The 72,089-nt window shown below is 36.0% G+C and overlaps 1 protein-coding gene and 1 long non-coding RNA gene across 2 annotated transcripts; one reads left to right on the top strand and one right to left on the bottom strand.

The window, feature by feature from the left end:
* Positions 1-1,337: 1,337 nt before the first annotated feature.
* On the bottom strand, positions 1,338-3,237 carry LOC128548869 (uncharacterized). Its single transcript, XR_008367268.1, has 3 exons — positions 2,913-3,237; positions 2,398-2,498; positions 1,338-1,960 (listed from the first exon to the last, which is right to left on the bottom strand). It is a non-coding gene; the product is annotated as an uncharacterized LOC128548869 (long non-coding RNA).
* A 44,838-nt stretch (positions 3,238-48,075) lies between these two features.
* Positions 48,076-69,466, top strand: LOC123558784 (glutamate--cysteine ligase regulatory subunit-like). The gene is made up of 7 exons (XM_045350649.2): positions 48,076-48,557; positions 53,126-53,191; positions 55,587-55,668; positions 59,102-59,167; positions 60,448-60,647; positions 61,421-61,535; positions 65,233-69,466. Exons 1-7 carry the CDS (start codon positions 48,444-48,446, stop codon positions 65,424-65,426), a joined length of 837 nt encoding a protein of 278 aa, XP_045206584.2. The 5' UTR covers positions 48,076-48,443; the 3' UTR covers positions 65,427-69,466.
* Positions 69,467-72,089: the final 2,623 nt, after the last annotated feature.

Genomic DNA, 72,089 nt, shown 5'->3' with positions numbered 1-72,089 from the left:
GTCCCTTCGGGCGTATAAAAATGTGTAAAAGTGAACAAGTTTTCCAAGTTTCAAATGGTTACCTTTGACAGTTTTTGAGAAAAAAATTAAATAATGCAGACGATCAATAATTTGATTTTCTGATAAAAATAGTAAAAGAATAAACAAAGAATGTGTTAGAATAAACTCTTTTTTGACCTTTGACCGAAGTGTGACCTAAACCAATGTTTATATGGATGCGACTTGTGTGCAACACATCAGAGTGAAGATATGCGACAACAAATTTGAAATTCTCTAAGGGGTCTCAACAACAAGAGCTGTCCGTAAGACAGCGCGCTCCACTATTCGGTGATTTGACAGTAAAATGAATATATGTCTCAACAGGAGACCTCTTCTTTAAAAGGAAGATAAATCAAGGTGCATAATTCTGTCAAGAACACATATTAGAGTTATTGGGATTGCTACCACACATGCAGATGATGATGATAAAGTGAAGTCACTATCTTTTAAAGTACCAAAGGTATGTCTATAAACGAAGCTTTCCAAAAAATTTAACATGAAAATAATTCCAAGTATAACACGTTAGTGACCTTAACCTAAGTATAACACCTTGGTGACCTTGACCTTGGGTATAATGGGCGCACCCCCTGACATACTTTGTTTGTATGCTGGACAATGTTTATGTAAAGTTACAGAAAGATATAAGCAATAATAACAAAGCTATGACAAAAAACAAAGGTTGCCGAAAAACGTGAACCTAAAAATAACCAGAGACGTCACTATAACACCTTGGTGACATTGACCTTGGCGCGTTTATATTATTTCAAAGTGTTTGCCGATTTGATCAGCTCGTGATCAAATCAACAGATCCTTACTGAAGTATTAACCTGGCGTACAGCCGGTGTAACATTAAATATTGACCCCATTGATCAAAATTTAATGTTGAAATGTTGGTGGGGGCCATTCTCCATGTTAAAAAAAGAATCTTTGATCAAAATTTAATGCTGAAATGTTGACGGGGTCAATTCTCAACGTTGAAAAAGGACCTTTGATCAAAATTTGATGTTGAAATGTTGACGGGGTCAATTCTCAACGTTGAAAAGGATCTATGGGGTCAATTTTTCAATGTGGTCAGTATTTAATGTTACACTGGCGCGTAAATAAACCGAATCGAGTCCATTTTTCAACAACTGTTGATTTCTCAGACTTCCAATCAAAAATTCATTGCTTTCCTGTGTAGAAAATACTGGTAACATTATTAAAAAGGTACCATTAGCATATACACAAACGATCAAGTTTTTCTTAATTTCAAAGCGTTTGCTGACTTGATCAATTGTGATCAAATATGCTTACTAAAAGGAGACCTCATTCAGTTGCCATGTGATGTTGGCGAGATTTGCTCTATACACCTTTCAAGTTGACAATCTATTTTTCTTTGGTATAATATACAAGTTTGGAGTCATGCTGTGAAATATTTAAAGAGCGTGAACAGTTTTTGACTTGATTGTTCAAAGAATATTAAGTTCTAGATAATTTTTTTTACTAAGATCCTTTATGAATACAGGCCCAGATCTAGTTTAACAATATCAATAATTCAAATCACTACTGTAATGTTTTTATTTTATGCCTTCTTTTGGTTCATAAATATCATTCAGAGATCAGGCTATATGATTATCTGTATCGAGCAGTGAACTTGTTCACTTTCTACAGTATATAATCATGGGCCTATATCACCAATACTGGTATTAAACAAAAGCTCATGACGTCAACAAGACCGCTTCAAAGTTCTTTGAGTTATGTAGTTTGAGCAAATTGTCATAGCTCAATTTTGAAAACTGACATACTTTCACACACACTAAAACCCTTGTGAAAACTTAAATCACATGCAAGTCCACATTAAAGACATTACAGTATATCTCCAAATCCTCTGGCCGACCGTCAAATCCTCCCTGCCTGCAGCAGACGCACCCGTCACACCTTTCTGTAATAATATTGAATGTTTTGTTTTGATATAATTCATTAATATTAAGTACTTGTGTAAAACAATGTCAATGATAGAATGATTCTGGAGCAAAGACACATTATTTGTTTAAATTGTTTCTGAAACTTAAATTCATGTTTTAAGCAAAATTTAAGGATGAAGATTTGGTTCTTTAATTTTATATCAGTTCAACCATCCTGAATCCTGCAGTAAAACCTGAATCAAATTATGCTGGTCTTTTTAGTGCACCAAAAACAAAGAAGTAAAGCTGAAGATTATCAAGAGCTCAAGTTACACTTATCTTTAGATACATTTAACTGTAACCTAAGTCAGTTTGATCTTCAAGCAAGTGCTGTTTTAATGTTGTAAATTTTTCTGACTTATCCAAAAAGCATCAACACTGAACAATAGAAAAGCAATAGAATCTATAAGCCTACCTTAAATTTCAATCCACCTTTTTTGAATGGAGCATGTTTTAAAAACAGCATCCTCAGCTTCTTTTTTTTTGTTATTGTCTTATGAGTTTTCATAAGAGCATCTGAAAAAAAAATCATTACAGTGGTGTAAAAGTTGTAATCAAATTGCCGTTACCACAAAAGAGGCATCCACATTAGGCGCCATGCTCACATGTTAATTTAAATCTTATATTATATAATGAAAACAACAAATGAAATTTAAAACTATCTAAAATAGCTATTTAAATGGATTCCCGATTGATTATGATGTTTTAGATAAAACAACAAATGAGACTGAAAAATGTTTGAAAACATGAGGCCCAGCTGAGCTTTTTCTTTTCTGAATTGTCCTCAAAAAATACCTGTCAGTGATGATGATTTATGTTATCAATATTCTAAACATGTTTTTTTTTTTTAACTACCAAGCTACCTATCCTCTTTCTCTGGACATGTTAAAAACAAATTTACTCCACACTGTAACAGTATACAGAACTTACTCAATATTGACCTGCAGCCAGCATTGGCCTGCAGATAGCCAGGTCTTCCAGTTTCTTTTCTCCTCTCATTCCTTTCAGGGAATACAATGACCAAACCTTATTCGATCCCGTAAAAGTCATCATCAGACGACATGTGGTGTCAACATCTTTGCTACCGAATGTGCAATAATATTGGGACTGTAAAAAGGAAACAGAACAACAGTTAAACTATTGTAAATATGTAGGTCCAATCAGTTCTACAGCAATCGTATTGACAAAAGTAGATCGCATTATAAGAACAAGACAGTACTCATTGAATAAACTTTTTTATGCCATTAATGGTATCAAATGATTCAATTTCAGTCATTAAATCTTTAAAATTTAAATAACTAGAGCTATCACTGAAGGTGATGAATACCTCCATATCAAATGGCACCTAAATTGCTTATTTTCTGAAGACACTGACTTTAAAAAGGTGAAGGTCAAAGTAACATGTAAATGCACGTGTTCCTTGCGCTCATGATGGTGATGTGCATGTAAAATTATTTGAAATTTAGACAGCAGTTTAGGAGACATAACTGTACGTTAGAATTTAACTTAAGAATTACATCATGCAAAGCTTGGTATCTACATGCATTTATACCATCTCTCATGTCTCACTTGACATGAGATCGTACCAATTAAGGTATTCGCCACCTCTCCGTGTGAACAGGCCTGAAGATTGACAAAGAAACATGAGATAGCTTTCAGATTTGAACTGGTTTTACTATGTATGACATACTTGAATATTTACATCATGCAAGTCTTGGTATCTATGTGCATTTGTACCACCTCTCCTGTCCTACTTGGCACGAGGATCGTAACATTTAAGGTATTCGCCACCTCTCCATGTAAACAGGCCTGAGGATTGACAAAGAAACACGAGATTTGAACTGGTTTTTACTACGTATGACAAACTTAGGTATTTACATCCTGCAAGTCTTGGTATCTACATGCATTTGTACCACCTCTCCTGTCCTACTTGGCATGAGGATCGAACCATTTAAGGTATTTGCCACCTCTCCATGTAAACAGGCCTGAGGATTGACAAAGAAACATGAGATAGCTTTCAGATTTGAATTGAATTGGTTTTTTTAACCTATACTGTGTTGGTGTGCCGTAAATCCCAAATAAATTAATTAGTATCATGCAAGTCTTGGTATCTACATGCATTTGTACCACCTCTTCTTAGTTCTACTTTGCACAAGGATCATACCATTTAAGGTACATTGTATTCGCCACCTCTCCATGTTAAACAGGCCCGAGGATTGACAAAGAAACAATGTAATAGCTTTCAGGCTTGAATTAGTTTACTATGACATACTAAGTAGTGACTAATCTTGTATCTACATGCATTTGTACCACCTCTCCTGTCCTACTTGGCATGAGATCGGACCAATAAGGTATTCGCCACCTCTCCATGTAAACAGGCCTGAGGATTGACAAAGAAACACAAGTATCTTCCAGATTTGAATTGGTTCTACTATATAGCTTTCAGACTTGAATTAGTTTACTATGACATACTAAGTAGTGACATGCAAATTTTGGTATCTACATGCATTTGTACCACCTCTCCTGTCCTACTTGGCATGAGGATCGGACCAATTAAGGTATTCGCCACCTCTCCATGTAAACAGGCCTGAGGATTGACAAAGAAACACAAGGTATCTTCCAGATTTGAATTGGTTCTACTATATAGCTTTCAGACTTGAATTAGTTTACAATGACATACTAAGTAGTGACATGCAAAGCTTGGTATCTACATGCATTTGTACCACCTCTCCTGTCCTACGTGGCATGAGGATCGGACCAATTAAGGTATTCGCCACCTCTCCATGTAAACAGGCCTGAGGATTGACAAAGAAACACGAGATATCTTCCAGATTTGAATTGGTTTTACTGTAGCTTTCAGACTTGGAATTAGTTTACAATGACATACTAAGTAGTGACATACAAATCTTGGTATCTACATGCATTTGTACCACCTCTCCTGTCCTACTTGGCATGAGGATCGGACCAATTAAGGTATTCGCCACCTCTCCATGTAAACAGGCCTGAGGATTGACAAAGAAACACGAGATATCTTCCAGATTTGAATTGGATTTACTATAGCTTTCAGACTTGAATTAGTTACTATGACATACTAAGTAGTGACATGCAAATCTTGGTATCTACATGCATTTGTACCACCTCTCACTGTCCTACTTGGCAGAGGATCGGACCAATTAAGTTTATTCGCCACCCTCCATGTAAACAGGCCTGAGGATTGACAAAGAAACACGAGATATCTTCCAGATTTGAATTGGTTTTACTGTAGCTTCAGACTTGAATTAGTTTACAATTACATACTAAGTAGTGACATGCAAATCTTGGTATCTACATGCATTTGTACCACCTCTCCTGTCCTACTTGCATGGATTGGACCAATAAGGTATTCGCCACTCTCCATGTAAACAGGCTTGAGGATTGACAAAGAAACACGAGATATCTTCCAGATTTGAATTGGTTTTACTATGTATGACGTACTTAGGTATTTACATTATAAATGCAAGTCTTGGTATCTAACATGCATATGTACCACCTCTCCTGTCCTACTTGGCATGAGGACGAACCATTTAAGGTATCTGCCACCTCTCCATGTAAACAGGTCTGAGGATTGACAAAGGAACATGAGATAGCTTTCAGACTTTAATTAGTTTACATATGTTTGATGCATCTAGAATTGACATGCAAGTTTCTGTATTTACATGTATTTGTATGACCTCTCCTGTCCCACTTGGCATGAGGATCATACCATTTAAGTTATTCGCCACCTCTCCATGTAAAAAGGCCTGAAGATTTACAAAGAAACCTGACTTAGCTTTCACACTAATGAGTTTTATAATATGGCTTTAGTACTGACATGCAAGTCTCGTATCTACATGCACGATTAAAAGTAAATCTGTAGTATGTATTCACACAAAGTTTTGTTTGCAGACGAGTATACGAAATCTATATTTTTTCAGTAAATAACAGGTATCATTACTTATTCATTAGAAATCTATTACCGGATGGTTAGAAAATCCTTGAGGATTTGCTAGCCGTCTGGTAAAGGGATCTCAAACGACTTAATCATCAGACTAGGCATTCGGTAACCCAGACGGCTAGACACATCCTTGTGTTAATTTATTAATTCAATCAGGTTTTCTGAAAATTTATTTTCATAAGTACGCAGCTTATCTGAAGCTCTGATTAATACTTATATAGTTAAAAATATAATCTGAAAAGTAGATCCCTTGGAAGCACCGAGAACAAAACAATTTTAACAAACAGTGAGAATTGCAGACTCAGTTTGATTGAGTCTGTTCATGAGCAGTTATGGATAATGCAACACTGCCCACGCCCCCTATCACCGGCTTAAGCAGTATTCAATCTTCAAATCTAAATGAGTTGAAATCAATATTGTCCTTCTAAAAATTGGTCAAAACTGCAGGGTTAAACTTAGAATGCATAAGAAGGTTTTTTTTGTGTGATTTTCTGTCAATATTGACAACTTTGAATTTTTGGAAAATGTGAAAAATATAAAGTGATCCATCTGTATGAAATAATTTCTATGATTTTAATCTATACATGCTTAATGTAATGAGTGAAAAATTTCATTTTAACTTGCAGTTATGATTTAAATTGTAATTTTAACAGATCTCATACAACCAGTCTATAAATTTATACTGAACAATCTTCAGATTTATGGATTGTAAATATATTTACAGGATGTCCATAAAAAAAGAAACTTCTAGACCTGCATACAGCATATGCTGTACAAATTACCTATATAACTGGCAATGTTTTGCGGCAGAAGGGAGTGGTGGTGTTGGAGGTAAGGTGTCGGCTGCTTACCACGGAGACGTGGGTTTGAACCCTAATAATGGGTCATGGCAGTTAACGTCCTCATTAAACGCCATTCAAAGGTTTTCCCGGATTCAGACTCGAAACTTTATTCTTCACAATCGAGCGAAAAAAATTAGTATATAAGGGAGTAGCAAAGCAGTTCTCGTATGAGGCAGTTGACAGCTGCTGAGCAGGCGACCTCAGTAGCTCTGCAAGTAGGCAGGCTTTTCTAGGCAACTGTTGGTTTTGAATATACTTTCATAACTACTCTTTCACTGAAAATTGGCAACATTGTAAAAACGTTACTATAACGTTACCTTAACAACGTTGTGATTCAAACTTGAGTAAAACGTTGTGACAACGTTACTTTACAACGTTGCGACAACGTTACAGCACTTTTACGTACACAACGTTGTAGCTCAACGTTTGCACAACGTTGTACTAACGTTGTAGATTTTACAAGATTCAGATAAAAACTCAGTGTGCCTTTTTATAGGGTCTTTTCAGTACATTCACACATTGCTTGCATAGGACTTTCTCCTATACATTTCAAATCACTATTTTGAATAGTTCTCAACGTTGTTACAACGTTGTCACAACGTTGTAAAACAACACAACTAACATACAACTAAAACACAACGTTGTCTTAACGTTGTGTGTTTGCTGGGTATAAAATGATTCGTAAACAAAATTGGAATGTAAATGTTCCAAAATAAAATCTCAATCTCAGTGGCTTCAGTTTAATCATATTTTATTGTAATCATCACACAAGACATTATGGTAATGTACATCAAGACAATATTATACATATATGTAAATATATATACATCAGCAAACTATCATTATACAAGACATATATATTACTACTGTACATTAGGAAGTATTCAGTAACTTTGCGAATGTGCGATAATACAAAAGGGTTGGACCACAAGTTTTGCCAACATTAGAAATCGGTCCGTCCCTGAATCTCAGTGGCACATTAAAGATACAAAAGGAGTAGGGAAACAAAAGGGCTTGCACGACTCTGGGCGCCAATATAACGATAGAAAAATAATACCTGTCGGGACTCCAAGGAGTGACTGCCTATTAAAGGAGGAAACGGAGTTTAACCCCCGGCCCACCGGCGTATGTCAAACAACACATGTAAAGGTGTGTGAAATGGCACATGTAAAGGTGTGCAAGGTACATGTAAAAGGTGTACCCGCAGGGCCTTTAATCAAACATTCTGAATCAACTGAAACATACCGAGAACCCTGCTAAGGCTCATGAGCAAATAACAATAAGACAGGATTTAAGTCAGCAATAGGCTTAAAAGTAGTTACCATAAACAAGTTTCCCATAATATTCAAGTATTCTGTTAGTAATAGCAAAAGTAATTATGTGCTGACAATGATTTATATACATATAAAAATGTGCAATAAACAACTGACAGTACGGAACATTTACACATTGCATATAAAGTTGACTCATGGATACCTTTAATTATATTCAACTTCATAGATATACTGCCAAATCTCGTTTATATTTGTAAAATATAGCTATAGCAATATGATCTTAAAGTAATAGTGCACTAATAAAAGAATATGAACTTTTCAGATTGTCACTATGGTACAGTGTCAAAATAACAATACAGATTGTTTAATGATAAAACCAAATAATGATACAGAAATAGCATTTAATAGAAAAGTTATGTACTAGTAGTTTAGTTTAAACAGACATTTATGCATCAACTGGACTGAAAACTGGCACATGTAACACTATTTTAGCATAAAGCATTAATTATAACTAAACTTATATTTGTTCACAAATTTTAAGAATAATATAACACCAACATTAATACCAACAATTGATTATACTACTTCATTACATAACAGTTCATAAGACGATTCTCTTCTTCTGTTTCTGTAGTCCTAGTAAGTCCTCCAGGTGTAGTCCAAGTAAGTCCTCCAGGTGTAGTCCTAGTAAGTCCTCCAGGATGTATTTTGTGTTTGATCGTCCGTCACGACAGTGTACTGGTCAATAAATAAATCCTTATCTAGGCCAGCCACTGGATACTAGGCTATCAATGAGTATTCACTTGGAAATTTTGGGTTCAAATTCTGCAACTGTTCATGGCATCCAGTAAAGGCATTGTTATTTCCGCGATCATTGTCCTTCATTAAAGGGTCTGGGAGTTCGTTCCAGGAATTACCATTTTCCCATCCATCATACGTATGTGTGGCAGTTATGAGTATCACCTGTTGTCGAAGGGTTTCAGCTATGAGTAAAGCTTCAAACCTGGTTGCGGTTATCTCAGCTTCATTTAAAGTTTTAGGTTGCCTCTCTAATAAACGTAATCTAATGTCAGAATCACTGGTAGTTTCAATGAATTTATCCATTGCAAAAGTTTCAATCAAGCACATTGGAAAATAAGGATAAGCCAGTTTGGTTAATTTTATGATATTGTCTTATAAGTTTGAGATAGACTTTCCTGAACACTGTCTTCTGTTTCTCAGTTTGACTTTAAATATCTCTTTCTGGTTAAAGGTTCCATAGTGTTCATTCAGTTTCTTTACTAAGGTGTTATAGTCCCATTGCTCATTCTGGTCTAGTTCTAGAAGAACTGATCTAGCACTTTTAGTAAGACAACTTGCTAAATAAAGTCCTTTTGTCCTTTGATTCAAGCCATTCATCTTGCAGTTAATGTTAAAGGATTCATGGAATTCTTGTAAATCCTATTTTCTATCATAAGTAGGTGGTTTAAGAATTACCTTACAGTTTGAATTTATACTACTTTCTACTTCTTGGTTTACTGGTTGGTAGTCATTTTCCATCTCAGATGTTGTGTTATCTATAAAGTGCATATGAGGAAAGTTTTTATTTGTTTCCGGTACGGCATTTTCTCTAGGATAATTCCTCACACTATTCTGTTGTAACTCTTTAATACTCTGAATTTCATGTTCAAGGACTCTTAATTTTTCATGGATTTCATTATTGTATTTTCTCTGGGCCCCTATTCTACCGGAAAAATCTTCTATCAAATTATCAAGTCTCTGTTCAACTTTAATCATTACTAAAGTTTCTGTTGTTCCACTAAAAGTGCATTCCTCCTTTTACGCTTTCAGATGGATCAATATCTTTTTCATGATTTAGGTCTGTATTTTCATATTCAAGCTGAAGATCATGAATGGCTTTGTTTCCAGTCTCCATTTCAGTTGTGTTACATTTAAATGCACTGGAACATACCATCACTATTGTCTATTTCAAGGTAGTTAGCATGAATTGTGACGTAGAGATTCTCTTATATTTGGTAACAGCAGTCCCCCTAACAAAATAATGGTCCTTGGATGTAATGGAACAAGCCGATAGAATCCGTAAAGCTAAATTCACCCAGGTATATCGACTTATGATAGGGTGATAGAATGGACATTCGTTTGATGGACTGTATTATACTCAAGGTATATTGTTGTTTATGTTTTCTGTGGAACTACTGTTTTCACCGGAGCTGATTATGGAGCTTCACTCCTTGACGAGCCAAATTACAAATGTCGTGGAGCTATTTTTGTGTGGAGCAACTTTATGGTTGTGGAGCAATATTATTGTTGCGGAGCTATTTTCTTTATGGAGCTATTTTAGGGTTTCAGACCAATTTCATGGAGCTTGGTTTGCGGAGCAGTTTCATGGAGCTACAATTTCTGCGGAGCAATTTTGTGGAGTAATTTCACGGAGCTTCGGTGGTCAGGTCTCTGGAACAAAATGATGGTACTTTCTGGTTGCTTGTTTGTTATGTTGATTCTCTACAGTCAGTCTTGAAATAAATCCCACACTTTTGACACCAGTTGTTCCGCCGGCACTCCTGCCTAGGACCGGGAACAGCTGTTGAGTTGGGTTCGGACAAAGTGTGATGACATTGTACCTATATCTCTAGCAAAGAGGCAAAATCAGTGTACAGTCACACATCATTTATTCAGATATAAAGTTCTGGCAGTTCCGATATAAAATATTCAGTAGTTTGCAAAGTAGGCCTATTCATGAATTCCACATATCTCCAGAAGTTACTGTTCAGTTACTCTTATACAGTATGCTTATGTCAGGATAAATTAATATTTATGGAGCCGATTTTTATGCATTCGACATAGGGGATACTGTCTTCAGGGTAGAGGAAAGATTGACAATTGAGGAGCCGAAAGACGGTCCTTTTATAGTTTTAGCACAGCTCCGCATACGACAACGGTATGTGAACGGTACATGACGTACATATATATATAGAGCTAGCTACTATCCAATTGAAAATAACGTACATAAAATGCACAGTGACACCGGAGCACCAATATAGATTTATCAAGAAAAGGTAGAGCTATCCATTAATACCGTTTTTTAGGTCTGGCATAAACTACTCGCGTAGGAATCGTTGATGTAACTTCTGGGTCTATGCGATCAAAAATATACATGTACAAGTTTCAGGTTACTATTCGTGTTTAGATCAGTTGGACGGCCTAACAATATTGTGTAGTTATGGTAGCTCTTCCCTTTGTACTGTTTCTGAACAGGTCTAAAATGATCTTCAAATCGACTGGTCTGTTCTGGTAAACTGTATCCTGCCTTGCTATGCAATAGTAGATCTATGTATGATAGTTTTTCTCTTTATTTTGTTTCTATGCAGGTCCAAAATGTTCTCCAAATGAATTGATCTGTCCTAATAAACTGGAATGCGCCCTGGCGTGCAATGGTATTCCAGAATGCGCCGGTGGAGAAGATGAACTTGGATGTGGTATGAAATAAATACAGTCTTTCATTTCCTTTTTCATTCCAATGAATATTCCGAACTAAAATCAGACAACGCGATCACGTGTAAAACGAAATGATTTCATAAAAGTTTTTGCATTTTCTAAAAAATAAATTTTGCCAAAGTCATATTTATTATAGTAGTGTAACTTCTGGCATTAACCATGTTTCTTACAAAATCATGTCTCAAAATCAGTTGAATTGTGAACAAATGTATAACTTTTGTTTTTCATCAGGTTAGCATTTAATGTCGATTGTTTTTAGTTTTTAAAGTGCTTAACTTGAATAAAAATTTAACTTTCATGGGTCAAAAATTAAGATTTGGCTGAATGACTCTATTAACTGAGTATGATAATACTTATCATCTGAGCAATTGTCTTAGCTCAGATAACACTGTTAAACACAAACACGAAATACATGTATGCAACAGAAAACTATATAAAACACACCGTTTTAAAGTATGAAATTTTATCACCGAACATTGATGATTTGATAACAGGTTCAAACTGCAAAGGGAATGAAACATTTATATGTAAAGAAGGTAATGTTGCGTGTGCTGTACCCTGCGACGGAGTGGAACAATGTTCGGATGGGTCGGATGAAAACAAATGTGCAGGTACCTTTATTTCTGTTGTTTTTTAGAATACTGTATGCGACGGTGAATGCTGGCGTCAGTTTTAGATATACATTTTCATTGTACGTTATAAGAAATAAATGAACAACCGTTTCATTGACTCATTGCGTAACAAATTATCTATATTCATATTTTCATTTTCGAAGATGTGTTATCCGTAAGGTTATAACGATATCAAATGTTGAGATCAGTACAGAAGAAAAAAACATCAACTATTTCATATAAAATATCGAGGGCTGAGCGCGAAACTATTGTATCTTGTTCTTTATTCATATACAGTTACAGTAGTTTTGCGCTCAACCCACGATATATGATTGATTATATGTTCCTATATAGATACATTTATATACAGAATAGATTAGAATAGTTTTATTATGCAATAAACCTGACAAGATTCATGAGCATAGCATCATATACAATTCATAATCTAAAACATGGTATGGCAAGATGACAAAAAGTACAAATCTGATACAAGTTTCACTGTCTAAATAGATTGTTAAACGGGAGAGACAGCATGTATTAGATCAAATAGTGTTTGGAATAGTTGTTTTAACATAGGTTAGTGTTAACATGCATTTATATTGTACAGAAAAGAAAGTTGAAAATTAAGACGACAGCTATATGTATATCACAAGTGTACGTCTACATACCTTTAGACCCTATTTGTATTATTTCTTACTTCAAAAGCTTTGTATATATAAATGGATAAATTACGTACATCAGTGATATTATCGCTTTTAAGTACATGTAAAAACTTAAAAAAGCTAGAATGGCGCCAGAAATAATTTCTAATATACTGTTTTCGGAGGCTTGAGAAATCCTGGCATTTTATAACGAAATGATATTCGTCCTCGAGTGCATTACGCCTTGTACATTTACGGTCGTCATAAGGGATACTTTCTGGTTTTCTCCATCTGCCTGTTTCCACTGCAAGTCTATGAGAGGCTAGTCTTAATCTAGACAGTGAAAACCGATTTTTTTATAGTTAGGATATCCAGATTTTCATTAAATTTGAAGTCAATTATATTTCTATAAAATATAGCTCTAGTCGATTCATGTGAACTTGTTCTTAAGTCTTGTACGTATATGTCCTTAATACGTTGCTTCAACTGACGCAGAAAGATGATGACATCCCCTACTCCCTGTGAAAGCAAGACATCATAATAACCTAACCTTGATAATATATGTTTAACCTGTGAAACCCAATTTAGTTTCTCTGTATTCTCTGGATTTATCTAGACATAACTTTATAAACAATTATAGACCTGTTTAATATATTTGTCTTCATTAGAGTCACAGATTTTCAGCCAGTATTTTATGTTTAAATTTCTGCCATTTTGGAGATTCATTCTACCATCATCTCCATAAATGAAAGAGTTCTGGGTTGTGACTCTAACACCAAGTAACCTTTTACAAAAACCTAAGTGTATACGTTCAACTTGTGACCCTTTGTTGAATCCCCATACTCCGGAAGCATAATTAAGTATTGGTAATATGTGTTGTCAAAAAGATCAAGAGTATGCTTAGGTTGTAAGTCTGTAAATTTATATAAACATTTTTTCATTTTAAAAATGGCATTAAGTGCTTGGCCTGCTAGCATCTTATCTGTCTCATTAAATGACCCCTATGAGCTAAATAACATTCTAATTTCCTAAATACTTAAATTTGCTTACAATTTCCAATTCTTTATTGCTCTATATAAATCTTATATTTCTGCTAAGTTTACTCCCTTTTCTAAAAACCATGACTTTTTTTCTTTGCATTCACTGTTAACTTCCATCTATCACAATACTCAGCTAAAACATCTAAAGACTTTTGTAACTCTTCCGCGCTTTTGGAAAATAAAACGATATCATCTGCGTTTAGAAGTAAACAAATCTTTATAGTTCCGATGTCAATGCCTTCAATGTCCTTTTAATAAAAATACTTCCTCAATATCATTAAGGTACATGCTAAACAGGAAAGGGGACAGGCTCTCACCCTGTCTGACCCTTGATGTACATACAATACTTTCACTTAATGAGTCAAGACTCTTGATCTTTGACTTAACGTTGTTGTACTAGATTATATAATATATATTGACCTAAATTCGCAGTCGTATAAGGTTTATCAAAGTCAACACAAATTGGCAACATGTTTCTATATGCTCACAACAGTTTAAGGCAAATTTGTGTATATAGAAGTTCTTCCAAACATTTCATTATGCTGCCACGTACATTCAATTTACACAAATCATAACAACCATGCAAACCAAGAATGATTCCTTAAATATTAAACACCCTCAACAGTGTATATTACTGACTTATGAACATTTTCTCCATCCCTTCGTCTAAAGGTCCATCCAGAATCGCTCTCCTATGACCGTCGTAAAAAGTTTAAAAATGCCACTACCTTTTAGTTGCTGTCGCGATATAAGCCCTGACTCACACGTTTCCATGCATGATGTGCTCCAAAGCAGTGAAATTATTATTATTATTATTATTATTATACCACATTTATATAGCACTCTTTTCATGCACTTGTACACGTTCAAAAGTGCTTTACAGAATAAATTGCAAAATATAAAAAAAAACCGTATATAAAGATAATGCATTCCACATTAACAAAAATCATGAATGAAAACAAGTATAATTTAAAAAATGGCACCAGAAGGCGTTAGCTTGCGACAGCTGTGATAGGTGATGCAATGTATCTTCTATGGCTTTGTCAACAGCAGATTACAATCTCTTCCAAGCATACATTTGTATCGCACTAAGCCTCATTTTTGCAGCTGTACGTCTAACACCATAAAGTTCCTCACAGTTTATAGTTCTTCCGTAGGGTGTCCTACATCATCCCTAGCAAATTTCAGACACCTCAAGAGGTAATAACGCGAGGAACCATAGCAATCAGCTTAAAAAGAGTTCCTGTCATGAAAGTAATAAGTGTAGATAATCTTGTACAGAAACACAACTGAATGACATTTTTTTTTCACCCAAAGTACAATGTACTACTAAGTTGAAGTATGTTGAACGTCTTCTAATCTCTCCATCATCTTAGAACGACCTATCCAAACCAACAAGGAACTGGAACTCCTTTGCGTTTGATTTCGCCTCAAAATATAAAAATCCACTGTACTGGTTTTAATACCGACCATCAAATATGACACAAGACGAGCTTGTGTCTGCTGGTAGATTACATAATGGGCTTCGGCAAGAATTTCAATGGTATGCGCTATGGAAGCAGATAATAACTGGACTTTCCTCGTTGTCATCTCACATCGTTATCCCCTTAGTATCCCCTTAGTATGCCAAATATATACATAAGCATCCAAAACCAATATGAAGTTGAATAAAAGGTCGCAACCTCGTCGAAAGAACTCAAATCCAATCTGTCCCCGGGCAAGGCCGATCGTGACGCTATCCTTACTAACACACTTACTTACATTTACTCACTTACGGCTGAACAGAGCAAGGCCAACGTAAAAAAGTTCATACCCGGGACAAAGGTTTTTAAAATCACATGCCATTTTGTAAACAGATCCAAAACTAAACAACTCTATTTGAAACATTAAGCGACAGTGTTTTCAATATGGTGTACACACGCATCTCTGATAAAGGTAATCGCTTGGCGAGCTGATGAAAACAAGTCCAGAGAGGGCAGTTGTTTCAGACTAGTTATTGCTTGACAATGTAGTATATATACACGATATCCTGAAACTATTTTTTGTTATGACTCGTGCTCAATCCGTATGAAGATTTTTGTTTGTTAATTAACAATACCCCTTTGCACACCACAACATTAGCACAGAAATTTGCGGCAAAATTTCCTCCGTGATACTTAATTGGCACATTACTCCTCGGTCAATATCGTCTTTTTCTGGTGGATACAAAGAGTGCTCGAAAAACATTGTGTATTGTGGTCTGAAACCTTGAAAACTGATGGATTATGCATGTTGTCGTTTTATACACTCAAAATATTCCCCTTGGAGAGAAATGCATAATTCAAGTCTATGGATCCCTTTCCTGAAAGCGTCATGGTAGACTGACTTTGGCATACAACGAAGGTAGTGATGGACAGCAGAACCGTTTGAACCCTGCGACTGGGCGACGTTTCTTGTTGTACTTCCTAAGTTTTTTCAAGATAACGTCACGGTAGTAACTTCCAGTCACACTTTAACACTTTTCTAACTTTTTTACTGGGATCTATACTGCTATACCTTCGCTGGAAAAGAATATGGCGTACAAGAATATTTTGTGTTTTGCAATTATTGGCCTTTTGCCATGTTTGGTGGCCCATTTTTTGTTCCTAATCTTTCTGGCAGGTTCAAAATAATGCACATAGATTTCATCACCTGTAACAACATTTGCAAAAAGCTTTTTTGTCGTACTTTGGGAACATTTCTAGCAATCTATTGGCAGTTTTAACACGAAGCCTTTTTTTGGTCGTCAGTCAAAAGATGGGGTACCCACCTAACAGAAACCTTTCTAACTTTCCAGATGTTCTTTTAGTGAAATGCCAACAATGCATGCAACATCGCGTACTCATCACAGGATAAAGAAGCGTGTTTGTAAACATGGACGGTTTCAAATTAAAGGGATGAAGAATTTTGTAGAAATATTTCGATGGCAAAAAACAATACATATCCGCAGCCCTGACCAAATTATTAACCAGGCCAGTCTACTTGATCGGTACAACAACAAACGAGGAGTACGGTATATCGAGCATCATTTTGAAGAATTTCTGTGATTTTCAAAACATTGTCACGCGTTGCTGTCTTTGGGGCATTTTCAGCAGACTCTAAACCACAATGAAATTTCTTTTTCAGCCTGCGTCTAATAAGACACCTTACTACACTCATAATCCCAAATTATTTCAGCAAAAAGCTGTTTCAAAGAACAACCGAGTTTTTTACTAGTATATGGCCGAATTTCTTCAATATTTGTTTTTCGTTTTCCAACCATTTTTGCTACAGTGGTCAACGACTGTCCCAATTTAAATAGTGAGAACTCGGTAACCGATTATTGAATGGATACATGTATATACCATTGTTTAGATATTGAATAGAGGTAATCTTGTCACCATAATACACAATACTTTTCGAATACTCACATCATTTTTAAAGGCTGAAGTTTTAAAACATGTTTATTATATGAAAGTTCGTTTTTATGCTAAAAAATATTTGATAGAAAAAGATATATATTTTGGAACCGTCGCTCTCACAGGCACGAGTATTGGATCTGGGACAAAACATATGATCCGACTGAAACCCTGTTTCATCCTAAATGTGTCCAAAATGAAAAATATTTAAAGTCCCAAGTATAATGATAAATTATAGGAAACAGAACGAAAACATGGGCTATTGTAAAAGCACATATTTTCGCGAGGACAAAATTTCGCGATATTGGAATTTTGACTATGTTCGTGAGGTTTATTATTCGCGAAATTGTAAAAATGGTATCCTACTTGAATTAGCATTATACATTATACTAATGGTGAATATTTACGCGAGGATTATTTTTTGCGAGATATAGGTCCTCGCGAATATAGCGAAAATTAAACCCTCGCGAAAATTTCTGCTTTTACAGTAAAATATGGTTGTCAGAAGAGCACGGGTCAAACTCACTAGCCATTGCTATCAAGTATAACTTAATATATAAATCAAGGCCACTCACGACCGTCGGTAGTATCTGCAACATGAGCCATTGAAATCGATATGACAGTATCCAAAATGTTGTAGGTCTGTCAAAGGTGTGTTGATATCGAGCAATCAGAAATTACATTCCAAAATACCGAAGGAATTGTGTTCAATGACGGAAAATGCAATCGAAAGACCGATGGATAAATAAAAATAAGTAAATATCGGTAAAGCAGATGCTTTAGTTCTTTTCAGTTTTCTCGAAAGTACAGTTTTTCACTTACGACCTTTTATTTATGGGGCATTGATATTTATTAAACACCTTTCGTATATCCGCAAGATATAGGTCAAAGTTGAAAACAGGCAAGAACGCTGAGTTAGCCAGAATCGCAATATTTCACACTTAGAACGCATAATAGACCTAATTTCTGGAGCAAGTTCATGACATCACACAAAATATATAGGACCGCAAAGGACTTACAAACTTGCTCAACATAATCAGTATTATAGCCCTCGAGTATGTATAAATAACTAGAATTTATGTTTTACGTTATATCAAGTTATTACTGAAATTAGTTGAAAGACAGTTTAAAGGTGGCGTTTATTTTTTCTCTTTACCAGGAGTGTTTTTACTTTTTCGATTCATCAAGAAAATGGCCACCAAGTGGGCTCGCTTTTCGCTATAGGATTTTTAAAAATACTCCTTAGAAACAGCGGCTTGCCAAAAGAATGCCCATTTGGTGACTTTGATTTGTCGAAAAACTGATAGCCTTTGTTAAAATTGAAAGATCTTCAAAACGTGTTCTCCTTTTATATAGTTAAGATTTTTTAAAAATGTGCTTCCTGAGAGATTCTCCTCCAAGAATATTCAACTTCTTTGATTTGTCGACATACTTACCTAAAATAGAAAATAAATCTTCAGATATGAATATCAATGTCTTGTAAAATTATGGTTTGATTTTGAAATAGTTTAACTATATGTTTAAAATGGGAAAAAAATCTCCTCAGAAACTGGAAGTCTATATAAAAAAAAAGAATTCACAGAAGTCGTCCTTTCTTGACCACTACTGTGAAACTCGGCTGAGCGATCACGGACCATTATGATCCTCTTGTTTAGTAAAGAAAAGTATGGATTTATAAGTGTTTCTTCCTACAAGGGTATATACATTATCAAAATTTAAATTCAGGAAAGCCAGCTGCCGTTCAACAACTGTGTAACGACTGTTTAAAAGTTGGCACGAGGTGTGACGGAAAGTATGACTGCATTCGTGTAGATAGTTGTGCAAAAGAATTAAACGACGAGGAAGGATGCGAAGCTTTCCGTATGTAGATAGTATCAATTTACTTTCTTTGGCCTTCATCCTGCCATATTTCTGAAATGAACTGACCTATCATTCAATTTGGACAGTCCCATGAATTATTCGAAGGAGTTCGGTGTAAATGTACTTGCTGAACAGCGAACAGCGCTGGCAATAATCAGGCTGGCAATAATCAGGCTGGCAATAATCAGCTTGCACGGACGTGCCGACTGACCTTGGTATGCACTGGTCGCAATGACAGAATTATTTGCCGCCTGCAGGCTGAAGGTTAATCTCAAATCTTATAGTCCCTATGAACCTATAAGATCTATCCTACATTATTCCTTTGGATAAGAACATGTTTGGAGTCCTCCTTATTCACAGGAAAACAGGGTAGTATGTCCAAATATATTGAACGTCGCAACGCTCTGATGTTAACATGTGATATTCTGAAAATGCTATCTCCTTACTAAGAAATAATACTGTTTATTGGAGATGAATATATAGCGACACTGCTTATATAGGCAGTAGGTCAAATATGGAAGTACTCATTTCTTGTATGAAATGTTATATGTTTTATTTATGTAGGTACGCATGTGAAAGAGACTTCAACATAAATAAAAATACAATAAGTATTTCTCAGTTAAATTAACATAATACTTTTTTCATGTTGTTTATGCAGCTCATATTTCAAGGGGTAAACATTTTCATATCACCCTCTGAGGAATGCAATACCTATCTTATCATAACGATCATATATAAAGGTCAAAGCATATACTGGAAATCAAGATACTGATTTAGAGCATTTTCTAACCAAAAAGGTCAGAAAGAGTGTTTACTTGTCAGCACTCAGAAATCATAACGACTATGACATTTTTTTCGAACAATATGATAGGTTAAGCAGAGACGTTCTCATATATAGTTGGGGGCCTCCGTGGCCGAGTGGTTAGAGTCGTTGACTCCAAACCATTTGTCCCTCATCGATGTGGGTTCGAAACCTCATTTGGGGCGTAGAATTCTTCACGTGAGGAAGCCATCCAGCTGGCTTACGGAAGGTCGGTGGTTCTACCCAGGTACCCGCTCGTGATGAAATTATGCACGGAGGGGCACCTGGGGTCTTCCTACACCATTAAAGCTGGAAAGTCGCCATATGACCTAAAATTGTGTCGGTGCGACGTTAAACCCAACAAAATATATAAATAAACATATATAGTTGAACGAAATAATGATCATTCATGTGCATATTTCTACGCTGCGCCGAAACTAACAACAGTAAGATTCGAGTTACAGTGATAACCTTTTTTTTTTATTTCTGAACAAAAGATACATGAGTGAGAGCACTCACTCTCTTAGTTAGTTTTTTTCTATCCGATGATTATAGTTTCTATTCAATATTTGATAAGAAGTTTTCTTAAACTTTTTTTTGGCACAAAGAGCAAATCATAAAATAAGAATTAACGTCAGGGTTGACACATTCATAGACAATTGAAAAGGTCATTTAATCCTATGATGTATCTAAGTGTTTCTTCAAAACCGATCGTCTAAGTCTTTTTTATTAGCCTTTCAACAGGAAATATAAAAATAATATGACAGAAAAAATAGAGATGTTGCACGTGCGATAGGAAATTACGGATAACATCACATGCACAGAACAGAAAATTACAGGATTAAAATAGTATTTCACGGCGTTTTAAAAATGCCACCAAATACCATCAAAGCAGTATTTAGTGCTTTGATGGTATTTGTGGCATTTTTAAAACGCCGTGAAATACTTATTTTAATCGTTTGATATTGTTTGCAGTACTATGTATGGTTATTTGCAAAAAACAAATTGGAAAGGCAAGAGATTATTGAGCCAAAGCCTCTCACCTACCCCAAGCGTCGTGGTCTGCTTCATAACCTGCTTGTGTTAACATGTGCTTGTTTGTCCTAAAGACAAGAATGTTGATACGTGAAAACGTGCACCCTTTGTGAGCAATGACGAGTACGATCCTTGGTAATTGTTGTATGGTTAGTCTGACTTTGTTAATTATTGTATTAAAGCAAACTGCCGCTTTTCCGGGTTAAAACGTTTATAATAATTGAACATGACAAAATACATAAACTTGTACTGCTAAATACACATTTGGAATGGGAATGTATCCGAATTCATATAGTGTAAATTGCTTTGCCAAGCAATTTAAGCCAGCTTAAAGCTCCGTAATATCAAAGCTTACCTCTTTCGATCAGGAAAACAAGTAGTTTTGGCTTACTTCTTAAAAATCAAATTCTGGTATATCGGTCTTCAAACATGAAAGAAACAAAAACAAACAAATTAGAAATTGTCTTCATTATATTTCAGTGGTAGAAATGTAAATGAATGTCAGATATTATTATTCAATCATCGGTAACTCAGCTTTTGTAATGTTACATGGATGAACATCAATACCAGAATGAACTATATTCTGTAGTCCTCGAGTTATTTTTTTTTATTTTCACGAAAACTACTAGAAGTCATAATTGTTCCTGAATATAATCACTTGTCTGTCTTGTTTTTATTTAAGATTGTGAATTCGGCTACAGTAACACGACATGGATTTATTTGCCTGAATTTAATTTTCGTGTAAGTGCGTTAGTCAGTGACGTTTCTGGCACGGTAGAACAGTGTAAATCCGTATGTATATCAACAGATGGCTGTCTCAGTTTTGTCTACAATCTCACTGCCAAAAAATGCTCTCTGCTGGGCGGGACAGCGTATGAAAACAGACAGGAAATCGATACCAACGCTTTTTATGATTTTTATCAACGACGATGCAGCGAGTGTGAGGAAAATTAAACTTAAAACAATATTCGAGAACATATAATAATTTAGTGAATCGACTAGCAATGACTTGAAAAACACAGGTTAAATTCTTATAATTGGCAATTGAAAGTAAGATTTTTAAATAGTTCAATTGTCGAAAAAATATGTATCTATTTTTGTAGACTTTTTCAAAGTGCTTTATTATACATGCCGAAGTTTTTTTACGACCAGATAAAGTAACTTTAATGTGCATTTTTTTTGTAACCTACCTGTTACAACAATCGGCAATTTACTTTGAGCCGCGCCATGAGAAAACCAACATAGTGACTTTGCGACCAGCATGGATCAAGACCAGCCTGAGCATCCGCGCAGTCTGGTCAGGATCCATGCTGTTCGCTGGCAGTTTCTCATAAGTGCAGTAGGCTTTGAAAGCGAACACATGGATCCTGGCCAGACTGCGCTGGTCGCAAAGCCACTATGTTGGTTTTCTCATGATGCGACTCAATTGCAAGTGTCATTACAGATCCATATTCTCAGTGTTTGTGTACGTGTATAATTGTGTACATGTACTTATGTATCTTATAATTTCCTTTTATATAATTTAATGTATGTAATTTTACATACACAATTGTACGTTTGTTCTGCTCTTAATGTCATGAAATTTGCGCTAATCCTAGTAAATAAAAATGTACTTTCTTGAAAATTTCAGTTGAACATATCAAATCTAATGGAACTATTCACAGATTCAAGAAATATTATGCTAATCTCAAATAAATTTAAGTTTATTAGACTTGCTTGCGGAAATATCCATGTTGAGGCGAGAGCTCAATCTAATATAATGTTCTTTTTACCCTAACCTCAGTTTAAAATCATTTTAAACCACGCGTACCATCAGACATGAATTAGATTTCTTTTTTTTATTATTATTTAAAAACTTTACCACTGTATCAATTAAATTTAAGGTAATTCTGCACGTTTGGAATGAAATTTCTTCTACAATGTAAAATTCGATTAAACACTGATTTTTTAAAACTTCAGAGTATACCTAATTAATTCAGCAAATAAAAAAGATAGGGTCATGTGTTTGATTTTTTGCTAGATTGATTTGGAAAATTTGGACCCTATGCAATATTTCATAATGGGAATCTATGTGAAAATCATAACTTTTGAATTAATAATATTTTCGCGAATAGAATTTTTTCTACAATGCAGATTTTTATGAAACTTCTCACAGTTATTAATAAACACATGGTCTATAATTCGTCGAAATAAAATGTATATGTTCGTGTGCTTAATTTTGAGATATTTTACCATAGTTAAAGTGGACCTGACATTTCATGCTAATTTTAAGACATTTTTACATATTGTAACGTGTCATATGTTTTAATATCATATTTTGACTAAAAAAAGGTAGCAACAGTACAATTGTAATAAATTCACTCACAGGTTTTGACATATTTATATGGTGGTTTTTATTTCCGTACGGTGTCGGCCCGGTACAATTTCTCCTTCTTTGCTGTATAGTAAAACAAGCACTTTTGGACATGGATTGTGAATTTCCCAACAAAATTGCAGCATTGACAGCTCTTTATTTCTGAAGAGTAATACTATTCCAGTCAATATATCACAGAAAAACACCACCATCAACAATGAACTTTTTTGCTACACATCAAAGTATCTAGTCCATGTTTAAATTTCCCACTGACATCTGTCACGGCCACCAGTCTGGTGTAGTTTTTTAATCCTTCCGCACAGAAATGTAATCCTGAAAAACTGTTAAAGACATCAGAAATGACAAAAAATGTACACAGTATCAATAAATACATTTGGAATATAACATGTCAAAGTAGGGATAGCGTTAATGTGGAAACTTCAAAATTTCAAAGAACTACTTTCTAGGATACAACGACCCGGAAGTACTTCTATACTGGGGTGACACCTAAATCTTACCAAAATTTTAATTTAGCCAAATTTTTCCCATAAAATCTTGTAACTTAGGGTTTTGCGAGAAAAGTTACACAAGACATTGTCATCGCAAAGAAAATTTTGTACCGCAGAAACATTTCAAACATTAGACCTACTTTGCGGAGAAATTGGCTCGGAAACCGGAATTTCGAAGAAAAAAGGCACATTACAGAATTTGCCTTCATTCTGAAAATTTCAATCAGATTTTCATCAAATCAACTGTGATATCACTAGTTAATGTTTATAGTATGTTTTATGTAACTTTAAGCTTATTCATTTTGAAAAATGATGTATCAAAATGTGTATTTACTAAAAATAGGTAATTTTTAGTAAAAAATGCATAATTTACCCACTACAATTGCAGAAAAATGAAAATTTTAATGATTGAAAGACCAGAACCCACAAGCAAACACCAATATGTGATTATATTTATGACAATTACTGGAAGTAAAACAGATCAATACATCACAGCCTATCTTAAAAAGAAATATTTCTTCGACTAAGCCGAGCAATGCCTGAAACATCAAATACAAAGCCGAACCGCACCATCTTGGAAGCAGGCAAGTGCGAAAGGTCATGAACTCCAACTGGACCCGGAAGTACTTCTATACCGGGGTGACACCGTACGCCGAATCCAGGCTTTATTCTACGTTTTCCGGATAAATGACGTTACGCCATCACCCCCGGTATATCAAACGTGCAGAACTACCTTAATTTCTAATAACTGCTGTTACGGTTCCATTGCCTGGAGTCAACATATTCTTTCGGTCAATGATCAGGCGTTCATACTTTTGAATGCCTTTGCCGCAAGTTTGTGTCACTTTATATTTTTCAAGCTGTTTTATTAGTAACATATCTGTTGACCAGGTGCGCGATATACGCTGTGGAGGAAATCTGTATTTACGAAACGTAAAGCTCGAACCTAAAAGAAATTATAGAAAATATCGGGACTGCATGTAGTACAATGTATGTATTTCACAGTAAGTAACAATTTGCTCTTAGTGTTACCCTTCATGAATGCAAAGCGTGAAGGTGCGATGACAAACTAGGGAGCGCTGACGGTATAAACTTCGTACCTTTTCGCTTCGCCTTCGTACCCTCGCACTTCGCATTTATATAGGGAGCTGTGACAGATCCTAACAGAACTCTGTTTTTCTGTGTTTAATAAAATCCATAGAAGATTTTTTGCTAACCTCGTAAAAATCAGAATAGCGCAAGTTTGACTGTGTCGGAAAATTGTAAATGTAATATGGGTTTAATTTAAAGGTTATTTGATGTTTTATGTGGGAATGTAAGTTATTTTAGACATGGTAAATATTATAAATTATTGTTATTATATCATCATCATCATCATCACAATCATTGAAACGAGCATGCGAATTTCCTCTTGCAAAAACTTATTTTAAGTAGACATATATATGTATCTAAAGGTATTCTCTTTCTGAAATACTACTATATATTTGTTGAAATTTAAATAGTTACTGTAGATGACTCAATATTATGCAGCGGTATTAAAGGGACTGATTTCCAGATAGTTCCATAGCACCAAAAATGAAAAGTGTGAGATATTAGGAATGTAATGCTATATTTCTTGAGAAGGCATTGAAACTGAGATACTTGTTTATGTAAGGATGTTGCTCATATTTCATGGTTTGGTTTGTTTTTGACTCGTCACTGTAAAAGTTATCATTTGTTACAAAAAAAAACAACAAAAAAAAAACAAACAAAAAAAAAACATTTCAATACTTTGTTCTTATTACTGATGAGTTTTTGAGTTTTTGATATACATGTACACATACTTACATCATTTTAATAGAAAACAAGATAAAATTCTGGCTTAAGAGGTTTTGATATACCTGTACAAGACTTTACACCATTTTTATAGTACACAAGATTACGTTCTGGCTGAAGAGGTTTTTTCTATACAAGTATTTACACCATTTTAATAGAAAATAAGATAAAAAATTAATTTTCCCGGAAGAGTTTTTGATATGCGTGTACAACAAGAAAAAGTTCTGGCTGAAGATTTTTTGATAGACATGTACAAGTATTTACACAGTGTTGAAAGAAGGCAAGATAAAGTTCTGGCTGAAATACTAGTCAGTAGACATAGTACTAGAGATCAATGAATTACCGAAATAATAGTCCTACCTTGCATTTACATCTACACCTGTGTGACGAAAATTAAAAGGCAGAATACAGTATCTGTATGCTAAAAAAATAGTGATAAGTCATTTCATTTAAATGTCCATTTTCATGGTAAATACTGAAGAGTTTTTCTTTTTATATATGAAGTGTGATTTGATATTTATAAATAACATTATATCTAAATTTCAGCTTAAATAGTGGATCTGAATTTATTTTATGCGTCTTAAAACATTTTGTGATATCATACAAGAAGCATGTATTTGACACTGAATGGTTTTGATATGCATGAACAAGTGTAGTATATACACAATTTTAATATAAAAACAAGATGAACAATTCTGGCTGAATGGGTTTTATATCTATGTGCAAGTATTTAAACGATTTTAATAGAAAAAAACAAGATAAGAATTCTGGCCGAAGGTTTTTTTTTGATAAGCACGTACAAGTTTGTACACCATTTTTTTTTAGAAAACAAGATAAGAATTTTTGCTGAAGATGCATGTATAAGTACCTGAACCATTTTAACAAAAAGAAATATAAATTCTAGCTGTAGGGGTTTTGATATGGATGTTCAAGTTTATACACGATTTTAATAGAAAACAAGATTAAAATTCTTGCTGAAGGAATTTTATATGCATGTACAAGTATGTACACCATTTTAATAGAAAAAACAAGATAAGAATTCTTGCTGAAGAGTTTTTGATGTGCATGTTCAAGTACCCACACCATTTTAATAAGAAAACGGATGTAAATTCTAGCTGTAGGGTGTTTTTTTTTTTATCTTCAAGTTTATACACGATTTTAATAGAAAACAAGATTAAAATTCTTGCTGAAGGGAATTTATATGCATGTACAAGTATGTACACCATTTTAATAGAAACAACAAGATAAGAATTCTTGCTGAAGAGATTTTGATGTGCATGTTCAAGTACCCACACCATTTTAATAAGAAAACGGATGTAAATTCTAGCTGTAGGGTGTTTTTTTTTTATCTTCAAGTTTATACACGATTTTAATAGAAAACAAGATTAAAATTCTTGCTGAAGGGAATTTATATGCATGTACAAGTATGTACACCATTTTAATAGAAACAACAAGATAAGAATTCTTGCTGAAGAGATTTTGATGTGCATGTTCAAGTACCTACATCATTTTAATAAGAAAACGGATGTAAATTCTAGCTGTAGGGTGTTTTTTTTTTTTTATCTTCAAGTTTATACACGATTTTAATAGAAAACAAGATTAAAATTCTTGCTGAAGGGAATTTATATGCATGTACAAGTATGTACACCATTTTAATAGAAACAACAAGATAAGAATTCTTGCTGAAGAGATTTTGATGTGCATGTTCAAGTACCTACATCATTTTAATAAGAAAACGGATGTAAATTCTAGCTGTAGGGTGTTTTTTTTTTTATCTTCAAATTTATACACGATTTTAATAGAAAACAAGATTAAAATTCTTGCTGAAGGGAATTTATATGCATGTACAAGTATGTACACCATTTTAATAGAAACAACAAGATAAGAATTCTTGCTGAAGAGATTTTGATGTGCATGTTCAAGTACCTACATCATTTTAATAAGAAAACAAGATTAAAGTTCTTGCTGAAGGGATTTTTATATGCATGTATAAGTACCTATACCATTTTAATAGAAACAAGATATAAATTCTAGCTGTACGGTTTTTTATATGCATGCACAAGTACTTATATCATTTTAATAGAAACAAAATAGTAATTCTAGCTGTAGGTTTTCCTTTGTTTTTTTGTTTGTTTTTTTTTTTGATATGCATGTATAAGTACCTTCACCATTCTAATAGACACGAGATATAAATTTTTGATATCCATATACAAGTACTTTAATAGAAAAAAGATATTAATTTTAGCTGTAGGCCTAGTGTTTTTGATATACATGTACAAGTATTTACACCATTTTAATAGAAAACGAGATTAAAGTTCTTGCTGAATGGGTTTTAATATGTATGTGCTATTATTTACATCATTTTAATAGATAATAAGTTAAAAATTATGGCTGAAGGGTTTTGACGTTAATATGTGTTATTATTTAGTCTCTAAATAAGCCACAAATTTTCATACTTATGCGATTTTCTGTGGACAAACAATTTCTGTAAATCTGCTGTTTAAAGAAAACAATGGACAGAGGGTAGTATTTATAATTACAGGTTATTTTGTTTAACGTGGGAAATAAAATCAGCAAATGGTATACAAGTTTTCTTTGTCATTGACCGCAAACCTCTTCCCTAACCCGAATGTGAACAGTTTTCAGTATATGTATAATTGTTCAGTGTGATCAATAGGTATAAGTGGATAGCCCGGCGTCAGGTTTCCATCGTTCTGTGTCCTACGTCAACATTTTACCGTAACATTTTCTCCACCAAAACTTCTGGTTACAATTACACCAAACACAGTTAATAGCATCAAACTTGGTGTGTAGCGTTAGTGTCCTCTAACAAATGGAGACATTTGGCCCCATTTAGTGTCCGCTGGAAGAAAATGGAGTTTAACCTTCAAATGACTTCTTCTCATGAACCGCAGGATGGATTTTTATCTAAATCATTCAGAAGCATCATTAAAAGATCCACTGCCAAATTAATAAAACACTGGAAAACTCGGCTTCTTGTTGGGGCCACCCCTTGTTGGGGCCACCAGAACAAAAACTGAAAAAAAATCCCTATAAACAATGTCTTGTCGTGAACCATTTGATTGGTCTTCATCAGACTAATCACTAGCATCACTGTAAAGGCCTCTACTAAGTTTTCCTTTCAAATTTGGGCTCTGTCTGCTATGATCTTCACCAAACTTTTGTATGTAGCTTCGCTATTAGCTCTTCTCCAATTTCTGTTTTCAGATGGGGGTAGTAGGCTGCTTTGTCGGGCCGTTACAGCTAAAATAAAAAAATACTCTTAAGCATCTTATTCGCATGAACCTCCTAATGGATCTTCGCCCAATAGAAAAAGTAAAAAAAAAACACAGGCCGCCCAACAGGACATAAATGATGAAAATGATGCAGTCTCGGTTTGATCGAGTATATTTATAGACAGTAACGGAAATGCGAGTTACCGTCCGTACCCTGTAGCCCCGGGTTGAGCTGAACTCAACATTTTCATATGTTGCAAGAACTGAAATAAAATTAGAAGACATCCGCATATACATGTATATTTATATAACAGTTAATGATAAAACAGGGTTCAATACAATGAAAAGCGGTGTACGGCACCAAGTAATGGGTATGCCCTAAACGAGAAATAATATACTGCAGTGTAAATAAAAAGTTATTTGCTAAAACATCGTTAAAAGATGTAAGTATGTTATTGATAAATAAAACCTAAAATTATCAACTGCTTTTGTAAAATTCTTGAAATAGATTTATACTTAATAACTTGATAATAACATAATATACATTTTGTATTAACAGAACATGAAAAGTAGATCCCTCGGAAGCACCGAGGACAAGGTTAATAGTGAATATTGCGGACCGCATTAGTTCTAGGTTGTTAACCCCCGCCGACGAAACTAGGAGGGGGTATTGAAATGGCGTTGTCCGTCCGTGTGTCCGTCCGTCCGCAGCCATATCTCAGAAACTAGCAGGTAGAATTCCATGAAGCTTGAAATAAACATGAACCAACATACTGCGATGATGCCCGTTAAGTTTTTTTTTTTTTTGATTGGTCAATTTTCCTTAGAGTTATTGCCCTTGATTTAATGAAAAATGCCCAAAAATGTCCGTCCGCAGCCATTTCTCAATAACTATCATGTAGAATTTAAAAAAAAAAACTTGAATTAAACATGCACCAACATACTGCGATGATGCCAGTCCGTTGAAGTTTTTTTTATTGGTCAATTTCCCTTAGAGTTATTGCCCTTGATTTAATGAAAAATCCACGTCTGCAGCAATTTCTCAGTAACAAGATGGTAGAATTTCATGAAACTTGAATAAATATGAACCAACATACTTCGATGATGCCTGTCATTTTTTTTAATTGGTCGGTTTTCCTTAGAGTTATTGGCCTTTAATTGTTTAAAAATCTACAGATTTGTACATAACAAACCAACCAATTGGTAGAATTTCATTAAACTTCTTTCATTCTTTTCCATGAACGTTTATTATAAACATGTGAAATTGTGTACCAACACCTGGTCGTGCCTTGGTCACACCACCTCCTTCACCCCCCCCCCCCCCAAAAAAGATAATTTTTCATTTTTTTTTCAAACCTTCCATGAATATTTAACAACATGCAAAGTCGTACCATTCCTCCACCTCACTCCTCCACCCAGTCATGCCCACCATCCCAAGCATGCATCTGCCCCCCCCCCCCACCCCATTTTTTTCATTTTTAATTTTCCATCAATATTTATAATCAACATATGATGTTTTGTACCCTCACCCAGTCACCCCCGCTGTCTCCCCCTCACCAAAAAGTAGCATTCATTTTCTGTTGAATTGGTTTTGACTAATGAAATCATTTGCCTATTAGTAACATATTTAACTTTTTGCCGGATATACTGTTTCGCCGTTCCTTGCCGGATATACTGTTTCGCCGTTCCTTGCCGGATATACTGTTTCGCCGTTCCTCACCACAAACCCTTTCGGCGGGGGATACCAATTCATCGAATTTGCTTGTTTAGTTTGTACACTAGTCAGTAGTGTACATGTATCTAGATAATTTGCAACATGCTTTGCACGGAATGTCATGTATCAGAGGGATAGACTGGCTATATTCATCACTACAACCCGCAAACTGTAGGAAATCTAAAGTGGTACTATATTCAGGGCATGGGAGTCTATAAACTGTACCAGGCAATGTGTTTAAGTTTGCGGTGGAGAATCTATAAGCTGTACCAGACAATGTGTTTATGTTTACGGTGCAGAATCTATAAACTGTACCAGGCAATGTGTTTAGGTTTCCGGTGGAGAATCTATTGTAACAAATTCCGTTGGGTGCTGTTATTTATCCGAGCGGTGTAGATGAAAAATACACTAATATCATAAAAAGACAAGAAAAAGTATCAGAATGCGAAAACACTAAAATGAAAGTATTTAAAATGCCGTATGTATAGTTTTCCTAATGACTGCTTGTCGAATTGATTTATGTAGCGATATGCCTATAAATTCTCAATAACTATTATATAAATTTTCCTCAAGCTATTGCTTAGTGATTTGAAAGAAATGATTCGAAAATGATTAGCTTATAAAAGAACCAGAAGAATAATAAAGATACTTAAAATGCCAAGAACTACAATACAAATGTATATAAAAAGATAACCCTTAGCTTACAGCAAAATATCTTACTAAAATAATCACCAGAATGCCACGACCAAGCTAGGCTTCTATGACCAATAAAAGCACAGAATGCCTTTATCTGTTCTTTGTAGGAATATCAGCCTAAAGTCCTGGTGCAACTAGTATTATAAGCCAAAAAAAGACTCTTAAAATGCCACTAGTGTACAACGACCCGGGCCTTCAATGCTTTTTAATATATGTAGCTAAATAATGCCTTTCTTTTGCTTTAAAATTGTCTACTTGGCACTGTCGTCCCAAAATCCCAGCTTGACTAGTGCGACAAATAATTAATTATTCTCGATGTGTCTCCTTCGAATACCAACAGCGAACTGAGAGTCAACTAAAGTGGAGCCAAGTCCTTCGACTTGCTTTTTGATCTGCGCATGCGCTAACATACTAATCCAATGGAAGTTCTTCTAGGAATTGCGTAGTACTACTGAACATAACAATGTAAAACATCCACTGATTGGATAAAAATACTAACTTTCATTTCTAATGAACGCCGTCTGACAATGACTGATTATACATGTACGTATATACATACACAAACAATAAGCTTTATTGATACCTATAAAATAAAGCCTTCAACAACGAAAGTACATCAGAAGCAGAAGAATTATAACTGATATAAATGCAATCAATGCTTTAATTTACTTCAAATACGTACGGCAAGTGATTGAACAGTATAATAAAGGGGAAAGAACTAGGCCTACATAGCACCTATCGAAAGCAGTTTTGTTAAAAGTCAATAATTGTAAGGAACGATCTAATAAGAGTATCAGGGGCATTTTGTCACTATAAACTGTACCAATGTGTTTAGGTTTACGGTTGAGAATCTATAAACTGTACCAGACAATGTGCTAAGGTTTACGGTACAGACTCTATGTACTGAATCAGACTGTGTTTAGGTTTTTGGTTGAGAATCTATGTAGTGCATCAGACTATATGATTAGGTTTGTGGCGGAAAATATGTAATATATCGGACTATGCGTTTAGGTTTGTGGTTGAGAATCTATGAAGTGTATCAGACTATATGTTTAGGTTATTGTGGAGAATCTATGTACTACATGTGATTCTGTGTTAACGCTTGTGGTGTATAATCGTGTACTGTACAAGACTATGTTTTAGGTTTTCGGTATAGATCTATGTTCTTTATCAGACTAAGTGTTAATGTTTGTGATGGAGAATCTATGTACTGTTTCAGATTCTGTTTTATATACCGTTTGTTGTGTGGAATCTGTGTACTGACCTAGACTCTGTTTTAGGTTTGCGGTATGGAATCTATGCATTTATCAGGCTTTGTGTTTAGGTTTGAGATGTGCTGTCTCAGATTCTGTGTTATCGTTTGTGTTGTAGAATCTGTGTACTGTACCAGTACCAGATGTTTTAAGCTTGCGGTTAAGAATCTATGTACTTTATCAGACTGTGTTTAGGTTCGTTGTGGAGACTCTATGTAGTGTTTCAGACTATATGTTTAGGTTTGCGGTATAGCAGATATGTACTTTATCAGACTGTGTTTAGGTTCGTTGTGGAGACTCTATGTAGTGTTTCAGATTATATGTTTAGGTTTGCGGTATAGCAGATATGTACTTTATCAGACTGTGTTTAGGTTCGTTGTGGAGACTCTATGTAGTGTTTCAGATTATATGTTTAGGTTTGCGGTATAGCAGATATGTACTTTATCAGACTGTGTTTAGGTTCGTTGTGGAGACTCTATGTAGTGTTTCAGATTATATGTTTAGGTTTGCGGTATAGCAGATATGTACTTTATCAGACTGTGTTTAGGTTCGTTGTGGAGACTCTATGTAGTGTTTCAGACTATATGTTTAGGTTTGCGGTATAGCAGATATGTACTTTATCAGTCTGTGTTTAGGTTCGTTGTGGAGACTCTATGTAGTGTTTCAGACTATATGTTTAGGTTTGCGGTATAAAATCTATGTACTTTATCAGTCTGTGTTTAGGTTCGTTGTGGAGAGTCTATGTAGTGTTTCAGATTATATGTTTAGGTTTGCGGTATAGCAGATATGTACTTTATCAGTCTGTGTTTAGGTTCGTTGTGGAGAATCTACGTAGTGTTTCAAACTATATGTTTAGGTTTGCGGTATAGAAGATATGTACTTTATCAGTCTGTGTTTAGGTTCGTTGTGGAGAATCTATGTAGTGTTTCAGACTATATGTTTAGGTTTGCGGTATAAAATCTATGTACTTTATCAGTCTGTGTTTAGTTTCGTTGTGGAGAGTCTATGTAGTGTTTCAGATTATATGTTTAGGTTTGCGGTATAGAAGATATGTACTTTATCAGTCTGTGTTTAGGTTCGTTGTGGAGAGTCTATGTAGTGTTTCAGACTATATGTTTAGGTTTGCGGTATAAAATCTATGTACTTTATCAGTCTGTGTTTATTTTCGTTGTGGAGAGTCTATGTAGTGTTTCAGACTATATGTTTAGGTTTGCGGTATAGAATCTATGTACTTTATCAGTCTGTGTTTAGGTTCGTTGTGGAGAATCTATGTAGAGTTTCAGACTATATGTTTAGGTTTGCGGTATAGAAGATATGTACTTACCAGTCTGTATTTAGGGTTTTGATGGAGAATCTATGTATAGTGTTTCTGGTTACAACACACTAAATATATGTTCTTCTTTTTTCCATATAAAATTGACATATTTCAAATGGCCGCAGCACACATCAGGACCCATTTTAAAATTCTGCAACTTACACTTTCTTGATTGAAGAATATTATCAGTACTGAATAAAAAGAAAAGTTGGGGTCAATTTGAGCAAAGCATTCTAGTCAAACACACAAACTGCAAAATCAGCTAAAAATGAGACCCCAAACTGAAGTGGTGGTGTATGATCTAAGTTTTCATGAAAAAATTCTGTCATGTTGTTATTTCGATATGAAAATGCTATCTACATGTCAAACGTAGATCTGTCATGTTATTTCAGCAAAAAATAGTGCAAAGAAAAATAGGAAAATCTCTACAGAGCAGAAACACTATCTGAATCCGCCATTATGTGACTACCATTTTTTTCGCGCCATTTTCGTATTTAGTGTCTGTATGCCACCAGACTTTGTTATGTGGTGGAGAATCTATGTAGTGTACCAGACTCTGTGTTTAGGTTTGTGATATAGAATCTATGTAGTGTACCTGACTCTGTGTTTAGGTTTGCGGTATAAAACTTATGTATTGTATCAGACTCTTTGTTTAGTTTTGTGGTGGAAAATCTATGCAGTGTACCAGACTCTGTGTGTAGGATGGCGGTATAAAATCTATGCACTGTATAATACTAGGTGTTTGTGGTGGAAAATCTATGCAGTGTACCAGACTCTATGTGTAGGATGGCGGTATAAAATCTATGCACTGTATAATACTAGGTGTTTGTGGTGGAAAATCTATGGAGTGTACCAGACTCTGTGTGTAGGATGGCGGTATAAAATCTATGTACTGTATAATACTAGGTGTTTGTGGTGGAAAATCTATGTAGTGTACCAGACTCTGTGTGTAGGATGGCGGTATAAAATCTATGCACTGTATAATACTAGGTGTTTGTGGTGGAAAATCTATGTAGTGTACCAGACTCTGTGTGTAGGATGGCGGTATAAAATCTATGCACTGTATAATACTAGGTGTTTGTGGTGGAAAATCTATATAGTGTACCAGACTCTGTGTGTAGGATGGCGGTATAAAATCTATGCACTGTATAATACTAGGTGTTTGTGGTGGAAAATCTATGTAGTGTACCAGACTCTGTGTGTAGGATGGCGGTATAAAATCTATGCACTGTATAATACTAGGTGTTTGTGGTGGAAAATCTATGCAGTGTACCAGACTCTGTGTGTAGGATGGCGGTATAAAATCTATGCACTGTATAATACTAGGTGTTTGTGGTGGAAAATCTATGCAGTGTACCAGACTCTGTGTGTAGGATGGCGGTATAAAATCTATGCACTGTATAATACTAGATGTTTGTGGTGGAAAATCTATGCAGTGTACCAGACTCTGTGGGTAGGATGGCGGTATAAAATCTATGTACTGTATAATACTAGGTGTTTGTGGTGGAAAATCTATGTAGTGTACCAGACTCTGTGTGTAGGATGGCGGTATAAAATCTATGTACTGTATAATACTAGGTGTTTGTGGTGGAGGATCTATGTAGTGTACCAGACTCTGTGTTTAGGTTTGTGATATAGAATCTATGTAATGTATCAGACTATATGTTTAGGGTTGCGGTATAGAATTTATGTAGTTTATTGTTCCTTCTCTTAAGAAGGAATATTTTAATTTGGTAAGTCACACTTGACTGAGCTACTGATATCGAAAGTTGTTGTCATTACAAGCTGGCCAATTAAACTCCGTGACCTTAGAAATAACCTTTGACGTTAAACTATTCTTTCCTAACTGGGGCGACTCTCTGACTAAACGCGTTCCGTGGAATACATATTTCTAAACCCGAGGATGATTTAATGATTCTTTTATTTACTCCATTTTTGAAGAATATAACATATGTACATTCAGTCGACCAGATAGACATATATCAGCAAATTTACATATAAACAACTTAATATTATCGTCACCTTCAAATGCATGGTTAATATGAGAAAACAAACCCCTTTGCGACCCTCTTATTATGCACAACAAATTCACGCATCGAATCGTAATAGATTGACCGGGTCAATGTCTTATTGCCGGATTTACTCTACTGAAAGAACAGATTTAACAATTTATGTTAAATAACTAGCGTAAATACTTACTTGACATTTTGGCAGTATAAAACAGACATTGCAGCCAAAATTTTACAAGATGATCATTATATATTTATATAGATGTGCCCTAGAAGGAACTTTTGCTATGCTTTAACTTGTGAAACTATGTGTTTATGTTTGCGGTATAGGATCTGTGTAATGTATCAGACTCGGTGTTTAGGTTTGCGGTATAAAATCTATGTAATGTATCAGACTATATGTTTATAGGGTTGCGGTGTAGAATCTATGTACGTTATCAGACTATGTGTTAAAGTTTGTGGCGGAGATTCTATGTATTGTATCCGGCTCTGTGTCTAGGTTTGTGGTGGTAAATATATGTACTAGTCTAGACTGTGTATTTAGGTTTGCTGTGAATAGTTGGTTCCTGGATCAGACAATCAGTTCAGGTTTGCAATTAAAAATTGATATGGAACCAGGTTATGTATGTTTTATTTTTTTTGATGTAGAGTCGACAATCAATTAAACTATATGACTGTTTAGATAACTGTTACTAGCATAATTATTACATGAGATTTGGTGTATGGCAGTGTAACGATTAACTAAATGAAGATTTGTCTTACATTTTAGCTTTTCCTCGGATATCCTTTTATACCATTTGATTGTGGGTTTGCAGGCAGCAGTCGTCCAGTCACATTACAATATAATGTTACTCATGCAGTGTTACACACTTGCAGGTCAGTTTTGTTTGCTAAGTAGCATGTGACAACTGGCGGTGCTGAAAATGATATGCAAACATACATTTTCAAGTATATTACTAGTAGTAAGTTTATACAGATACAAATAAATAGTAAAGAATTCCAGTTTTTTTATACAAATACGCAACACTTATTATACAAAATATACTCAAGAACAGATTCAATCTGTCACAGCGGCTACAGGCTAAGTCACAAAGAAATCATCGAACTGTCCTGTGCTAATTGTTATTGTTTTCAATGCGTTTCTTGTCTTATTAGTCCTCCATCTGATGATGGTGGGCTATTCTAATCACTCTGCGTGTGGTCCGTCGTCCTTCCGTCCGTCCGTTAACAATTTCTCGTTATCGCATATCCTCTGAAACTACTGGGCGGGGGGAGGGGGGATTTTGACCAAACTTTGTCAAAATGATGTATTGGTACCCTAGTTGTGTTCTCCTGAAAATCAGACTGGTTCAACAATTATTTTTGAGTGAGTTATGGTCCTTTGTTTATTTTTATAATTTACATAGATTTATATAGGGAAAAACTTTGAAAATCTTCTTGTTCAAAACTACAGAGCCTAGGGCTTTGATATTTGGTATGAAGCATCATGTAGTGGTCCGTTACGAAGATTGTTTATATATAATAAACTATTTTCCTGGGGTCAAATATGGTCCCGCCCTGTGGGGTCACGTGGTTTACCTTGACTTATATAGGGAAAAACTTTGAAAATCTTCTTGTCCAAAACTACAAAGCATAGGGCTTTGATATTTGTAATGTAGCATCATCTAGTGGTTCTCTACCAAGTTTGTTAAAATTATCCCCTAGGGTCAAATATGGCCCCGCCCCGGGGGTCACATTGTTTATATAGATTTATATAGAGAAAAACTTTGAAAAACCTCTTGTCCAAAACCACAGGGCTTGGGCTTTGATATTTTGTATGTGACATCATCTAGTTGTCCTCTACTAAGATTATTGAAATTATTCCCCTGGGGTCAAATATGGCCCCGCCCTGGGGGTCACATGGTTTACATAGACTTACATAGGGATTTCCAGAACTTTGAAAATCTTCTTGTTCAAACCACAAAGCCTAGGGCTTTGATATTTGTAATGTAGCATCATCTAGTGATTCTCTACCAAGTTTGTTAAAATTATCCCCTAGGGTCAAATATGGCCCCGCCCCGGGGGTCACATGGTTCATATAGACTTATATAGGGAAAACTTCTTTTTGTCGATAAGCTACAACATTCAAATTTGGACCACAGGTATAGTTTTGAGTGGCAAGATGAACCTTGACATGAGTTGACCTTGATCTTGACCTAGTGACCTACTTTCACATTTCTGTATCTACAGCCTTCAAATTTGGACCACATGCATAGGAAACAAACTTTAAACTTGAAATTGACCCAGTGACCTACTTTCAAATTTTTGAAGGTACAGTCTTCAAATTTGGACCACATGCATATAGTTTTGTGTCCCGAAATGAAATTTGACCTTGATTTTGACCTAGTGACCTACTTTTACATTTTTCAAACTACAGCCTTCAAATTTGGACCACATGCATAGTTTTGTGTATCGAAATGAACTTTGATCTTGAGATTGACCTAGTGATCTACTTTCACATTTCTTAAGCTACAGGCTTCAAATTTGGACCACATGCATATTTTTGTGTTCTGAATTGAAATTTGACATTGATTTTTACCTAGTACCTACTTTCAAATTTCTCAAGCTACAGCCTCCAAATTTGAAGCAAATGCATAGTTTTGTGTACCAAAGTGAACTTTGACCTTGAAATTGAACTAGTGACTACTTTCACATTTCTCAAGCTACAACTTTCAAATTTGGACCATATGCATGGACCACATGTTCTGCACCGAAATGAAATTTGACCTTGATTTTGACCTTGAGCTAGTCTTGAAATTTGGAACATTAAAAAAATGGCTTAATGGTGGGTGCCAAGATCACTCTGTGATCTCTTGTTTTATTAAGCATTTAAAGAAAACACAATGCTTTACAATCATATAACATTACATTTTATATACGATTAGACATTTTTACTGCAATGTAATTGGTTCATAAATAAATGCAAACTGGACACTGAATACAAAAATGTAAGAAAAGTTTGATACATTCCATGAGAAGTTTAACAGTAGAAGTGAAAGCGTCTTCAACGTGACATTGATAGATTCTCTCGTCTTCTATTTCTGCTGGAGATATACGTAGGTACCTGCAGGTGTAATAGAAGCGCGTCAAACATTATCAAGTTTTATGTCTGCCGAAAGGACAACATCGGCTCCAAATATTATAGATATTAACCAGTTACCTTGGAAGGAAAAACACAAACTCACCAATCAAGAATGTGGGAAAGAACCGGTAATTATACAGAAGATACTACTACTCACAATATTTGTTAAACACCATTAACTTATGTCGCGAAGTTCACACTTTCGCACGGAGAACAAGACGACATGTATGGAATTCAGGACGACACAGGTACGGAATTCAGGACGACACAGGTACGGAATTCAGGAATACTAGACTGGTTGACTGACCACTATAAGTAAGCAAGCTGATAAAACAATTATAAATCAGAAATAACTTAACTCCATAAAACATGATACAATTAGTCTTCAGAAGGGTCAAACTTCAGGTTGCTCATTATTAAAATCGCTAAGATTGTAATGAAAAATAGATAGTTGTTCTCCAGAGCAAACTGTCGTCAAATTTTCTATGAACACAGTAATGAAAAAATTAATATTTCCGATTGTTGTTGAATACAAGCCAAGGATGATAATATATGGTACCAGTCGCTTCTGTAGGGTCTATACAGAGAGAACCTGTCTTCGCTACTACTGACGGTTATATACTCTCCCCCGGACAATGACTTTTTGCCAAACTTCCGGCACACCTGAAAAAGACCAGTATGAATTTATACAGACCTACACCATAGACTGAAACTTCTTCACACAGATAAATGCTTTAGCAAAACTTAAAATAACTAGAAAAGTAATTGCTTTCACCTCTTTAGAACTTTTTTTTTTATTCGTAATTACAAAATATAATGTGAAAAACATGACTTAATAAAGATAAAACAGTTTCTTAATTCCGGAATATATAATATATTTTTGGGCTGGGTTTAACGTCGCACCGACACATTATAGATCATATGGCGAGTTTCCATCTTTGATGGTGGAGGAAGACCCCAGGTGCTCCTCCGTGCATTATTTCATCACGAGCGGGCACATGGGTAGAACCATCGACCTTTCTTAAGCCAGCTGGATGGCTTCCTCGCATGAGGAATGGTCTTATGATTGTTGCTAAACTTCTCGCTATTACGGGCAAATTATGTTGTACGTTTAAAACATGTATGTAGTCATAAGTATATTCAACGGTCGATCTTGTCATGCGTTTCCCTAAATAGTTCTGTTTTTCTTGCTATATTAGTGTCTGTTTCATATTGTGAGCGGCAGACTTTCTTCCAGCTGTGATGTCGTATATTTCTTACAGACTTTTCTTTTTATTCTTATGTCCTCTTACTTGTTTTTGTCAATAATACACAATCGTAAAGTCGGTTAGTTATCCAGTACCACGACACGAGTTTTGAAAAGGTGTAGGAAAATGACAACGAGGAACATTAACCTTGCCGACCCTATTCGACTTGACCTTTCCAAACATATAATGTTGTTTATAGCGTAAAATTATTTTAAGCCTTGCAAGTTAACATATAACAATCTAAGGTACATAAATGAGCCGCGCCATGAGACAACATAGTGGCTTTGCGACCAGCCTGCGCATCCGCACAGTCTGGTCAGGATCCATGCTGTTCGCTAATGGTTTGTCTAATTGCAATAGACTTTGAAAGCGAACAGCATCGATACTGACCAGACTGCGCGGGTGCACAGGCTGATCTGGATACATGCTGGTCGCATAGCCACTATATTGGTTTTCACATGGCGCGGCTCAAATGTTGTTAATTGCTTACAATACTGACTAGTGTCATTGTCTTATTTCGTTCAACTGTTTAATTTTGCAAGTGTATGTGAGACTAGTTGCAATTAGGCTTTGGAACTTACAAGATGTGAAAATCCTAAAATCAATATAACACTGTAATTATGTAGTTTCAGCACCATTCGCGCCTCACTTTAACTCCTGACTACTGATTTATTTACCGAGATTAAATCATCCTGGTTCCATCGCTAAATGAACTGATCACCGTTTCATAACAAAACAAAAAAAACAAACAAAAAAAATCTGTCGACAGCTGGCGTTGAACCCAATATAAAAAAACTACAACAAAAATCAGCCCAGCAAAAGTGAAAGCTATTTCTATATATATTCAATGGTATTATCCTCTGCTAACCTTACCTTTCATTACTGCAAATAACTATCAAAGTATGTCTGCGAACCGCCGCTATTTTTATATATTAGCTTTTTATATATATGACATTGTTATTTTCTTTCATTACTTGCGGTTTTATTTTCCGACAGCTGTGGCGGAAGGAGACACGGTAACATGGCATCTTCACCATTCAGCACAGACACCGTGAAGTTAGAGCATTTAACTTCATCTACTGAAAAAAATGCAACATCAATAACAAGTTTAATACTACTTCCTGTTTATTGGTGAAACAAATAGTCAGTCTTAGTTTGTCATAGTGGGTGCTTGAGGGTATTTTTGGCGGCATCTGCTTTGTTAAACATCTTCCGTACGTCTTCAAAGGTAATTATTTATTTATTTCATTTTATTGGGTTTAACGTCGCACCGACACAATTATAGCTCATATGGCGAGTTTCAAGCTTTGATGGTGGAGGAAAAGCCCAGTGCCCCCCCCCCCCCCCTCCCCGTGCGTTATTTCATCGGGCGGACAGTAGAGCTGTAATTTGCACACACGAAGCAATGGACGTCAGCACAAAAACTGACAGACTTGTTAATTAAAATATCAATATGAATATTGTGGCTTCTTAACTTTTCTGCTTTGGATTTCATTTTCTTGTGTTTTTAAGTGAATTGTAGAATAGAAATTAGTTCAGTAAACATGTAACAAATCAATTCAGTAGATTCACTATTTTGCATATTACCGGTCAAATGTTTAAATAATCATAAAACTCAAATATCGGATAGATAAAAGTATATATTAAGCATAATATATGATTTCAGGACAATTTGCAGATTTCAAAAGCATATATGCAAAAACATGTTCTTAAGTTCATTCTCGGTGAACAGTATTCACAGTACCAAGAATGGCACTCAGTGAGCAGTACCCACAGTATTGTCAATATTTATCAATGAGAAGTACTCACGGTAATGTAAACACTACTCATGCAGTGTCAGTGAGCAGTACTCGCGGTAAAGTGAATACTAGCCTACTACTCACAGTACCTTGAACACTACTCAATGAGCAGCACTCATGGTGCCATGAACCATACTCAGTGAGCAGTACTCATGGTGCCATGAACCATAATCAATGAGCAGTACTCATGGTGCCATGAACCATACATGAACCATACAGTAATATGGACACTCCTCAGTGAGCAGTACCCACGGTGCTTTGAACACTACTCAGTGAGTAGTACTCACGTTAACGTGTACTCACGGAAATGTGAATACTACTCAGTCAGCTGTTCATATGGTAATGTGAATAAAACTCAGTGAGCTTTACTCACGGTTAAGTAAATACTACTCAGTGAGCAGTACTCAAGTAGTACTCACCGTGCCATGAACACTACTAAGTGAGCAGGAATCGCGGCAATTTGAATGCAACTCAGTGAGCATTACTCACGGTGATGTGAATACAACTCAGCGAGCAGTACTTACGGTAATGTGAATACAACTCAGCGGGCAGTACTTACGGTAATGTGAATACAACTCAGCGAGCAGTACTTACGGTAATGTGAATACAACTCAGCGAGCAGTACTTACGGTAATGTGAATACAACTCAGCGAACAGTCCTTACGGTAATGTGAATACAACTCAGCGAGCAGTACTTACGGTAATGTGAATACAACTCAGCGAGCAGTACTTACGGTAATGTGAATACAACTCAGCGAACAGTACTTACGGTAATGTGAAGACAACTCAGCGAGCAGTACTTACGGTAATGTGAATACAACTCAGCGAGCAGTCCTTACGGTAATGTGAATACAACTCAGCGAGCAGTACTTACGGTAATGTGAATACAACTCAGCGAGCAGTACTTACGGTAATGTGAATACAACTCAGCGAGCAGTCCTTACGGTAATGTGAATACAACTCAGCGAGCAGTCCTTACGGTAATGTGAATACAACTCAGCGAGCAGTACTTACGGTGATGTGAATACAACTCAGCGAGCAGTCCTTACGGTGATGTGAATACAACTCAGCGAGCAGTACTCACGGTAATGTGAATACAACTCAGCGAGCAGTCCTTACGGTGATGTGAATACAACTCAGCGAGCAGTACTTACGGTGATGTGAATACAACTCAGCGGGCAGTACTTACGGTTATGTAAATACTACTCAGGGAACGCTCCTCACGGTTATGTGAATACTCATGAAGCAGTGCTCACGGAAATGTGAATACGACTCAGTGAGCAGTATTCCTGGTAATGTGAATACGACTCAGTTAGCAGTACTCGTGGTAATGTGAATACGACTCAGTGAGCAGTATTCATGGTAATGTGAATACGACTCATTGAGCAGTACTCATGGTAATGTGAATACGACTCAGTGAGCAGTATTCATGGTAATGTGAATACGACTCAGTGAGCAGTACTCATGGTAATGTGAATACGACTCATTGAGCAGTATTCATGGTAATGTGAGTTCAACCTAGTGAGCTGTACTGACGGTTATGTGAATACGACTCATTGAACAGTACTCATGGTAATGTGAATACGACTCATTGAGCAGTACTCGTGGTAATGTGAATACGACTCAGTGAGCAGTATTCATGGTAATGTGAATACGACTCAGTGAGCAGTACTCATGGTAATGTGAATACGACTCAGTGAGCAGTATTCATGGTAATGTGAGTTCAACCTAGTGAGCTGTACTGACGGTTATGTGAATACGACTCAGTGAGCAATACTTATGGTTATGTGAATACTACTCAGTGACTTGTACTCACGGTAATGTGAATACCACTCAGTAAGCACGGTAATGTAAATACAACTCGGTGAGCAGTAATCATACTGCCGTGAACACTACTCAGTGTAATCACTAGAACGCTACTTGATGATTAATATTCAGTGAATGGTACTCAGAGCTGTGATCACGCCACACTTTCAGAATCTACAAACTTCTACGAAAATTTTAAAAATTGTGTCTGGGTTACCCTAGAAATAGTGGACTTTCTTCGCCGGAGTCACCCTACTAGTCACACTAACTAGTAGGCAACGTAATGAGGACATGGTCAATTTTGATGTATTTTGACTTGAAATTGATGTTGTTTTGATGTTCAAAATGTTTTTGGACTATGGTATGACATATTTACAAAACCTTAGCAATAAAATTTACCCCTGATAAAAACATAAATCTGTCTTTATTTTGTCAGTCTAAAATGATTCAAATTAATTTGTGAATGAGTTAATAAACTGTAATGCTACGAAAACTGTACGTATCTATTCAGTTTTCGCAAAACTCAACTTCATCCAATTCATAGAAGCTGAGACTCGGTTAACTTAAATTCAATTTGAGTCTGAACTCTGTTACACGTCTAAAGGACCAGAAAATACAACAACACTGAATACAAGTACAGGGAGACTTTGTACAGCCGTTACACGTCACTTTAAGATTGCTGTTCTGTTAGTATATAAAAAGGTCCACTGGAATCATAGACTGCAGTAGTATAGTTGGCACAGTTTCGGAGCCTGCCTGCTGGCTGCCTGGTGCCCTGGTGCCATACCACGTGACCCCATGACGTCACAATCGAATAATGGCGGACTCGGTTTGATTGCGGCTGTTCATTAGAGATAATAAAATGTGCAACACCTCCCACAATCCGCATCACCGGCTTAAGAGGAACTCTGTTACACATCTATCAAATGGACTCTGTGATCCCAAAGGACCAGAAAATGTAACAACACTGAAGTCACAATACCAGCCCCCATCTTCTGTTTGCCTGACAATCCCCTCCCAACAATATATTGCCGAAAAAATATGGCCCTCAGTGAAATGATATAACCCATATAGAAGTTCAGTTGTTAATAAAAAATATATAGTTTATTGAAATATATAGTTTATAGGAATATATAGTTTATTGCGCTTTTAAATACAAAAAATATTTTACTCAAAGTGCGAAACCGAATCATACTGTGGAATGATTACTGGCTATAAAGAAGATGCAAAGTTCATTTTTATGCCCCCCTTTGAAAAGGGGGTATATGTTTTGCAGATGACGTACGGTAAGGTCAACGTCGGTCGTCGTTAGGTCAGTACTGATCGTCGGTCGTCGGAATGTTTGACTATCATTTCGTGATGAAACCAAGGAACGCTTGGGCTAGGTTCATGAAAATGATAGGAGTGGTCATCACCGTAGATGACCCTATTGATTTTGGGTCTGTATGTCAACGAGTCAAGTCACAGTGACCTGAATAGTTAAATACGGTTTACGAGGGAAAACCAAAAACATTGGGCCTAGGATACAAAGAATGTTGATAGGAAGGTTGGTAATGACCGCAGATGCACCTATTGATTTTTAGGTCATTGTTAATTATCACGACGTCCAGTGACCCTGAACAAATACAGTTTTCCGGATGATTGATCACTCAAGAACGACTTAGCCTATGAATCACGAAATTTGCTGATAGGGCAGGGTTGGTCATGACCACAGGTGACCTAGTTGATTTTCGAGTCATAGGTCAAAGGTCCAAGGTCACATGACGAGGAACGTAAAGTGGGTTTTCCAGGCAATAACTCAAGAATGCTTGGGCCTAGTGCAGAAAAATGATAGTTATGGTGGCCATGACCAGCACAGAAGACCCTATAGAAATTTTGAGGTCTCATTTGTTTAAGGTCAAGGTCACGATGACCTTGAACAGTAAAAGTTTACCGGACGATTGTAAACTCAAGAAAGCTAGGCTAGGGTTTACGAAAGTTGATAGGGAGGTTGGTCATTACCAGCAGGTGACCCTAATTGATTTTGAGTCATTAGACATTGGCCCAGGACATTCAATGCTTCTGATCTTCTTTCCAAACCATAGGCTAGGACTTTGATATTGTAAGTAGCAATATATCTATGGGCTCAACCAGATTATTCAGTTATTTCCCTGGGTCAAATATGGCCCCACCACCTAGGTCACATGTTAATAGACTTTCTAATAGGAATAAACTTTGAAAAAGCTCTGTCCAAAACCAGGGCCTAGGGCTTGTTTTGTATAGACATCATCTAGTGAATCCTCTACTAAGATTATTTCAAATTATTCCCTAGTCAAATAGGCTCCGCCCTGTGGTTCACATGGTTTACATATACTTATTTACATGTCATTAATTTCTGTTCCTTGTGCAATTACTAAATGCATCAAGGGGGGCATTTCGTGTTTGACGAGCTCTTGTATTCAGTTTTATCGGAAGGTCTGAGAAACGAAACGAAAGCTAACAAAACAGTAGCCTATAGCTAAGTACATTGCAATCTTCCTTAAGGGATTACCATTTTGATAATTGTTTTTTGAACACAGATACTTTGATGAGGTTTTACTTGAAAACAAGCATACACAGACTGATATGATTATCCTTGACTTTAGTAAAGCGTTCGACCGAGTACCACATCAACACTTACTGAAGAAGGTTGAACACTATGGTATTACAGGAAACACCCAGAAGTGGATTCAGGCTTTCCTCACAGGGAGGACCCAACAGGTACATGTTGAAGGACAGGCATTGGACACAGTACCAGTCGTCAGTGGCGTACCTCAGGGATCTGTCTTAGGTCCTTTACTCTTCCTAATTTTTATCAACGACCTCCCTGAGTGCGTCAAATCCAGAATACGGTTGTTTGCCGATGACTGCATCCTGTATCGCCACATCAAGTCAGCAGCGGACCAAGCTCAACTGCAAGAAGACCTGAATTCTCTTGCAGCATGGGAACAAAAAATGGGGTATGGAGTTCCACCCACAGAAGTGTAGTGTCCTCATGCAGAGTCACAAGGTCAAAGACTCCCAAGGCCCATACATACTACCTAGCTGAAAGGTGTGGGTCTTACTGCCGACAGCAGCATAAAATACCTTGGCTTGGATTTACAATCTAACCTAGCTTGGAGACAGCACATTAATGGCAGCACCAAGAAAGCCAACAACATGCTGGGAATTTGCACAGCAACAGAAGACACCAAGACATGTGCATACAACGCCACGGTCCGTTCACTTTTGTTCTATTACTGCTCAATCTGGAGTCCATACCAGAATGACTTGATCCATAAGATAGAAATGGTTCAACTCAGAGCAGCGCGATTTTGTCACCAATCACTATCGAAATACCAGCAGTGTATCAGATATGCTCCAGCACTTGCAGTGGGAGTCCTTCCAGACAAGGAGAGAAAAGGCACAACTCATCATGCTCTACAAGATCGTGCATGACCTAGTGGACATTCTAGCCTCCACATATCTTACACCTATCACCTCTAGAGCAAGAGCAGCACATAAAAAGCAGTTCCATCAGTACTGTACATCAACCGACTTCTATAAATACAGCTTCTTCCCTAGGACCATCCCGATGTGGAACAGACTTCCAGCCAGTGTCGCTGAGGCTCCCTCTTTAGCATCGTTCAAGAGAGAGCTGTCTTCTCAGCCATTCTAAGGGATCAGTATGCATTTCTGATACACCTCAAATGACGAGGGAGCACTACGTACGGGACCTTGGGTTCTGATAGCGCCACGCAAGCCGGGCTGGTCACTCAGATGGGAAGTATCAGAAGGCACTTCTCGATCATGCTTTTATTTTCTTACTTTACTTTTTGAAACACATCCTTGACCGTTTCTGTTTTCTTACTGTATTAGACTTTACTTCATTTTGTTATTTCTTAATTGTTGTCTTTTCTTGCGCACCGTCAAGTCATGGTCAAAGTTGACAGTTTGACGTACAAATTGTAGACAGACAGAAAAACTAACACATTTTATTGAAAATTAGTTAGATAGAAAATACCTAACTTTGAACGTTCAATATTGATATTGATACGTTACTGCCATGCGTGGGGGTTAGTGAAGGTAATCATAAATATGTAATTTATATGATATATTAAATGTGTAATGAATGATGTGATCTAGAACATAATTGGCGAAAATAGTACAGGCCTACATGTCAGAAATTAGGACATGTTCTAGAACTGTTAATACAAATAAATGTTAACAACTTCTGGAATATTCTGACATTTTATCTACCAGACGTTCTAGTTTTGTTTATGTTAAAAGACCTTCATTTTTAGTTTTGCTAAAATACTTGAAAATACGGTTGGAAGTGTAAATTTACTGCATAAAAATAGCTTAGATTTCTCTAACATTGTTGAAGATCGATAATATTACCAGAAATAATTGTGTGGATGGATAATATTTTATCATCTAAATACTTTGTTTCATTTTGGTTGTACTACTGCAAATATTATACAAGTGTACTAACGTATATACATGTGTAGATTTTTGTTATCAATATGATTCGGCTGAAGTACCAATAGTAAAGCATACACGAACTATTTAGCTCAATATCGACCTCCGTAACAACACAAAATGGCGGACGAAATCCCTGTGATACCGAAAGCAGGAACTTTAGTGATAAATAGCGGGAATATAGTAAACTGGAACAGATTAAAAAGAAAACTGTCACAAACACCGACAGATGAGGTAGTGTCACATTTGCATATTCTGTCAATAAGGTTGTCAGGATCTTGTTATTTCGTAAAACTTGTTCAAACTTCATTGACAGTTGCTGAAGAAATGCCGAGCACCTGTTGCAATTAAAAATTAATTACTTATATGGAAACAAACCTGTCATTATTTTCAATACATTGCGCGTTAAAAATAGTGAGTGTTACATAAAGAAATAGATTTTTCGCCATGTCTTATCCAAACTTGTTAAACATTATTAGGGTTTTGCAAGTTTTCTTAATTAAAGGGAGGTAATTTTGCAGTAAAATAATCATGACATTGCAGAATGAAACTATTTCATGTGGGTGACACAGCAGTTTTTGGTTCAGTTGATTTATGATTCTTTAATTTTGCATAGTTACAAAGTGTGTATTTAACATTTTTAAACATGAATTGAACCGTATTGATAGTCTATAATAAAATAAGACCTGACATAACATAAATTTTTGACAGTTTTATATATAAATAATCAATGCGAATTATAAATAAGAATAAAAACGAATGTTGAAGGTTATCCAAGCATGAACACAACTAATAGTTTGGAATAAATGGTATGAAAGCAGTTGAACTGAAAATTATAGGTCTTGTAGGACACATCGACCTTTTTCTACACTAGCTAAAACAGTTCAGCTTCCTAGATGTTAATTATAATTATATTTAACAGTTTTGGATATCAGAGCTGAAATGAACCCCATATTGAACCTAACCACAAATTGTGCTAAAAGTCTGTCAAACTTTAATTTTACAAATTCAAATGCCACAGACTTGCCTTTGTTTTAATTTATCTTCAGTCCATTCTTTTTTGGCAGTGGCTACGATTACGGTACCGTAAACCTAGCCTCCGGTTCTAGGATTACGGAAGTTCCGTATTCCCAGACAACCCTACGAGGATAGGCTAGGATTACGGAAATAGGTTAGGACATGCACAAATGATGTTGTAAACTTACTTATTTCACTGAAAATAGCGATTTTTTCATGCCTACAGTATTACATGTATTTCGAGTTATCGATCCGCCATTTTGGGTTAGTATAATCTTAAACGATATATTAATGGCGGCGCGTGGAAATATTATAGAAATATGAGGGTTAAAGTTAGATTAAAAAATATTTTATACTTTATATTTTATGAGTTTAGTTTGCTTGTCACTCGAGTTTTCCGCGAAGAAACAGGAGAAATCAACACCCGTATACATACGTTTTTCTTTCCAAAATCATACTAAATATAAATTATTTTTGTTTGGAAATTGACAGACAAACATAGAATTATATTCTTAATGATAGCTCAAAAGGATTTTAAAAAATATTTTATACTTCAAAATTTTATGATTTGATTTTGCTTAGCTTGTCAACTTTAATTTCCATATTCAGCGAACAACTGTATTACTCAGCATGTCCTATTTTAAAGAAAAATATTTACAAACATCTTTATGCTATTCTTTATGATGTTTTATCCGAAATCGCCTATCCTCACTAGATTTTACGGAAATTCCGTAATCTAAATTAGTGATTACGTTACCGTTCGTACCTCCTCTTTTTCGTATTCTCAAAAGACCGATTAATTTAAAAACATACCATTTAAGAATGAGTTATACACAAAAAGTTCAAATGCGTACCTCTGTCTGCAATATTTTGCCTGCCATTGCAGTTGTAGGGTGATTAAGGTACACTCTTCATTTTGAAAACAAATTTAGCAGTAAAGAATCTTTATTTATGGAATTTTTTGTGAATTTAAACATTCTGTGGTATGATTTTATAAATTTTGTAAAAATTCCTACAGTACATATTTAAGTCAGTTAAATTCATTAAAAAAAGAAGATTTGATCTTGAAGTTCGTAAGTAACCATGTGCTATGAACTTCACATGACATCATCAGTTTTGCACAGGAGTCCGTGTGCAGATATAGCAGTTTGACCTGGTTAGGTAATGGGGTTACGTCATGACTATCAGAGTATAAAAATAACGTTAGTTGAGTTCTGGCAGCCAGAACTATTTCTATACATGCTATATATCATATGTTGATCTACAGATCATATGAACGGCCAAACATAAATCATATTGCGATATATTATTTAGTGTATGGCATAAAATTTCATTTCTTGAACATTTGATATATTTCCACATAGACATTTAAATATCATATTGGCGGGAGACCGGGGAGTTTGACATCATGCGTGATGTCAGTTTCATGTATGAAGTTGCATTTAATGATATATCCAGTTTTACCATGATTACAAACAAATTTAAATCATTGATATAATAATTATAGGTATATTAGATGCGTATGGAATAAAAAGATTATTAGATTTGTAGTATGCGCTGTCTCATTCTTTCGATCGTGAAATATTGCGCTCCTAACTCATGCATATTTGTAGATATAAATGTAATAACCTGTAAATGCGTTATAGAAAAAATTCTGTTATATACACACTGTTACACATTTTTAATTTGTCATTTAGGAGGTATAGGGAAGCAACATTTATAAGTTCTTTTTCAGTAAACATGGGTTTGAAACTTTGAAAAAAATGAAATTTGTACGCCATTTGTAGCTTAAATGATCTGTGTTCTTTCAGCAAATTTTGCCATTCACAGAATTTATTTTTTATTTTATTTGTGGTTGTTCCCTGGCAAAATCACTTGGAACAGCTCCATGACACTGAGCACAGGTAATGTTATAAATAGAGGAATCAGTGTACTGGTCCAGGGCTAATATCAGTGACTGTGTTTTCTTGCATGCCAGACAGGACTTTCCCAGGTTTTCGTCTGTGCTAGAAAAACTTGTCTTACACCCCGCTGTGTAAGATAACTCACATGCTGTAATTAATGAATGAATGCGTAAATTCATGTATATACGCTACTTTAAAAAAAAAATGATGCTGAAGAAAACAAAAGCATTTGTTTTACTTACTTAATTTCTTTTATTGATTGGTTGATTGAAGAATACAGTATGCAAGAAAAAGGATCTATCACTAGTTGAAGGTGAAGGTGTCAATGGAAATATTTGGCTCTTGGGTAACTGTTTTGCTGTAATTCGGCAGAGCCTTTTTACTGCGTAAACAATTATGCTTGAGCCAGATATTTCCATCCACACCTTCAGCCAGTGATATATTCTTACATGGTTTGAGTTCCGGCTTAATTAAAAAGTAATTTGAGCCGTGCCATGAGAAAACCAACATAGTGGGTATGCGACCAGCATGGATCCAGACCAGCCTGCGCATCCGCGCAGTCTGGTCAGGCTCCATGCTGTTCGCTTTTAAAGCCTATTAGAATTGGAGAAACTATTAGCGAACAGCATAGATCCTGACCAGACTGCGCGGATGCGCAGGCTGGTCTGGATCCATGCTGGTCGCATACCCACTATGTTGGTTTTCCCATGGCACGGCTCATTTATATGTTATAAAGTAGTCAGGTAAATAACAGTCTTACTGTCTAGGTTCTGCCACTCTGTAAATTTACTTGGAGCTATGAATTTGTTTCAGCTGAAAAAGGCTCAATGAATCCTCTTTAAAGTGGTTGTTAGAATGAGGCTTTTTTTTCTAACATAAAAAATTCTTAACTTGTTGATTTTGCATCGGAAGTGGACCCGGGCAATGACAAGTTAATTGTATGGCTGTGAGTTCAGTGTATTAGGATTTTAGGTAGATTGATTGACACATCTTTAAAAAAATTATAAATGCATTGTTATTAGTAGAGGGTTGAGGGTGTCACATGTTTTGTGTGCTATATTGTATAACATTGGATTGGATACCCGGTACATTGTTTGATTGAAAAGATTTATTAACTGAGTGGTGATAGTAGGTTTACAATATTGAAGTATATTGTCAGATCTATCAATTTCCAGTAAGTGTAACATTTTAAGTCAATTCTTAAGACTATATATTGGAAGAATATTCTATTGATGCATTGTTGCCCTTATATTAAGGCAGATTGGCAGATTATAAGATTAGTATGAAATAATATCATGAATATCTGTCAAAAAATAGAGCAATTTTAAGTAATGTAATGGTAGAAAAACACCACATTTTAGCATATTTATAGGAGCATCATCTAAGTTTAGGTTATGAGGACAAAGTAGATATCTTGAACGATTTTGAATAATCAGCCTCCAGCTCCACCCCCCTCTCCACCACCTTTGCCAACTGTCCCTTGATCTTCCCATTGCAATAGGCTGCTAAAATTAGGTTATATAAAGCAGTGATAGAATATATTTTTAAGGATGGCCAAGACTACTTGACTACTTTATTTGACATTATGACGTACATAGATTTAAAATGAATTTTCCTTAATCTTTTTGTTTCGGTGTCTAGCAAAAGAGGGACAAGGCTGTTCATAACACCCCCTCCCTCTCCCCTTAACCCCACCCTGCTTCCTGCTTCAATATTCTTGTAACTCACGTTATGACTGGTAGGTACAGGAAACTTGTATTAATTTTGATATCTCCAGAGAATCACAGATACCGGTACTTATTAGGTAAAATGCCGAATAGATTTTTGTTATTTGAAGCTTTATGATATATACGTTGTCTTATTGTCTTTTATCATTTGCAGATCAGTGAATGTGTGAGTTCAACATTACAATCATTCCTGGCATCTGCAGACAAAAATGAGTTACAGGTTTGTTCAGTTTCTCTTCATTGATTATTTGGCTTGGAATTTTATGAGTTAAAGATATTACAGCCTTGCTCTATTGTGTTGGTCATTTTGTCGATGCAGGAGATCAAGATGTGTTGTATTATCAACAGTTAAACTGATGTTGACGTTTACCTTGCTAAATTTCTATAATGAACTTGTCCATTGCCCAATTTTGACAGAACCATAATCTGTTGAAAGGGGTGCTTACCAAAAAGATACTGAATGAATGGCGAACAGTGCAGATCTTGATCAGACCGCACCAACACGTAGGCTGATCATAATCTACAAAGGTAGCAAAGGAAGAGTCATTCGTGTCCAGCAGGGTCAAGAAATGACTTGCTTTAAGCAGACAAATGGTGAACTTTCCAAAATTGACAGTGTTGTTTTATTTCCAACTTGGTCATTAAACAGCTACCTGCATTACGAAGCTAAATTGTGTCCCTCTGTTGACAGGAATTAGAAAAACAGAGACCTCTATAGAAATTAGAATATCATGACATCAGTTATGGTGACTAAATTGCTCATGATGTCCGAGTCATTTCTTCTTTTTTATCACAAGGATATGAAAATGGTAATAAACCATGAATTGCAGTTCATCATTTAGATGCTAGGATATTGAACCACTTGGGTAAATGTCCCTATGGCTCAGTTTCTCTGAACAAGCTGAAGATGCAGTATAATTATTTCAAGAGAGTTAACCTAGATTTGAAGAGAGTAAATTATTAAAAAATGCACTTTAGTTGTGTGTAGTTTGATTCTGAAAGGCTTTATATTGAAAATAATCGCGAAAATTATGTAGAGCTGTTGGACTCACCCATGTGTCGGAATCCCAGTTTGGTTAAGTTTTTGCATGTAAGCCGGTGTTACAGTAACCACTTGTAGGAATGGATGGAAACTTCACACATTTATTTAATGTGAAGAACTGACTTACAATTGCTCAGGTTCCATAACTCTGTTTTGCTTTTTTACAGTATACCGATACTGACCCTTTTTAGCTCGACTATTCATAGAATAGTAGAGCTATTGGACTCGTCCATGCGTCGGCGTCCACGTCGGCGTCCGCGTCCGCGTCGGCGTCCGCGTCCCGATTTGGTTAAGTTTTTGTATGTAAGCTGGTATCTCAGCAACCACTTGTGGGAATGGAATGAAACTTCACACACTTATTTACTGTGATAAACTGACTTACATTGCACAGGTTCCATAACTCTGTTTTGCTTTTTTACAAAACTATGCCCCTTTTTCGACTTAGATATTTTTGGTTAAGGTTTTGTATGTAAGCTGGTATCTCAGTAACCACTTGTGGGAATGGATTGAAACTTCACACACTTATTTACTGTGATAAACTGACTTACATTGCACAGGGTCCATAACTCTATTTTGCTTTTTTACAAAATTATGCCCCTTTTTCCACTTACAATTTTTTGGTTAAGGTTTTGTATGTAAGCTGGTATCTCAGTACTCACTAATGGGAATGGATTGAAACTTCACACACTTGTTCACTGTCATGATCTGACATGCACAAAGCAGGTCCTATAACTTTATTTTGCTTTTTTACAAAATTATGCCCCTTTTTCAACATAGAAATTTTTGGTTAAGTTTTTGTATGTAAGCTGGTATCTCAGTATCCACTAATGGGAATGGATTGAAACTTAACACACTAGTTCACTGTCATGATATGACCTGCAGTGCAAAGGGTCAATAACTCAACTTTGCATTTTACAAAATTATGCCCCTTTTTCAACTTAGGATTTTCGGGTTAAATTCTTATATGTAAGCTGGTATCTCAGTACCCACTAATGGGAATGGATTGAAACTTCATACCTTGTTCACTATCATGAGCTGATAAGCATTATGCAGGTTCCATAACCCTATTTTACTTATTTACTAAATTATGCCCCTTTTTCGACTTCCGTATTCATTCAAGCGACAAGGCTGTTGAATAGTCGAGCGTTGCTGTCCTCCGACAGCTCTTGTTCTACTTACATTTATTGAATTGACAAGGCTGTTAAATAGTCAAGTTTTGCTGTCCTCAGACTGCCCTTGTTCATGTTAGAATTCAGAATGTGATTGTCCGTGGCCGAGTGGTTAAGGTCGCTGACTTCAAATCACTTGCCCCTCATCGATGTGGGTTCGAGCCTCACTCGGGGCGTTGAATTCTGCATGTGAGGAAGCCATCCAGCTGGCTTACGGAAGGTTGGTGGTTCTACCCAGGTGCCCGCTCTTGATGAAATAATGCACGGAGGGGCACCTGGGGTCTTCCTCCACCATTAAAGCTGGAAAGTCGCCATATGACCTATCATGTGTCGGTGCGACGTTAAATCAAAAAAAAAAAAAAAAAAAAAAGAATGTGATTGACTTTTATTGTATTTTATTTCAGTATGTGACAGACCTCAATTGTGTTCATCAGAAATTTAAGGAGACAATTCCTAGTAGTGAAAGAGGGGACTTTAAACTTACAGGTTAGTTAGTTTTACAAAAGAATTGTGATTTCCATGTAAACTTCATCTTTTTATTAGCTCACCTGAGCCAAAGACTCATGGTGAGCTCCATCGTTCGTTGTGCGTCGTGCGTCTTGTGTCCGTCAACATTTTCTTTTTGAAAACCACTGGGCAGAATTACACCAAACTTCACAGGAGTGATCCTAGGGTGGTCCCCTTTCAAATTGTTCAAATAATTGAATTCCATGCAGAACTCTGGTTGCCATGGCAACCAAAAGGAAAAGCTTTAAAAATCTTCTTGTTCAAAACGGCAAAGCATAGAGCCTTGATATTTGGCATGTGATATCATCTTAATATGGTCCTCTATCAAGATTGTTCAAATTGTGCCCCTGGGGTGAAAAGAGGCCCTGTCCCGGCGGGTCTCAAGTTTCACATAGACATATAGGGAAAAAAAATTAAAGATCTTCTTGTCTGAAAGTTCAAGGCCTAGGCCTTTGATATTTGGTATGTAGCATTGCCTGGTGGATCTCTAACAAGTATGTTCAAACTATGCCCCTGGGTTGAAAAGAGGCCCGGCCCTGGGGGTCATTTGTTATAATTATGAGTTATATAGGAAAAAACATTTCAAAAATTATCAGATCATAGTTCTTAGACTGTTAAGTTATAATTACCTGATGATCCCAAGCAATAAGAGATCACTTGACTGTTACCTTGGCCTACTTGTTTTTTTAAGATACAGCCTTGAAATTTGGATGACATGTACAGTTTTGTACACCAATCTTAAAACTGACTTTCAGTGACCATGAATGTGACCTACCTTCTTAATATTTTAGCATCAGTTTGCCATTTGAAACATGTGGCTCATATTACTCTGGTGAGCGATCCAGGGTCATCATGAGCCTCTTATTTGATGGAAATGGGAAGAGACAAGATGAGATAAAGTACATTAATTAAATGTTGGCAACACGTGTAACGTTGCGACTTGGTTTGGTGGACTTTTGAAACAATAAAATAATTTGGCTGCTACGTCCTAACTTGAACATGTTTTATGTCAGAAAATTAATATTTTGTACATGATACTGTGAATGTAAGTGGATTTTGAGGAAAAATATGTTAGACCTTCCTTGAATTATGTCTATTAGGAAACTGGTCCTCCCCCCTCCCCCATCTCTGTAACCCTGTCGCTCTTGTTTTACAAAGATTGTTCACATTATTTGACATGTAATAAAACATTGCTGGTACCTGGCCTGACTAGCTTCCATTATATGCTTGGTACATATTGAAGCTGTGAAACTCTGGTGAGGGATCACAATTCTGCATGATCCTCTTGTGTCTGTAGGCTAGCACTCTACTGCTTCCAGTAGTCAGAAGAATATAAAGTCAGTCACTTCTCTTTGTGCCAAAAGTTATAAAATTGAACTTTGAAACCAGTATTGGAAGCTGCACTGCCATTGGTCAACAAAACTGAATTTTGAAACCAGTCTTGGAATGCTGCATTGCCATTGGTCAATTTCAAATTTTATCTCAGAATAAACGAATCTTCTTCTTCTTCTTCCTGGTAATACGCAGGGCTCACTCTGGAGCATCGTCGCGTATGAAAAGACTATGTACAAGGTCATTGTGAGATGAGCAACAGTGCAGGATAAAAAAAGGTAAAAGCAGTTAAAATCCCTGTACATAGAGCTAGCGGCGACAACTGGCAAGCCCTGCCTTGAAAGTGTCCAAGGTCTGGGCTGCGACGACGCGCTCTGGCAGCTGGTTCCACAATCGGATGCCGGCTGGAAAGAAGGAGTGTCTGTAAGTGTCTTGCCAGTTGTCGCCGCTAGCTCTATGTACAGGGATTTTAACTGCTTTTACCTTTTTGAGTCGGCTAAAGGCTGAAAGGCTTTTGACGAGTCCTTGCTATCCAACGATTCTCTAAATGGACCAAATAACACAGTGAAGGGATGTAGTTCCATTAGATTTCTCAAACTTCAAACAGTTCACTGCATGAATGTTAATGAAAGTTAAGTTGAGTCAATTCCCTTTGCTATGACCAATATACGATGTAATCTGTCATATTTATGACTTGTAATTGTGCAATTCTCGAATGTAACTCATTAAGCATAAATGTGCATTTTAAGAATTGCGCAGGCTTACAAAGCTTGGGTAACATCCAGCGAAAGACAAAAAATAGTTCCACAGGGCTCCAGATAAGATGCGTATTAGCGTAAATTACGTATAGAAATAATGCAAATACGCATGTCTAATAATTTCTAAGCGTATAAAAACGTATATAAAATTACAGAAACGCACACAATGCTTTTTTAAAAACAAAATCTGAATCGTCTGGATGCGTTAGGTAACATAGCCGATCAGCCTTAATTCTCCCACATTGAACGTAAACACGCATCGTATGATTTCTATAAACTTTGCGTGGGTTGAATTTTGCAGTCGGTAAACGGATAAATTATCGGAAGAAGAAGCTGTTACTGGTTTGTTTAGTTACTACTGATATTAAAAATGATTTTAATTCTTATTTTTCGAGAAATAAACAAATCGGCGAAACATTAAATTGTATTTTCTTGTAGTTTTTGAAATCGAAAGTAGATCGTCTATGTTTGGCTGCTTTCACGAAACGAAATAACTTTTTATGAAAAGATTTAAATAAGAGGTAATTTAACCGTAAACTTCAATGTCAGGTACTGCCAATTGCTGCTAAATGTCTTCGTATCATCACAATTTGTAAAATATATTGTTCAAACTGGAGAAAAGTGTAATCGTATCCGGATATAATATTTTGGGTAAATATCGAGCTGTGTTATGAAATTTTAAGAAAAAACTAAAAACAAACTGAAACTGGTAGACTATACTGTCAGTACATCAATTATTAGCCGACTCAGGCCATTCAGGCCTTTGATTTTATCCTGCATTGTTGCTCATCTCACAATGACCTTGTACATAGTCTTTTCATACGCGACGATGCTCCAGAGTGAGCCCTGCGTATTACCAGGAAGAAGAAGAAGAACAAGTCTTTACGGATGTCTACTAGGCCGTGTGTAATGCGGTACATCATCACCAGTCTACTGTCTGATCTTCTTTGTTGTAAAGAATCCCAGCCAAGGTTCGATATCATCTGGCTGGTGCTGCTGGTGGTCTTGTTATCCCCCATCACAAACCTGGCTGCTCTGCGCTGGACCGCTTCCAGTTGCTGGATGTTTCTGCTGGTATGAGGGTCCCAGGCGGCTGAAGCATATTCAATTACCGGCTTCACCAGGCTGTTGTAACATTAGGCTTTGACTCCCTGTGGGCATCTTGAGAGGTTGCGTCGAAGGAAGCCAAGCGTATGGACCAAGCGTATGAATCAGAAGCTGAAGATCTGAGACTGGTCTCCAGACTTGTTTTTGTAACCTTGGTTCTCCAAAGTATTTAAAGCTGTGTTTTGATGTTTGGTATTGTGTTTGTGTATTTTCAGTGAAGATTTTCCTTTGCTCACTGCAGCATGTAAGCCCAGAAGCAGTTAAAGAGGCTGTTGAGAGAGGTAAATTGCATTCTTTTTCTTTCAATTATAAACATGACTGTTAAGTTCACAATTTGTATTAATATTTGATATTCTATTTTATAACATTATATTAATATTTATATAATGAGCGAGACAGCTTCTTTTTCATTTCAGGTTCAGAATGGTATTGAATCTAGTTGATATAAGCAAAATGATTTTCCTAGAGTCTGTGTATGATATAAGACATAATTACATATTTTTCATTTACTTACTGATACATAAAAGTGAAATGTATCTAGTAATCTTACAGTGAAAAATATGGCACCGTTAACACTTGAATACATACATTTATGAATTCATGAGTTTTGTACTCTTAACCCTTAGCCTACGGGTGGCAAGTGATTCTGCCCCTGCGATCAGTGCAGTCTGATCATGTTCTGCACTGTTCGCCATTCAGTCAGTATCTTTTTGGTAAGCACCCCTTTTGACAGTAAATGGTACTGTCCAAATTGAAAAATGGATAAGTTCATTATAGAAATTTAACAGGGTAAGGGTTAAAAAAAAAACCCTGAAGATCTCACTTCTGCTATAGAAATTATTCAACCAGCTGGCGTACTGAAGGTTCGTCTGCCGTTCTGGCCACTGTGCCCAATTGTTTCTGAAATACTGCCCGGAATAGCACCTAGGGTCTTTCTCCACCATCAAAAGCCGTAAATTGGCCATATTACTTATGATTGTGTTGGTGTGACATTAAACCAATCCTGCCCCCAACAAAAAAAAAAAGGCAGAGATTTACATTTCTGACAAAAAACATGGAACCTTCAATAAATGAGGATTTTATGCATGCCCTTGAACAGCCAATGTGTGTACAACTGGGTTACAATGTCCAGCTCTTACATTTACCACTAAAGAAAATACTGAATTCTGGTGTTCATACACTGAAGTACATTTCAACCTTCTGCTTGTACAGAAGTCATCTGCTGAAAAATTGTTGAAAAAGATGTTATACCCGGACACAAACACACACTTATAAGTCATCTGTTAAAATTAAATGCAATGGTTTTAGGTTGAAAGCTTCCAAATTGTCTAACATATGACAACTACACCAAGGAACAAGACATTCAATTTTCAGGAAGAAAAACACATCAAAGTCATATACATAGAAGTAATATAGTTTTGGCAAATATGTATTTATTTAGGGTATGAATTCATGGATTTTTCATTGGCATTAACATTTTTTTTTTCGATTGACTCTACTACTAAATCTATGAAAATTAATCTACAACAAAAACATTTAAAGTTTTCAATTTACATTTCAGCATTAACAGAGTTAGATGTGAAATTTATAGAGACCGCCCTACTTGCATTCCCGGAGATAGAAAATGAGGATGTTACCCTGGAGATGATTCAACCATTCTGGAAGGTTCTTGAAGGCCTGGTTCACAGGGAGCTTGTATGGTCAATTGGCATGGCTGATCTTGATAAAACTTTACTTGAGGAATTGTATGAGTGGGCAGATGTATGTTTGTTGAATTAATTTAACCACACTTGTAAATATCAATTTTAGCTCGCCTGAGTGCAGAGTGCTCTAGGTGAGCTATTTTGATCATGCTGTGTCCGTCTTCATGTCTTGCATCATCTCTGATTGGAATGTTAATACTCTAGACTTCACAGTTTTTGTCCAGTCTAAAATAATCTAGGTCAGAATGTTTCCCTTAACAAACTCTTTAAGTTTTAATTGAAACTGGACCCTTTTGGGTTGAGAACTAGGTCACTAGGTCAAAAAATATAAATTTTGTGATGTTAAGACACTAGACACCACATTTTTGTGCCTGATCTATATAATAATTACATAAAATGTTTGTCTCTATAAAATAGCAGAAGTTTGAAACTGGCTTATCTTAGGTTAAAAACTAGGTCGCTAATAGAAATCATAGCAAAACCAATCTTCATGAAACTTCTCCAAATTATATGTTGTTATGAAATCTAGGTCAGGTTTGAAAATGATTTGCCTAATATGGAGAACAAGGTCAGATCATAGAAAACAGTACTGTTCTTTCTCTACAGGCCACATTTTCTACCTGATCATCATAACTGTTTTTCACTGTATGTTAAGAATTTTAGTTCAGAAAAACGCAGAATGACCCTAATGCCCTTGATTAAAATCCAGAAAGATGCTAATTGTTCTAAATAGCTTGTACTGTACTTAAATATCCTTGTTACATTAGGTTAAATTTTCAATTCCATTGTCAATTTGATTTATACTGAAGTTAGAGACTGTTTGATTTTCAGGTAAAGCCAGTAATAAATCAGGTGAATTTAGACTCGTGTTGTGTGATGCCAAAAGACCTTGTAGAGTATGCCAAACAGAAGGATATACAGCTTCTTACACATAATGATCCAAGAAGTAAGTGTTTAGCTGTCAATTTTTAACCCAAATTATCAGAGTATTTTATGTTTTATAGCCTAAGGGTTTATTCGTCAAAGAAAACTATGTCAATACAACACAACTTGTGCTTAATACAACCTCTAAATATTTAAGGTATTAATACATGAAAAGAGGTTATATGTCCACAGAAAAATTTCACGAGGGCATAGCCCAAGTGAATTATTCTGCGGGGAAGTATAATTGATTTTGAGTGTATAATTTTAAGTGAAAGACAATTTTTCTAAACATTATTATGTCTCACCCAGGAGACATATTGTTTTTGCCCTGTCCGTCTGTCCGTCCATCCGTCCGTCCGTCACACTTCATTTCCGAGCAATAACTGGAGAACCATTTGACCTAGAACCTTCAAACTTCATAGGGTTGTAGGGCTGCTAGAGTAGACGACCCCTATTTTTTTGGGGGTCACTCCGTTAAAGGTCAAGGTCACGTGGGGCCGGAAAAATATGCGTCTTTGACGCAGGACGCACGGCAAAATGAATCACTGACCTACAATGTTGAAACTTAATAGGATGATTGGACATGCAGAGTAGATGACCCCTATTTATTTTGAGGTCACTTGATCAAAGGTCAAGGTCACAGGAGCCTGAACAGTGACTTGAGAACCACTAGGCCAAGAGTGTTGAAATTTAGCAGGATGACTGGACATGCCAAGTAGATAATCCCTGTTGCAGCCAACCATCAGTGTCTCTTTGACTTTCGCTCCTGACCCCTATTGACTTCTTGCCTATAGGACTTTGCATTGGGGGAGACATGCGCTTTTTCACAAAAGCATTTTCTAGTTTCAATTCTTATATGCCCTTTATCTAAAACTGCAGTAGAAGTGTAGTAGTATTCTTTCTTGATTGCAACAAAGACATTGACGTCATCGCACGATAACATGACATCATTTAAGTGTAAGCATGTTTTAACAGAAACAAGCTTATTAGTATAGAAAATCAGCTTACAGATGTCACCATTTTCTCATTTCATTTAAGCTCACACGCTTTACCCAATAGGGAGAGTACAGATCTATGGATCATGGGTCCGTGAATTGGATTCCCAGGCGAGGTGTATGTTTTCCGTGATGATTTTATTAAAGACATTGTGTCTGAAATCATTCCTTCTCCACCTCTTGTTTCATATGGAGAAGATGGCAGTTACTTGCAGAGAGCAAGTTTATACTGGTACAGAATCCAGGTACATTGCTTAGGTTCACTGCCTGCCATTACATAACTGAAATACTGTTGAAAAATAGCACTGAACCCGAACAAACACATTTAACTATAAACAGTAAAATAAACGGTGTTTACCACTTCTTTCATTTCTCATGGTTTGTCTTAACAGACAGGTATTTGTTTTCGAAATATATCAGCAGACCTGCCAGGCTGAGTGTTACAGGTACTTGCCCAAAGTTTGGGTGAAATTTTTCAGTATGTTCATTTCAACCAAGTTTGGCATCGAATGTATGACACTGAAAAATGGTGAAGTGGTTGAAAATAAAAGTTAAACGTTAGAATAATGTAAATTTTCCACTTTATTTCGAAAGTGTTTCAACCATTTACTACCTTCTGCACAACATTTGTGATTACATAAAAGAATATCTTGCAAAAACCTTATGTCTATATAAGTTTGTACCTCTAGTCGCTTTCAGGGTACTCACTTTGTACGGGTTTTGAGAGAAATTATTTTTCCCCTAAAATGTGTGGTTAAATCCCTAAGGTTGCTAAGTACAAATCACGTGTTATTCATTTCTCAGGATGTAAATTGACTTTTCATGTAGGTTTATGGAAGGTAAATCATTCTGTCTATCTATCGCTTTACTGGGATATTTCACCACCATTAAAAACTTGAAAGAAACATAACTGAATTGATGTGATGTAAAATATTACAAAGAATTAATAGAATATCACCAGAAATTTGAAGTTAATGTTTGCAGAGTTCATTATAAAGAAAAGACTTTTGAATTGGACACCTGAAATTTAAAGTTAATGCTTGCAGTTAAAGGAACGACTTTTGAATTGGACACCTGAAATTTAAAGTTAATGCTTGCAGTTAAAGGAAAGACTTTTGAATTGGACACCTGAAATTTAAAGTTAATGCTTGCAGTTAAAGGAAAGACTTTTGAATTGGACACCTGAAATTTAAAGTTAATGCTTGCAGTTAAAGGAAAGACTTCAAGTGGATGACCCGTATTGACTGTCAGCAAATTATGAATTCTTCGTATTCCGTTTCCTGTTTTGATCTATGGACCTCGGTTGTGAGTTTGATCCCCAGGCAGGGTGTATGTTCTCTGTGACAGTTTGGTAAATGGCATTATTTCTATGTCCTTGAAAACGTTCGTCCTCCGTCTCTGAATCATGTAGGAAAGTTGGCAGTTTCTTGCGGAGAATACTAGTAGGTTTGTACAGGTACAGAATCAAGGAATGCTGGTTAGATTAACTGCCCACTGTTATAAAACTGAAATACTGTTGAAAAACAGTGTTGAACCCAAAACAAACAGACAAATAAATACTTTTCATTTTTAAACAAATAACAAGGGTTCTTATCATGAGTTAATTTTATTATGCCCCCAAAGGGAGGCATATAGTTTTTGAACCGTCTGTCATTCTGTCAGTCTGTTGGTCTGTCAGTCTGTCCGCAATTTTCGTGTCCGGTCCATATCTTTGTCATCGATGGATGGATTTTCAAATAACTTGGCATGAATGTGTACCACAGTAAGACAACGTGTCACGCGCAAGACCCAGGTCCGTAGTTCAAAGGTCAAGGTCACACTGAGACGTTAAAGGTCATTTTTCATGATAGTGCATTCGTGTCCGGTCCATATCTTTGTCATCGATGGATGGATTTTCAAATAACTTGGCATGAATGTGTACCACAGTAAGACGACGTGTCACGCGCAAGACCCAGGTCCGTAGCTCAAAGGTCAAGGTCACACTTAGACGTTAAAGGTCATTTTTCATGATAGTGCATTCGTGTCCGGTCCATATCTTTGTCATCGATGGATGGATTTTCAAATAACTTGGCATGAATGTGTACCACAGTAAGATGACGTGTTGCGCGCAAGACCCAGGTCCGTAGCTCAAAGGTCAAGGTCACACTTAGATGTTAAAGGTCATTTTTCATGATAGTGCATTCGTGTCCGGTCCATATCTTTGTCATCCATGGATGGATTTTCAAATAACGTGGCATGAATGTGTACCACAGTAAGACGACGTGTCATGCGCAAGACCCAGGTCCGTAGCTCAAAGGTCAAGGTCACACTTAGACGTTAAAGGTCATATTTCATGATAGTGCATTTGTGTCCAGTCCATGTCTTTGTCATCCATGGATGAATTTTCAAATAACTTGGCATGAATGTGTACCACAGTAAGACGACGTGTCGCGCGCAAGACCCAGGTCCGTAGCTCAAAGGTCAGGGTCACACTTAGACGTTAAAGGTCATATTTCATGATAGTGCATTGATGGGCGTGTCCGGTCCATATCTTTGTCATTCATGCATGGATTTTAAAATTATTGGGCATGAATGTGTACCACAGTAAGACGACGTGTCGCACGCAAGACCCAGGTCCGTAGGTCAAAGGTCCTAAACTCTAACATCGGCCATAACTATTCATTCAAAGTGCCATCGGGGGCATGTGTCATCCTATGGAGACAGCTCTTGTTTTTTATATTTCAGCTGTTTTTTCATCCGAGACTTTACAAGAGGTTATTCGAGAAAACAGTACGGAGAAGGACAGTGGTAACTGGGATGCATTATGGGTACTACGTTATTCGGTTCTCATTAAAGATCGAGGCATCATCAAAGCTAAAGGATACCTTTTGAAAGCTGAGAAAGACATCAAGAAAAGAAAATGTCAAATGGAAGCATAACTGTGATATTTGAATTTATACGTGTGCGGGTCATGATATGTGGTGATTTTAGTTATATAGTCCCTTTTTGGTAGTTCTGCACATTCTGATCTAATCGTTTTCTACAATGTAGAAATTGATTTAACTCTAATTATTTCAATACTTCAGAGCATACTTGGAAAAATCGGCAACTAAAAATGATAAGGTATTGCGCTTGATTTTTTGCCAGAATGATTTTTAAAAATTTGGACTTCACAGAAGTTTTCATAATAGACAGCTATAGAAAAATCACAATTGTTATATCATTTTCATGAATTTTTTTTTCTACAATGTGGATTTGAATGAAACTCACTACAGTCATAAATAGAGTCTGTGTGCTTCGAGATTAAAGAGGTTCGCACTATACACGCAAGCTGTAAGATCTTATTTGGAATTATTTAACTTATCAGAGATTTGAATATTATATTCTGTCTTTAAAAAGATAGTTACATTGCCGTTTCACAGGTTGCCATTAATTTATATAACGATTTTCATTTTAGTATGTCGAGTCCATACTTCATTCTACTTTATCCGGATAAATGACATTTTGCCTCTACTTCCAGTTTATTTAACATGCAGAACTACCTTAAGTATCTATTGAAAACTTCCGTAAAGTAGAACCTATTTTAATTAGAAGGATACTGTGAAATCATTGATTTTCATAGGAACAGAATTTCATGGTTTTGGGACAAATAATGCCTTAGATCTTTCTCAGCCATCAAAGCTGGAAAATGGACATAGGACCAATAATTTTGTCGGTGTGAACCATAATTGGGTCGGTGCGATGATCAACTCGACAAAAACAAAAATGAAATCCACAAAAAGAAGTCCCTTATGAATATCAATGATTTTACCTTCTGTAGACATCATCTTTTACATTTAGTTGCAGTTTGGAGTTAAGAGTTCTAACTTTCAGATTAATACAGCTTTCTTCATTGGCACTGGTATCAAAAATATTATAAGTTAAAATTTTGAAGGATGTTCAGATATTTGTTATTCTAAACTTAGACATTTTTTATTTCTAAACTGATACCATCCTGCCTGATTTCCTGAATGTGAACTCCAACTTTGAATTGAATGCTTTAATTTGAACTTGGATAGTTTGTTTGTTATGTTTTTTTGTTGTTTTTTTTTCTTTAAATGTACACTCGTACATACATTAAAAACACCGGCTATTTAACCTCCCTACTATAAAACATGCTTTTATAAAGATCACTACTTTTTTTCCCTGTTTAATCAGAAAAATAGTGAAATTTACCTGTGTTGGGAAATCACCTGTTAGCAAAGAGGACTTGTGATATTTACAAGCTGGTTCTTTAATATGTATGTGTGTAATTGCTTACTTCAGGTGCTCTGTTTAAGAGTGATTTATGGGAACAATACATTTCTTAGCTTGTCTATACAAAGTTGTTCTACTCTACCTGGCGTGCTTGTCCTTTCATTTTCCATATTTTGGTTAAATTTCAGATGTACTTTCTCTTTATCTCTGTTACTTGATGATGGATTTATTTCTTAAAATAGATATTCATCATCATCACCCATACAACATGACACAAGGCCATAACTCCGTTTTTAATATTGCATGAATTATGTCCCTTTTTTACTTAGAATTTCTGATTAATTTTGTTACACTTTCACTATATCTCTGTTATTTCTGAATGGATTTGATTTAACCTTAAAGCAAAGCCTGCCCGTTTAGCTTAGTAGGGAGAGTGTCTCATCTGAAATCACTAGTCCTCCATCTCTGATTGTGGGGAAGTTGGCATTTACTTGCTGAGAACAGGTTTGTTCTGCTACAGAATCCAGGAACACCGGTTAGGTTTACTGCCAGCTGTTACCTAACTGAAATACTGTTAAAAAATAGTGTTAAACCCAACACAAACAAACTTTGGTAATTAAGCTGCAATTTGTTAAAAAAAAAAAACCCTATCATTTAGTGGATGAAACTCGAATGATTTTACACAGTCACATGCTCTCAATACATATAGTTTGCAGAGAGTTTACATACTGCTTGCCATGGATAGAATATCTTAAACATTTTTGAAAATTCCTTTGGACTTATTAAAGCTTAACTACAAAGGATTAATGATGTTAAATACACTTCTTGATTGTATATTTTGTTGTTTGTATTTATATTTAAGAATATCAAAATGTTAGAAAGGCCAGCTGCTACACCATTGTCAAATGTGTTGTTATTTTTATTAAGACGATATTGTTAAGTTTTCTTTGTTCACAGACTATATTTATGTAGATAGATGTTGTAAGCAGATTTTTATTGTTTTATGTATATTTAGTTACAATAGTGCCGATGTTTTTCCACTAAGGAGATAGTTATTTCAGTTTCCAAGTAACGGCAATTATACATTGAAATTCTAAATATATTAGCAAGTCATGCAACTGGTATTTGAAACTTATGACAAGCTGTTTCTGGTTTTTAACTTGACTATTCAAAGAATAAGAAGGGCTACTGTACTCACCTTGGCATCAGCATCAGCATTGCATTCAGTTTTAAGGCTTCACTGTATATTCTGAACTTCTACCTCTATAATCATCAAACTTCACACAAGAGATGATCTTGGTATGGGCAGATATTGATAATTTAGGGCCAGGTATCCTAAAGGTCAGGGTCACATGGGCCAAATGTTGTAGCTGTGCTGCAAGAGTCTTGATTTCACTGTATCATCTCAACTAATGTCTTATCATCATCAGACTTCATACCGGTATAAAGGCTGATCTTAGTAGTTAGGTTTGGGTCAGGTATCTTAAAGGTCAGGTACATTGGGGATTGGGTCAAGTACTGGTTAGGTTAACTGCCCGCCGTTACATGTCTGAAATACTGTTGAAAAACTACGTTAAACCCAAAACAAATAAACAAACCTAAATAAAAGTACATCTATGTACATTTTTTGAATAACTTATATCCCATTTTGTTTCTTTCTGTTCACACACCTTCATTTTACACCCTGACCTTTCCCATACCCTACACCCGGTCAGGATAAAATATCCCTTACAGTTTCAAAGTACATTGTATCCCCGATACCATGCCCCCATTCCTTATGCTGTATCTCATTATTTCTTAGATGCTGTCATAATGCTGTGTCCAACCCCAATGAAAATAATATTTCACACACAAATAATATCATCTTGGTGAACAGTTTCAGATAGTCGAGCCCACTGCCCGTCAGACAGCTCTTGAAGTAAGGAGCTATTTGTGAAGAAAAACTTGAACCTTTAGCCTGCTAAAATGAACAGACCCATCATTCAATTTTGGCAGTACCATTTGTTATTTGAAGGGATGTTCAATGAAAAATTATTGATTGAATAGCAAACAGTGCAGACCATGATCAGCTTGCATGGATGTGCATGCTGATCTTGGTCTGCTCTGGTCGCAAAGGCAGAAACATTAGCTGCTAGCAGGTTAAAGGTTAATAATGCTGCATTGTTTTAAAATCTGTTTAATTGATATTTAGTAAACTTTATGATGTATTATGTATCTATTTTATCTTTTTTTTTATCGTATAATTTTGCGATGCATTAGATAGGGTGCATGCTGATTGCATGTGTTATACTTGTATACTTTTTTATGTGGTAATAATGTATTTAGGGATTATTACACATTCATAACTACTTTACTTTAACAGATTTTTTATGATTTATTTTGTAAAACAAGAAAATTCTGGGTTGTATAACTTTATATAGTTAAGATAACATGAGCCCGCGCCATGAGAAAACCAGCATAGTGGCTTTGCGACCAGCATGGATCCAGACCAGCCTGCGCATCCGTGCAGTTTGGTCAGGATGCATGCTGTTCGCTGAGGGTTTCTCTAATTGCTATAGGCTTTGAAAGCGAAGAGTGTGGATCCTGACCAGACTGCGCGGATGCGCAGGCTGGTCTGGATCCATGTTGGTCGCAAAACCACTGTGTTGGTTTTCTCATGGCAAGGCTAAATAACATGACCAAATTTGATAGACATTATACTGTACCATATAAATTTTTAATTGCAATAAACGCATTAACATTGTATGCCTGTTTTTATATACACCTTTCTTTATCTGCATAAGACAGAATCCTATACTTTTAAGCAGGCCAAGTAACTGAAGTGGAGACTCAAACTGGAAGTGAGCAGAATGTCCTGTTACTGGGATGGCAGGGATGAGTGATGTCATTTTTAGCTCACCTGTCATATAGTGACAGGCTGAGCTTTTGTGATGGCCCTTCGTCCATCGTCCGTCCGTCCGTCCATCCACAGTTTCCTTGTGAACACATTAGAGACAACATTTTGTATTTGATTTTAATCAAACTTGCACACAACTTGTATGGGCATAATATCTCGGATCCTTTCGAAAACTGGCCAGATCCCATCATGGGTTCTAGAGTTGTGGCCCCTTAAAGGGCCAAAATTTGCCTTTTTGGCTTGTGAACACAATACAGACCACATTTTGCTATCAACTTTAATCAAACTTGCACATAACTTGTATTGGCATAATATCTCGGTTCCTTTCGAAAACTGGCCAGATCCCATCATGGGTTTAGAGTTATGACCCCTCAAAGGGCCAAAATATGCTATTTTGGGCTTGTGAACACGATACAGACCACATTTTGCGATCAACTTTAATCAAACTTGCACACAAATTGGATTGGCATAATATCTTGGTTCCTTTCGAAAACTGGCCAGATCCCAACATTGGTTGCAGAGTTATGGCCCCTTAAAAGGCCAAAATTTGCTATTTTGGCTTGTGCAGCCATATAGAGAATTCATATATGGTTTGATATGATACAAACTTGCAATATATCTTCAACAAAAATAAATTTTGGATTCCATGAAGAATTTGTCAGATCCAGTCATATGTTGCGGAGTTGTGACCCCTGTTTGACCCTTAAAAGAGCCAAAATTAAGTAATTTTTACCTTGTGAACACAATAGAAGTGACATTTTATATTTGATTTTAACCACACTTACACACAACTCAAGTCACAATAAGATCTTGGTTCCTTTGGAAAACTGGCTAGATTCCATCATGAGTTCTAGAGTTACTGTCCCTGAAAGGTGCAAAATTTTCTATTGGCCGTTTCAGTCATATAGAGGTTTCAGTTATGCTTTGATTTGATAAAACTTACACAGAATGATTAACTCGATGATCTCTTAGCTTGGATCGAAACTGGGTCATGTTGGGTCAAAAACTAGGTCATCAGTTCAGATCAAAGGAAAAGCTTGTTAACAACTTAAAGGCCCCATTTATGACCCTATCTTTATGAAACTTGGTCAGAATGTTTGTCTTGATGATTTCTAGGCCAAGTTTGAAACTGGGTCATATGGGATCAGAAACTAGGTCATCAGGTCAAATCGAAGGAAAAGCTTGTTAACACTCTTCAGGCCACATGTATGACCCTATCTTCATGAAACTTGGTCAGAATGTTTATCTTGATGATTCCTAGGCCAGGTTCGAAACCGGGTCATATGGGGTAAAAAAAACTAGGTCACCCAGTCAGATCAAAGGAAAAGCTTGTTAACACTTGTTCATTTGATCTGCATGAAACTTGGTAAGAATGTTTGTCTGCATGAAATATTGTACGAATTTTTATCTGGGTCATGTGGGGTCAAAAACTAGGTCACGGGGTCAAATCAAAGAACAATCTTGTTTACACCCTAGTGGGCACATTTGATTCTTTATTCTTAAATCTTGGTCAGAATGTTTGTTATCATAAAGTCTTGGACGATTTCAAATGCGGGTCACCTGGGGTCAAAAACTAGGTCACTAGGTCAAATCATTCGAAAGGCTTGTATACACTCTATATGCCATTTTTTGGTCCCAATCTTCCCGAAATTTTGTTAAAATGTTTTCATGAAATTTTGGACAAGTTCGAATCTGTGTCATGTGGGGTATAAAACTAGGTAAATAGGTCAAATAAAGAAAATGCTTGTTTACAATCAAGAGGCCACGTTTTTTGGTCCAATCTTAATGAAAGTTAGTCCGAATAATCTTCTCCATGAAATCACTAGGTAAAACAGTTTACACTGTTATGGTGTGTTTGTGTTACACAGATGAGCAACCTAGGGCCAACTTGGTGCTCTTGTTTGAAAACCTTGTCTGGGGCATAACTTGAATACTAGGTAAGGTATTGACTACATATTTTACATATTTATAGAAATCAGTGAGAAAGAGTGCAGTGTCAAAGAATCACAACTCTTGCTGACCACATTATTTTCTCCTCAACACAAACCCCGTGACTGAAAAAGCCCCTGCGATAATTTCGGAAGTACCCATTGGTGTTACCGATCGCCTAGTTTTATTTTTTATTTATGTTTGATCTTTAATAATGATGTTTCTTTCAGATAAGTGCTGATGGGAAATTTAAAAGTACTTAGCTTTAAACTATAGTGCTATCCTTGTTCAGAGTATTCCTAAGCAGCCTTTGCTGATATTCAGAAAACTTGTGTTAGTTAGAAAACTAAGCATCTTGTGCATGCTTCTGAGAAACTACTTCCTGGAGTTCTAAGAAACCAAGGCAAGGTATGTTTAATGTCAGTATTTCTATATATATATGCAATGGTTCGTTTTTATCAATATTTTTATGCTCCCGAAGGTGGGCATATTAAAAATTACCAAGACAACACATTCTTTACTAGTTCCGACTTCTATGTTT

This window comes from Mercenaria mercenaria, chromosome 15, assembly GCF_021730395.1.
Source record: "Mercenaria mercenaria strain notata chromosome 15, MADL_Memer_1, whole genome shotgun sequence".
Classification (NCBI taxonomy): domain Eukaryota; kingdom Metazoa; phylum Mollusca; class Bivalvia; order Venerida; family Veneridae; genus Mercenaria; species Mercenaria mercenaria.
Note: the sequence above shows the minus strand (reverse complement) of the source record. Positions and strands in the feature narration are given on the sequence as shown.

Coding starts and splice junctions, on each gene's coding strand:
- LOC123558784 (XM_045350649.2), top strand. CDS start 48,444: ATGGCGGACGAAATCCCTGTGATACCGAAAGCAGGAACTTTAGTGATA. Junction 60,648..61,420: donor AATTGTATGAGTGGGCAGAT/GTATGTTTGTTG, acceptor TTTGATTTTCAG/GTAAAGCCAGTAATAAATCA. Junction 61,536..65,232: donor TACACATAATGATCCAAGAA/GTAAGTGTTTAG, acceptor TTTATATTTCAG/CTGTTTTTTCATCCGAGACT.